The following is a 72,089-nucleotide window of genomic DNA, read 5'->3' as shown; positions in this document are numbered from 1 at the left end:
CTCTCACCTTTAACAAATGTTTTTGAGGACTTTCTGGGTGCCATTTTCAGGGTACTGGAGATGCGGTGGTGAAAAAAACGGATATGGTTTGCCTTCATGGAGTTTACATTCTAGTAAGGGAGAGATTTAATTTAATATGGAAATGGACATTATAATTTCAGAGTAAGAGACTAGAGAGTAAAAGAAGTGAGGTGGGAGATATTTTAGACGGGATGGTCAAGTGATGCTTCTATAAAGAAGTAACATTTGGATAAAAGCTTAAATGATGTGAAGGAGAAGAAAAGAAGCAGCCTGACTATGTTCAGTATCAGGGCTCTGAACTACAAGACATCAGTTCAGCCACACATGTATGCAAACATCACAGCTTTGTGCCTCCACTACTCAACTGTGAAATAGGGACACTTCATAGGTTTGGGGGTGGGTATTAAATCAGTTAATACATTTCACATTTCATGTGCTACACAGCTCCTGGCATATCAAGAGTGTTCAGTAAATGTTAGCTAACGTTATCTCAGAAATATTGATCCAGGCAAGGTAACCACAGATTACATTGGTTAGCAATGATGTTTAGAGAAACATAAGGCAAAGGGGGCCAGGGTAGAAGGAGCAAAGTGAACATAGAGGAAATTGTTAGGAAATAAGGTCTGAAAGGGAGCCGGGGGCAGATCACTTCAATCAGTAAGTCTCAACTCTGGTTATGCATTAGAATTGCCATCTGTTGGAATCAATCAGAGTTTCTGGGGATGAAGTCTCAAGCATTGGATTCTAACTGCAGCTGAATAGGAAAATCACTGATTTGGGCCTTGTATGCTAAAGAAAGGAATTTGAGTTTTATTCTAATAGCAAGACCAAGTCATTGGAAAGTTTGTAGTGTCCTGCCCACCTTCTTGCTCAACCTAATTTCTCCATATCAAATTCTGAACTACCATTCAAGAATGTCACATTCTCTTAGAAGACTCCCATGACAATCCCTTCTTCCCCTGGGCCCTTTAAGATTTTTTCTTTGCTTCTGTATAATGCAGCACTTCACAGATTGTGTTGCATGCATGCCTTTTATCTCCCACCAGAAGATAAATTCCTCAACATTAGGAGCCATGTATCCTCAAACAGTATCTTTTGCTTTAAGATATGACAAGGTATTTTAAAAGAATGAATTCAAGGGCTTTGCTTAGAAACATTTTCTTAGATTAAGAGCTGAAGTTATCCCAAGGCCCCCAAAACTTTAGCAAATCAGACCGCTCAATATGCATCCGAACTTTAGGCACTAAAAAACTAACTGATGTCATCAGGTTCCAGCTATTTGTTGAAATTGGGGCCACATAGAATGCCATGATGCAGTTAGAGATGGAGGACAAAACAGAAATGTGAACTCCAATTTTCAGGCATGTATCATGTTTGAAAATGTGTTATGTTCTAAATGAGATTTCCTCTAGCAAGTTAAATGATGTAACAAATATATAACCAAATGTGGTAGGTTGCATTATGAAACCCCTTCCCCCCCAAAAAAATATGTTCTTAATCTTAATCCCTTCCTGTGAGTGGGAACCCATTGTAAATAGGACCTTTTGAGGATGTTATTTCTAGTTAAGGTGTGGCCAACTGAATCAGGATAGCTCGGATCCTGTTATTGGTGGCTTCATTGGGAAGGCCACAGGGAGAAAACCATAGTGGAGAGAGGAAGCCGGAAGTCAATGGAACTCAGACAAGAAGGGAGAATATGCTGCCGTGGGCATTGTCATGTGACTGAGAAGCCAAGGACCCAAGGATCTCCAGCAGCCGTCCCAGAATGCCGTATTCAGGGAGAAAGCATTGTCTTGCTGAGGCCTCAGTTTTGGACTTCTGCTAGGCTTAAAACCATAGGCAATAAATTCCTGTTATTTAAGCCAACCCATTTGTGATAGCAACTGGTAAACTAAGACACCAGAGTTCTAGGATTTGTATCATCATAATATGCATTGTATACAGTAGTGATGGACTGTGTTTTGGAAGAATTTCAAATGTATCAAGAAAAACCTTGGAGAGAAGAGATCTCTTAATTTACATGGAAAAAAAAATGTTTGCTTTGTAAGTATAAGTGTGCATTCTACTTCATAGATGAGGCTGCACCTAGTTTTATGTGCACAATTTATATCTATTTATCAAAAAAATTCCGATTTTCATGGCTATGATAGGCAATTAGTTTGTCATAGGTTACAAATGGGCAAATATCAAAGGGGAAAGCAGTTATTCTTGGGTTCCAAAAGTGTTTTGCAATATATTAAAGAAGAAAAAAATTAGATTATCTGTCCAACAAGCAGCCTGAGCTCTGTGTGGAAATCAGGCAGTCACTTTACATGGGAATTTACTTTGAACAGCAGGCTACAAACAAAATAATAGTTAAAAATGGCCTTGTGAGTTCGAGACTAGACGAGCTTTTAAATGTCTGGCAAACTCTAGTTCACTTTGTGATATATAGTTCTCCTGGGTACAGACTGTCAGACTGAGTTAGTGTCAATGAAAGAAAATGGGAGATGGACTTTCAGATGTTCTCATTCAGCTACGAAGAAAAATACAGTTCAAAGAGCTTTTACCCATGGAGCTTTTCACATAACCACTCAGTGGTATGGACATATTTCTTGGAAAGGACAGCTCACAGGAATTTTAAGAGAACTTGATTTCTATCATAATTTTTAAAAGTGAATCCAAGCAATTGCTTCTGTCCTTTTACCTCAAAAGAGTAAATAGGAGCTAGAGATAATATAATCAGCCAATTCATATGACCACTTTCCTGGTGGAGTGCATTTCCAATAGATCCTCTTAAGTAGCTTTCACTTAATGAACTCTCTGCGTTAACCACCGCGTACTCTCCATTCCCTCATGGCACGTACTAGCCTAGGATGGCTCTAGCATGCCCACCTCCTGGCCTCCCACTTCCTGCAGACAGGAATAGCACCACAAGTGGCCCTTAGAAGTGATGGCAGTCAAGATAAACCAGGAGGGATCTTCATAAATTTTTTTCCTCTGAACATACAGCAAAACCTTGATTTACTGTGTATGGTGGATTAAATCATGTCCCTCACAAAGACATGTTCAACCGCTGGTCCTGTGGGTATGAGCTCATTTGTGAATAGGATCTTTGAAGTCATTATTTAGATGAGGACAAATTGAACAGGGTGGGACTTAACCCATATGACTGGAATTCTTATAAGCAGAGGAAATTCAGATGCAGTCAGTCATTAGAAACCTGAAGTGGAAACAGAGAAGGTAATAGATATCTCCATGTGATGGGGACAGAGAAAAAACCAACACAAAAATGCTACAGCTTCCAGGAGAAAGCATGGCCTGGCAACCTAAGACACTTTGATTTTGGACTTTTAGCCTCCAAAACCATGAGACAACTAATTCCTGTTGTTTAAAGCCAACCAATTTGTTGTATTTTTCATAGCAGACCTTGCAAACAAGACACCATGGTAAATTGTGAATGTAAAGCTTAGACTGAAAATACTTAAGTTCAATTTTTATATTTATATAAAAATTCTTAAGTTTGATTTTCATACTTATATAAAAAGTATACTTTTATATATTATTCATTTACAACCTTAAGTCACCTTCCATTTGTCAGATTCAGATATTCAGGGGGCATCTGGACATTGGACAGTTTGAGCTACCTCACTTTGGGTGGTATTCTGATCAACAAGTTCATTTAAAAACACCGTCACTTTCCCTGTCTCTCTAACTAAGCCACCTCGGCAGGTGATCTCACTGCCCTCCCCACTACATGGGACCTGACTCCCAGGGGTGTAAATCTCCCTGGCAACGCAGGATATGTCTCCCGGAGATGAATCCGGACCCGGCATTGTGGGATTGAGAATATCTTTTTGACCAAAAGGGAGATGCAAAATGAAACAAAATAAAGTTTCAGTGGCTGAGAGATTTCAAATGGAGTCGAGAGGTCACTCTGGGGCATTCTTATGCACTATATAGATAACCCTTTTTAAGATTTAATGTATTGGAATAGCTAGAAGTAAATACCTGAAACTATCAAATGTCAGCTCAGTAGTCTGGACTCTTGAAGATGATTGTATAACAATGTAGCTTACAGGGGATGACAGTGTGATTGTGAAAACTCTGTGGATCACACTCCCTTTATCCAGTGTATGGATGAACAAGTAGAAAAATGGGGACAAAAACTAAATGAAAAATAGGGTGGGATGGGGGGAAGATTTGAATGTTCTTTTTTTTATTTTTATTTTTTATTCTGATTCTGATTCTTTCTGGTGTAAGGAAAATGTTCAAAAATAGATTGGGGTGATGAATGCACAGCTATAGTATGGTACTATGAACAGTTGATTGTACACCATGGATGATTGCATGGTATGTGAATATATCTCAATAAAACTGGATTAAAAAAAAAAAAAAACACCACCACCTTTTTCTGCAAAGCAGGGTTTGAGCAATTATTGGAATATTTTTGTTGCCTACTGGCTTTTATTAAGTATTTGCTCTTACGCTTTTGCATAATTAAAATGTAAAACACACAAAAAAACTGTTGATGCTTATTATAAGAAGAATAGTCTCAAAACTCACAAAGATAATACAATTAGGTTGGTTCTCTGCCTCAATAAGCCCACTCATCTGTCCTTAACTTGGTCATCTACAAGTTCAATTATGGAAGCAAGGATCAAAATTAAAGACATGTATGGGATGCTGAAAATACTTCTTTAAAGAATATATCTTAAAGCTTCCAGGTAGTATTAGAGATTTTATTTATATTTTTTCTTATTATTGCTTTCAGTGGCAAAAAGTAGAATTAATCAAACCTCTCAATTTATAGTACATTATTAATAAAATTTGTATAGTTCTTTTATTTCTTTCCCCCTCTTCATTCAGAGATATTTTTCTGTGTGTCGATGAGAGCCTAATGTTCAGCCTACTGCTGTGAAACCAGCCTATTTACTGGTTGGAATGAATCCCAGGTTCTGTAAATTGCTACAGATATACAATTGGAAAAAATAAGACCCCAATGGATATAAATTTTATGACAATATATGAAACTACTGTATATCTGCAAGCGTAAAAGGAAATGATCCTGATTTTTTCCAAAGAGGAAGATACTAAAATACAAGATGGCAAAGAGGCATTTGATGCAATTCAGTTCTATTAACTTTAAGTTATAGACCTAAGCCACATATGACTGTAGTAGTAACATTTAATCAAATACTGAGCACAGAGCCAAATAAGAAGTATCCAAATTGGTCAGTATTATTTAAGAAAGCTAAGGGAGCATGAGTATCAGAAAAAAGTCATCCATGTTTTAAGATTTTGGAATGCTTAATATGGGAAAATCTGAATAAAATACTCAGTCAAGACTTGCCTTCAGAATTGTCCTACTAAAAATCCCCAGCATAAAAAACAACAAACAAAAAAGAGCCATCTCTTCTGTCTGACCCTTCATCCTGTCTTCTTCTTCTGCCACCATTCATCCTTCAAATGAGAATTAAAACATGACCTAAGAAATCTGATCCAGAAGCAAAAAAGAAAAAAGGAGAAAGAACGAAAGAAAGAAAGAGAGAAAGAAAGAAAGAAACTAGTCATTCAGAGTGAAAATGTGTCAAAAGAGAAGGTTTGAGTCAAATCCAGATGGCTACGTGCCATGAAATACTAACAGAACTCTTCATCCTCAGCAAAAAGCAAGAGCCGGCAGTGTTCATAATGACGTGTTAACAGCTGTCTGTGAATATCATCTCCATGGCACCAAAGTCACCACCTAAACAAAGGAAATTAGCAATAAAGGCAAGACCACAATTTTCAAATAAGGAATTAGTATTTCAACTGAGAAATAATCACCCTACACAATTGGCAGATCCAGTTAAAGTATACCATAACTGAAGACTGGTTTGCATACTAGATTAGAGATGAAAAAGAAAGCAGATACTAGGAAAATTTCAATATGTTGTATTTAACAGTCCATCTTAGTTGGTAGCAGTGGAGAGAAGTAGTATAACTACTGGCTTTGATATTATATTTACTAAAATTTAATCCCAGATCCATCATTCGTTAGCTATATGTCCCTGGGCAAGATACTTAACTTCTCTCGGCTTCTGTTTCTAAGTCCAAAAATGGAACATTGTATACAACTCATTGTAAGAATTAAATGAGGTAATAGGTATAGACTCCCAGCAAACTACATAGCTCTTAATAAGTACTCAATAAAGGTTGGTTTTCTCTCTGCTTTCCTTACCAAATAGACCCCATTACTTTGATCTGAATTCATAATAGTTCATTCATTGTAAAACCAGTTTATTGAGGCTATAAATGTGAAATGTCTTTACATTTTTCCAATCACTACTTTCAACTATACTCATTTGAATCCTCTCTCACATCCCTGAATGTCATTTGGGTAGATTTCATAACTTTCTGAATATTTTTCCTTTTTATAATTCATCTCAGTCCAAGCTAAAATTCCAGTTTCATATCTAATCCAATGTTTTTACTTCTGCCATCTCGGCCTGTGGCTGTGAAATGATCTAAGGAAAAGGACATGGTCTAGTTTTTCACTACCTCCCCCATACCCTTGTAAACTTCAAGCACTAGATAATTGTGACCAGGGGGGTGGATTAGGGGAAAGAGAAGGCATCTCTTTACTTCACAGGGCACAGTTGCATTCCTCTTGTGGTGGGTTGTTGTTGCGCTGCCGTGGGGCCATCTGTGCCTTCTATGAAGCAGGCATCCAAGTGCTGGCTCTCTCTGGAGCACATGCATGAGTTCTTTGAAAGGCCCTCCATAACTCCCTGAAATGAGAAACTTCAGTCTCTAGTCTTCAGTACCCTCCAACTCTAGCCACTGGAAGTCCACTCCAGCCCCCCTCAACTATGGACCTCTCATGTAGTAGGAATGCTGGAAAGACAGCTGGGCTCACCTCCCTCTATAGTTTTCCAGTCCACCTAGGAGAAACACATTCTTGTCTTACCAAAATGAGGATGCAACCTGTTCTCTGGACTACCTATTCTCTCCTAGATTATTTGTCCCTGCTCAGGAAGGTGTGGGCAGAGAAACAGGGCTGTAATCTAAATTTCATCCAGGCTTCCTTTTTTCCCATTTTTGCAGACAATGCCTCCGTCTTTTGTACCCTTGCCATTAACCCCTCCTGCTGTCAACAAACTTGGGGTTGGGACTGAAGTGCCTCTAGGTTACTTGGCGGTGGAGTGACTCAGTACTCACCACAAACATTATCCTTCCAGAAGACTGATGACTTTTTCCTCCCCTCCTCAGGAATCTCCCTACATAATCCTGTATTGGTAGGGTTTCTGATTTTATTAGGGCTGATTCTGTGGGTATCTGGCCATAATTCTTGGTAGTTCTCCTTAGAATGCAGGATATGTACTTTTGTTAGTTTTCAGCTGTGGGTACAGGCCACCAATTTTAGGTTAGGGGGAAAGTGCTAAATCAACATTCAATTACAATATCATCACAAATATAAAGAATGGTCAAGAAAATTCTGAGAAAAAATACATATTGAATAAATGACAGGGAACAAAAATAATCAGTGTGAACACTGTCAGCTCACTTTTCCCCTGTTGGGTAATCACAAACTATTCTAATAACAATCTCATAAGTGATCTAGTGTTCACAAGATCACCCACACAAAAGCAGGAAAATTAAACATCCAACCTGATATAAATTTCAGGTTTTACACTCTTGAGAAAAAGCTTAGTTTTGAGGATATCATTCAGCCTATTTTATCTGTTCTCCAAAAGTCCTTCATGTTCCTCTCTTAGACAGCGCTTGATGTGTGGTAGCAAGGACACTCTTAGGATTGTGAGAGAGCTTAGAGAACAGATCTTTAAGTCTGTGCAGTGAGCCTAATATCCATGCTTGTGGCCAGCCTGATATGTCTTGGGATACATGTAGACAGCCCCATTTTGGGTTGTTCTGTGCATCTGTGGCTGAATCAGCAATGACTATGGAGCCAGTGGCCTTTTTCTGTGGATTAATCTTTCCCTTGGCCTGTACAGAGCTAGAGACCCCACATCTAACAGGTACCCTGGCCCAGAAAGCCTTTGATGCAGGTCCACCTCATCCCTTCCTTGGTGGGTGCCATGACAGCCCTCTGGCTCTCTACTTAGCACCCATGACACATGGGAACCAAGTAGGGTTGTGAGTGCCAATGATGAGAACCTTTATATCTGACTGTTCAAATCCACTGGCTCCCCTGCCCTCTCTGGAATGAATTTAAAACCACAACATGCTTTCCCTAACAATTTCTTATACATGTAAGTTTTCTTTGGAAGTTTCCAATAACCATTGGGCTAAGAGACTGAACTACCAGACACTTAGTTCATTGAGATTATATCAAGGTGGTCATCACCTCAAATGTAAAATTATTGAAAGAAGTCATCATTGTTTAATTGGTAATTTCTAATAGTCACTTTATTGTGTTATTTGTTGCTTCAATGTAATATAAACAAAAGTCTTACTGTGATATTGGAATTTGATTTCCCGTTAAAGGTATAGAAATGATGAAAATAGTTGGCAATCGTGGCAAAGCTGGCAAATGAGTTACCATTGTCCTAGGGGTACCTCTGATTAGGTACATATTATAGAAGTTTTTTGCACAGAGATTAAAAGCAGCCCTTACAAACCTCCTAAGATAAGAAACCATAGAAAATAAACATTTTTCCATAATTTGCAGAAGATTGTTCCTTTTTTGAATGGATACATTAACATCATTTAGATTTTTCATATGGGCGGTCTGTACTTTGAGAGTTGGGAAATTATATTCAACATCTGGGAAATGATCAACTTGAGCTGAAGTGTTTTTAAGGAATCATATGCTATAAAATTATATATACATTATGTATGTGTGTGTATATTTACATATATACATATATATAAAAGCTAGTTCTTTTATCCTCCCAGCCACTTTAGTTGATACTACAGTGTAAACCCTATAGTTTATAACTTTGATAAACCTCAGAATGAATATTTCAAAGTTACCATCAGTGGAATTAAAAGGTATTTATGTCCCAAACTATCTTTCAAAATATATTTGTGTTGATTTAACTGGTTTGTTTTTAGTATTACTGAAATTTGTCAGGTTTGAGTTAATTTTGTACTTTAAAAAAAAAAAAAAACTTCAGGTTCTGATGTGTGAAAAAATCATAGATGTTAAGCCAATCCAGTAAAAATGTCACACTCTAGATTTTCAGAATTTTCAGCACAATAAAACAATTTGGCCTTTAGTTTGGATCTTATTTGTTTCTTCGTGTCCTAACTAGAAGTTTCTTTCAATGTGTAATGCATATTTAGTGCTTCTTTTAAATAGCAATGTTCTTTTTTTCCAAAAGAATGACTGTTAGCTGGAAACAAAGGTGGGATTCATACAAAGAAAGTGTCTTTGGCCAGTTCTGTAGCAGCAAAGTGAAGTGGAGAACAGAGGTAACTAACTGCATATTCTCTTTTCACAAACCTTTCTACAATACCCTGTGGATAACTATGAAGAAAGCAGCAGTCTCTGCCTTCATGGTGTTTTAATTTAAACGGGAAAATCTGGACAAGCATCTATACACATGAATAAAAATGCTGGTAATTTTAAAACATATATAAATGCAGCAGACATAGGTTTTGTTTGTAGCATATATGTTTTCAGAGATGAAAATATTGCTGCAATTCTTTAGATCGCCTTTTGGAACAGACAGTCTGAGAAGGAATGGTTGGTACAAAATAATGAAGAACCATTCTATTATAATATGGGCTTTCTACACTAGAGGGATCAACTATTTTATACATTATTTTGAACATGGGACACAAGTTTGGTAAAATTGGTGATATGGTGTTTCTCCGAATAAATTACTGGGAAAATCCAATTCTAAGACAACAATATTCAAGAACAAATATCCTGATGTAAACTTACTATTCTCCCCTTCCCTGAAATAGAATCTTGCCCCAGAATTGCCTTCTGGCTTGAAGAGATTCAGACTCAAAGGGCAGAGCTGAGTCTTTCCAACCTGATTCGTTTTTAGACATTGCCATAGGTAAATGGAGTCAGCCTATAGCTCTATCAGGCTATTTAAAATAAATACATAATAATGATATGTATTTTTGTTAATTGTGCTGGATATGATTTTCAATTCCAATAAGTGTTTTACAAACATTTTTAAAAATCTTTTTTTATCTTGTCCTCAACAATTTTACCATGCTTTTAACTATACTTTGTGAGTGAGTTAGTCAGGCTTCTCTTGTAAGCATACTGTGTAACAAACATCTATCAAATGTCCATGGCTTATAAAATCAATATTTCTTTTTTGTATACTCATACTTTGTGTGTGAGCTGTATTTTGGCTGATCTGCAACAGATTTGCATAGGTTTTTCTGATCTAGGTTGGATTACAGGCTTCACATTGCTTTGGAAATTCATTTTAGCATCCAGGCGGAATAAGCAGTAGCTCCTTGAGACATGCTCTTCTCATGGCAAATGCTGGATGTTCCAAGAGCATTGGCTAAATTTTGCCATGCCTCTTAGGCATTGCTTTGAAACTAGCACATGGTTATTCTTGTCCAGATTTCATTGGCCAAACCAGGTTTCACTTGGCCAAGCCCCAAGTCAATGGGGTGAGGAAGTAGACTCCATCACAGGGAAGCTATAGCAAGGTCAGGGAAGTAAGACAACTAATAAAATTTACCCACTAATGTAAATAAAGATGTGGATAAAATATTTGAGGTCAAATAGATAATAAACCCTAGTTTCTGGTGATAACTTGCAAACACTACTCAGATAGTCACAATTGCAAATGAATTCAGGATGTAGCTATTTAAACCTCTTAATGAGAATGACTCCAGATCTTTCCCAGCCCAGGAGCAGCTCCCTACCTGTTCAGGCAATTACATGAATACATTCTGTTCAGTTACACAGCAAGCTCACTTCATCTGCATTTGGTTTTGTGTTTGGGCAATGATTTGTCAAACAGCAGCTTTTTATCTGGGTTCAACCCTGGCTGCTGCCTAGTCACTCTTACTTGATCTTCTGGTTTTACTCACTCAACCTGGGTCAGGTCTCCCAATATTCCAGCTCTCACCTTAAGCGTTGGGTATAAATGGACCTACCAACCATGACTCTTGACTGTGTGTGCTGTAACTTTAAATTATCCACTGTCAAAATGAGAATAGTATTTATTCTCACAACATGAAAAATATGTATCAATAAAAATATTCTATGAATTTGGATTGCTTAATCAATAACATTTAAAGGAAAATACAAATATATTTTATATGTTACATTTTTATTTAAAACAGAGTAAATATAAGACAAAATATAGAAGAATGATACAGTTTATTCTCATATCTTTTCTTCTCATTAAGACTTATAGGTGTCACATGATATGTACTCCTATGTTTGTTCTCTTGGTAACCTCATTCAGATGATGGCAGCATGAGCTTTAAAGGTTTAGTATAATCCTACTTACATGATACTATATATTTGAGACCAAGTCATAAAATAGTCATCATTAATTTGATATAAATATATATATATATATTCAAACTAATCCTATTATCACACATTTACAACATTTCCAATTTGAAAATTTAGAAGTTACATTTGAATTTAACAAACACATTTAAATAATAGCAATTTCTGCTTAAGAAGACACTGAAACATTTAAAGTTTTGCTTTATGGTTTGGTCTTGAACCATATTGTCAAATTACAATTGATATATATCTTATTCTCATGATCTTCCTTCTCATATTTTTTCATTAAATTAAAGTCAGTCATTTTGGAGACCAATTATTGAGTATTTACTATGTATGCCCATTTGAATGTATTATGTCCCCCAAAATGCCATTATCTTTGATGAAATCTTGTGCAGGCAGACCTATTAGTGTTGATTAGATTGTAATTCCTTTATTGAGTGTTTCCATGGAGACATGGCCTACCCAACTGTAGGTGATACCCTGATTAGATAATTTCCATGGAGGCATGACGCCGCCCATTCAGTGAACTTGATTAGTTCACTGGAGCACTATATAAGCTCAGACAGAAGGAGTGAGCTTGAGACAGCCAAGACGGACACTTTGAAGAATGCACAGGTGCTGAGACAGATATTTTGAAGAGGGTACTACAGTCTTGAGAGAGGAACTGCAGTTTACAGAGACATTTTGGAAACAGCCTTTGAAAGCAGACTTTTGCTCCAGAGAAGCTGAGAGAGGACAAGCTCCTCAACAGAAACTGAGAGTGACATTTTGGAGAGAAGCTGCAGCCTGGAGAGGAACGCTCTGGAAGAAAGCCATTTTGAACCCAGAACTCTGGAGCAGTCACCAGCCACGTGCCTTCCCAGCTAACAGAGGTCTTCCGGATGCCATTGGCCATCCTCCAGTGAAGGTACTCAATTGTTGATGACTTACCTTGGACACTTTATGGCCTTAAGACTGTAACTGTGTAACCAAATGAACCCCCTTTTATAAAAGCCAATCCATTTCTGGTGTTTTGCATTCAGCAGCATTAACAAACTAGAACACTATGTTTTGGGCATTCAACAAATTTTATTGGTGAACAGGATAGACAAGTTCCTGTCATCATGGAGATTGTAGTTCCTAGATATTATTTTCTGCCAGGAGTACAGATAAGAAATGGCCAAACAAATTAGAAAGAAAAGACATTTGTGGGTAGTGTAAAGTGCTATGAAGAAAATGAGCATAGAAATGGGATAGAAAATGACTCCCAGTATGTGTGCTATTTGTGTCCGGTAGCTGAAATCAAAAGGAAGTATAAGAAAAGAAGCCAGCAAAGTGAGATCTGGGAAAAGAGACTTCTCTGCTTGGAGGAAAATAAAGGAAAGCCCTTGATATGTGTATGAGCCTGTGGTGTTCCAGAGACAGAGGAAAGAAAAAGTGAGAATGCAGATGTCCAGTGAGCAAGGAAGCCTGTGGAACCTGGTGAGCTCAGCAGGCTAAGTGAGGCTGGGTCACTGAGGAAGGTCTGTTTGTATGTTTGCTTCTTTTAGAATTTAATTTGGCTTTTATTTTATTTTTTAATGCAATTTTATTGAGATCACTTCACACACCAAATAATTCATCCGAAATATACAATCAATGGCTCACAGTATCATCATATAGTTTTGTATTCATCACCACAATTTTAGAACATTTTCATTACTCCAAGAAAAAAATTAAAATAAAAGTATAAAAGAACATCTCAGACACCCCATACCTCTTAGGCCCCCACATTATTTATTTTTTGTCTTATTTTATTCCTCATCTGCTCATACACTGGATAAAGGGTGGGTCAGTCACAAGTTTTCACAATCACACAGTCACACAATAAAAGCTATGTAGTTATACAATCACCACCAAGAATGCAGACTACTGGATTACACTACTAAGGGAGTTTTGACATAGTTGATGGTGGCTTCCAGGGGATGGTGTGCAGGCTAACAAAGAGAAGCAGTTTAGTTTGCCTATGAAGGAACAGCAAAGACTGGGTATTTGGAGACCTGACTTCTAGTAATTGCTCTCGCATTCACCACCTATGCAAACCCAGCCAAATGAATCACTCCTTTGATCTCATTTTTCTTACCTGTTAAATGTGGGAGTCTACACTGTCTAGTTGTCATTATGTACTTTAATAGATTAAATCAAGTAAAAATCTAATGAACTAACATACTGACTGACATCTAACACTGCTATATGAAACCTCTCTATTTTGTATTATTCATACTGTTTTGTCCTTCAGCCTAATATTATATTATGCACAGCTGTGAGGCTGGACAAAGTGGTATCCTAGCAACCAAAAGATAAGCACTTTTCTTTGCACTAAGCCAATAACCTTAATTTGCTCACACACAGATGGAAGGAAAAATGCTGGAGCTCAGATGCAAACAAAAATTCTTTCACAAGATAACTGATAGAATGCATATCCATTCACTCAACTGGCATTTGTTAAATGGCCACTAAACGCCAAACACTGTGAAGCTCAATGAGGATTCAAGGTCAGTGCCCATCACACGATAGGGTTTTAATATTTAGTAGACTATTGAATTGATGAAAAATTCCAATTCATAACTTATTGTACAATTGAGTGCTCAGGTTTCAATTGAAAATATACTGAAGAGAGTCAAAGTGTCCAATTTTTGAGGCTTATGGAGTAATGCAGATGAGAGATGATGGCAGTGGAGAAGGAAAGAACTGCAGATTTAAGAGATACTAGGGAGGAAGAGAGACATAGCAGGAGTGGGATTGTGTAGTAAGCATGCTCTATTTACCTGTAGCATCTGATGCATGTTTTTTTGAGAAGTCTGTAAGGGGGCTATGTATGATGAAGACTATGGGTCAGCGTTTAGAGGCCCACCCCCAGCTATCCCCACTGTGGTGCTGCCTCCTGTGAGTATGTATTTGTTTGCATGTTTCCAGTTGTACATGCATTTCTGTACATGCATTTTTGTGGCCTATATGACTGAACAGGGATTGCTGAGAAAAAGCAGATTTTAAAAACTCTGGGAAATTTTCTAGGGAAAACTGGTGGCATCCTTCCCTTGCTTGCAGCTGCTTCCAGGAGACAGTGCTGCGGTCTGAAGGCAATGCACAAACACGTGATTGTGAGCAAAATATTAATGACAATCTTGAGAAGTCATATGGTTCAGTCTTCTGCCTTCAAGTACACAATTAAGTCTTTCCGGAAATGAGATTCTGTCTTTTATTTTTCTATTTCCCCAGGAAGGATTATTCCTGTTGCTAAATCATTATCAATTTATGCAATTTATGCAATTTACTCCAAAAGGTTGTCACACAAAATGTTAATGCATAATGAAAAGTCCTAAAGTATCTAGTGCTCTGATAATGCAATCATTATTGCTACTATTAATGCTTTAGAACAGTTCTAAATATTGATATTGATATTGATACTGTCCACAAATATTTTGTGACTGAGCCTTACGACTTGGCTTCTTTGGACCTCAATTCTTTCAACTGAAAAATAAAAGGTTGGATAAGGGACCAGTATGGCATCTTCTAGTTTCAATTTTAAATCTATGATTTCTATAGCTTTAATTCTGGCTTTCCCCCCTGCCCCCCCCCCCAGTCTTCCTTAGCCTTAAAAGGTACCATGCTGCCCTCATGTGGTCACACTTAAAATAATACATGAATGATTGCTTAAACCAGTAAATGTATTTTTATGTTTAATAAATGGTAAGCAAAATCCTATACATGAAGTTAAAATTCACAAATAACCAGTAACCAAAACAATCGCCAAGATTTCACCCATGCATAGTGAGGCAAAATTTTCACTTAGGAATATTAACATAAATACCAACTAAAATACTAATTTTAATTTTAGCTAACATTAATAAGCATTTTCTATGTTCTAGGCACTATGAATATTTCATATGTCTCATCTTATTTGATTCTGCAAAGATACTTTCTTTTTTTAATCTCTCATTTTTCGGATGAGGAAATTAAAACACAGTTGAAGAATATGCCCAAGACTACACAATAAATAAATGGTAAGGCCAGTTATCTGACTTCACAGTCCAAACTCTTTCACAACTATGTGTTAACTCTATCATTTTATATTTATGAAAGTTCATGTTCTAATACTCTTTGTGCCTACAAGACATTCATTTAAAAAAAATGGACATCAAATTCTTGAAAATGTGATGAGATAATTTAGGGAAAAACTACATTAACACAGTGCCTGACATAAAAATAGAAGCTCACAATATGTTTGCTCTTCTTGGATTTGAATTATGTATCACAATGCTAGTAGAACAATTCTGCTTCATTTACTAGTTAATACTCACTATTAATCAATGATGGTGTGACTACCAAATCAATAAAAAGCTTAAACATTTTATGACAACCAATGAGAAAATATCTTCTCAGCAGTTCAAACTTTATCACTAATGAGTATGTAAAGATTTCTTAGAAATTTTGTAATTAAGGGGAATTTTTTCAGAAATATAGCTGTCTAGGTTGATTTCATGCCACAGACCAGCAATGGTTGTGTTTGAAGTTGCAAAAAAGAAAACAAAAGAGCCAATTTTAGTGTGAAAAGTTTGAGGGTTGTATCCACCCAAAGATGCATCATAAGATATTGGAAGAAGAACAAAAGACAGAGTCAGCGCAGCCTATTAATCCCTGGCTCTGCAGTGGGAGCTGTTTGAACTTAGACTAGCTACTTAAAACTTCTTCATCTCATTAGGAAATTTCTCATCTGCAAATTAAAGAGAGCAGACTATAGGATTTCCATTTGCTCTTCTAACCCCCACATCCCATTATTCTAATGATTCTAAAATCTCTTGGGTTCAAATCCACCTGCTTTTCTTGTCTCACCTTGTTTAATAATACCACAGTCCACTCCCTGGCTGCCTGAGCTAAGTTTCAAAAAGCCACATGGTAGGAGGATTTGCGTTGTTAGGCTTTATTTAGCTTACCCGTTTTCTAACCACCTCTGTGCAACCTGAGGTTAATGAACTCATCTCTGCCGGTGAAGGCTTAATGCTGAGCACCCGCCATCTGATCTGTCTCTGTTCACTTCCCCCTGCACCACACAGACACAGAGAACCAGAGATTCAACCTCACTTAACATTTTCTCTCCCCAAATTCAGAAATCATGCTTCCCACTCTGTCATTCGTATTACCTCTAACTTTCTATTCCAGACTCTAAGCACTCCATTTCCTTAAATATCTGTAAAAAAAACCCAACATTACATGAAGATTTTCTGAGTTTGCTGGGTCAATCAGAAAATACCTAAGTGAGGTTATGACTAGAGAGCAATTACTATATTTATAAAACCTACACATTAGAATCATTAGAAACTCACTTTATTTCCCTTACCAATACAAAGTTGGCTTTAGGAAAGAAGATCATCAAGAAGCAGAAGAGACAAGGAAGGGTTACTATCTTCAAATATGAACTTATTGTTGCCCAAGCAATTTAATAAGAAGGCAAAGTAAAGTCTACAAATGCTAGTGCTGAATCTTGGCCCATAAGGAAACTATAGAGCCAAAGAATTATAGACATCATAATTAGTCAACTTCTGTAAACTCGGCACTCTTTAACCATTATTTCTTATCTCTAATAACAATAACGGAACTTAAAATGACTATTTCCAAGTTACATATAATGAATTTGAAGCTCAAGGAGGATAAATAAATTTCCTAATGTGACACAGTCAATAAGCAAACAATAATAAGAATCCTTGTTTAGCCAAAGCCAAGGCTGTGTTTTACACACTATATGATATCATGTGCACTTTGGCATTACCCAGCATCTTAGCCCATGGATTACTTTAGAGTCTTTGTGGTACACAAAAATAGATTTAAATGGTAATCTATATAAAAATCATTTAACCACAGTCATCTTCAAAGGAATAAAACAAAATCATTCTTTCTGCAGCTAACTTAACCAGTGGTTTGCCTACACGTGGCTTTCCTTTTCATATGCCGCTGTGCCATTTTCTATAATTATTAAGTGTAAAATGGGATTTATGATCATAATGGGTCACTGTCATTTATACAAATTCCAAATAAACACTTATTTTTTAAATAGGCTTCTTCCCTCTTGGTGAATCTTCCTTTTTCTTACATCTTCTCTTTGGGATAAAGTGATTTTTTCTGGTTCCATCTAACTGAGAGCTATTAGAGCAGAATGTATCATAATGTTAATGACATACTAAGAATAAAATCTAGCAGAATTTCCTTAGGTCATGGAAATGACTAATTTCTGCAATTTAAAATTATTACCTGAGGGAGAAAAGGATTTTATGCTCTGACAAAATATTATTGTCATGTAAAATGCACTGGTTTTACCTTGTGATCTCAGAATTTTCTTAAGTCCTTAAGATTATGCAATAGTCTAAGATAGAGAGGAGACAACTGACACTATTTTGCTGCAAGGAGTAGTTAATAATATTCTAAGATAAACCCATTAGCTGCTTCTCCTTAGTGCAGGTAATGTGGCAGAGCTAAAACGTTCATCTGTTCACATTTACTCAAATGTCACCTGACTAGAAATGGATTGAGGTTTCCATAGAAACCACACGTGGTCTCAGGTGTTTCTCGGGGCCTTTCCTTCCATTAACTGTGTGGAGAAAGAAGGTTCACATTGTGGCTTTTCATGAATTGTATTGTCTTTCCTCGGTAGAAGTTGGTTGGTGGAGTGACCTACTCTTTTTGTTTTACCATAAATTGGCTGCCCCTTGAACACCCTTCCCCTACAGCCAAGAAACTGGAACAAGCCACTTCTAAAGCTGACAAAGCCTGCCCATTAGCAGTGACAGTTTCAGACACCATTTCTTTTCTTTTGGCCTGGAAGGAAATTTCAGAGTCTCTTACCTAGAAGTTTGTGTAACACATTTTCTCACACTTAGGATTTGTATTGTCTCGTAGAATATGATCAGAACAAGAGGTTAGGGACAACTGCAGGGACTGTATGAACACAGTAACAACAACAAAAAACAATAAAAAGGAGAGAACTCCATGGTATTAGTTAAAATTTTCAGCTGCAAAATCCAAGACTAAGGATAATCAAACCCTTCCATCCAGAAACTAGTCAATTAACTGTCTGAGGGAATAAGGTCCCATCCCTAATATAGGGAGAAAAAATTAAAAGGAATAGTAGCCCTTTACCCAAAGGAATACATGCTTTAAGTGTATTACTGAATGCCATGCTTTTCTATAAGTTACAATGCAGAAAACTCATAATGCACAACAAAATTTATATGAATAAAGAAAAGTGTACACAAAATAAAAAGAAGAAAGAATGACAAGATGTGCCTTGGAGTAGTTAAAAGAGCTGGTTGTAGCAGCAAAAGGATGCATGGCCTCTGAATTCTGGCAACCCAATTTACATCTCGCCATGACTACGTACTACTTGGGATCTTGAATAAGTTCCTTAATCACATCCATGTCAGTTTCCTCATGTGTAAAGTAGGGATAATAATGCCTACCATGAAGAATTGTTGTAAGGATTAGAGATAATGGATGATGTTCCTTCTTATCTGTGTGTTAATTATCTGAAACCCTGCAGACACCAGGGAGCATGGGGACACAAATTCCTCATCTCCTGAAAACATACACGGAAGAACTAATCTCTTGTAAAATTACATTTTTCCAAGTTTAATATTAGCATCTTTCTCTGTTTGTGTTTCAAATTATTTGACAATCCTGGCTGATCATTTGAAGTTTACAATAACATACGCAATTATAATGCTCATTGATAACAAAATGATACTGCGTATTTTGAGAAGGTGCAAGATTTTGTGACATATATAAAAATGATGCTAAAGTATTGCAGAGGCAGCCTAGCAGCAGAGACTAATGCCAGACTCCACGGATTCAAACCCTAGATCCACCAGTTACTAAATGGATAATCTGGAGCAAGCAATTTAGCTTTTCTGTGCTTCAGTGTCCCCAGCTATAAACTAGAATTATAATAGCATCTATTTCAAGAATTTGTTATGAGGATTAAATAAAGTTATAATTGCAGTGAGTGTTTATTAAGTAAAAGGGAAAACAAACAAAGTGATTATATAATGAAGCCATTTAAAGATGAAACAGAAAAATTAAAAACTGAAGAAAACCCAGAGAGGATAGATACAACAATAAATAATGATTTTGAATGTCATAAAGACTGAGAGGCAATTGTGAAAATAGATGAACTCTTGGCCACACACACAAAAAAAAGACTGTGTTTTGTATTGGGCCACCAAAGTCAAATATAAGAATGTGGTAGTCAGCCCACAAGATGGCACCCTATAATCCCTACCTCTGATGGTCACACCATCATGTAATCTCCTCCTCCCACATCATACCAGGGTTATAACCGATACCAGAAGTGATGGAATGCCACTTTTGAAACTAGATAATAAAGGGCACTGCTGCTTCTATTTTAGTCATTCCCTTGCTGGCACTCTCTTTTCTCTCTCGAAACACTTGCTCTGGAGGGAGACAGCTGCTATGTCAAAAGTAGCCCTCTGAAGAGGCCCGGGTGCTGAGGAACTGAGGCCCCTGTCAAGAAAACCCAAGAACTGAAAACTTCTGCCAATCGCCACTAGTGAGATTGGAAAAGAATCCTCCAGCCTTGTGAAATCTTCAAGTGACTATAGTCAGATTCATCTGCAAACTCATGAGAGACCTTGAGCTAGACCTACAGAGCTAAGCTGCTCCCAGATTCCCGACCCATAGAAACTGTGTGAGATAATAAATGTTTCTGTATTTTTAAACTGCTAAGTTTGGGGGTTATTTGTTATGCAGCAATAGATGACTAATGGAGGGGTAAAGGAAACCTCATGGGCTATTTTGCAAATTTGATGCAAAAAAATATATCCCTCGTATAGATGCAATTTATAATTGTTCATTCTAAGAATTATGAAATGTTTGTGACCTTCATTTTGCAAGACAAAAGACTTTCAATCACTTTTTGTGTCTTACTACTTACCAGATTCAGTATTTTGATCTCCTTTTCAACTGACCTGTACAATCTGTGTACTTATCTCATCTTCAACTCTACCCTTTGCTCTTTCCACTTTATCCATACTAACTTCTTGACATTTTAAACTATGCAGGCATACTTCCTCCTCAGGGCCTTTGCATTGCCTATTCCTTCTTAGGTGCTTTTCCCAGATATCTGAAAAGTCACATAACTCACTCCCTGGCCTCCTTCAAGTCTTTGCTCAATGCTTCCTTCTCAGTGAGGCCTATCTCAAATGCCCTACCTAAAATTGCAACCCCACCCTCTCACACTCCTGATTGTTGTTATCTGGTTTTATTTTCCCCATAAGACTTATCACCTTACACCATACTGTGTGTATATGTGTGTGTGTATTTTTTAATTAGAGAAGTTATGGATTTACAGAAAAAACAAACATCAAATACAAGGTATTTGTACCTATTTGTACCAGGTATTTGTACCAGGTATTTGTACCTATTTGTACAAATAGGTACAAGTAGGTACAAATACCTTGTATTTGTACCACCCTATTACTAATACCTTGCATTGGTGTGGTATATTTGTTATAATCAATGAATGTAATGGATGGTGGTGATGGTAGCACAACATTGTGAACATAATTAGCAGCACTGAATTATATATTTGAGTTTGATTAAAAGGGGAAATTTTAGGTTATTATATACTTATAATTTTATTGATTTTATTGACTATCTTTCTTCACTGGAATGCAAGCTCCATTAAGGCAGGGATTTCTGTCTCTTTAGTCACTAATATGCTGATGTATCCCCATTACCTAGGACTATGCCTGGCACTTAGCAGGCACTCAATAAACATTTGTTGATCTGTGCAAATGAAGAAATTTAGTCCAAATGGCTTTTTTACAGTGTGCCGGTTTGAAACTGTTACAGACCCCAGAAGAGCCATGATCTTTCATCCAGTCATACAAAGGAAAGTAGCATGATACATTGTACAACTTGGATGAATCTGAAATATTATGCTAAATGAAAGAAGCCAGACACAGAAAGGTCACATACTGTATGAAATACCCAGAGTAGACAAGTCCAAGGAAACAGAAAGTAGATTAGACGTTACTTGGGATTGGGGATAGATGGAGTAATTACTTAATGGGTATGGGGTGTTCTTATGAGGTGATCAAAAGTTTTGAAATTAGAGCAGACTTACGGTTGCACAACATTGTGAATGCACTAAATACCAACAAATTGTGTGTTTTGAAATGGTTAATTGTATATTATATAAATTTCACCTCAATTTTAAAAATGGGAAAAAAAAGTTAAAAATTAAATAGCTAACACTTACTGAACACTTATAATGTGCCATGCATCTTAGTGTTTTACATGGGCTACTTTATTTAAACTTCACCACCACCTTAAGAAGTAGGTGCTATCTCTTTCTTTACAAAGGGAGAAAGAAGCTTAGAGAGGTTTTGAATCAGGCATAATATGATAAATCAATAAACTGTGCATTAATTTCACAGCTGTAAATTAGCGTAATATTTATAAACATCTGCTGAATGAATGTGTAAATTCGCATTGATTCAGGTCCGAATGTGTCAGACCATAGCAGCAAGAACAGGATTAAAGTCAAGTTAAATTCAACTATTGTCTGAATCTTTCCTTTTGAGATAAAATAAAGAAAAGTAAAGGACTTAACCCGGAAGCGCAGGCCCAAAGAAATAGTCAAATACCCTGACATTTTCTTCATTATATAATAGCTAGATGGCAGAAATCAAACTTTTCACACAATAATTTGCATTTGCGCTACTGTATAAAAAATGACTTTCAGACTTTTCTTTAATGAATGGGAGACTGAACCCGAGAGCATATGGTCACGTGTCTGATACTTGAAGAAAAGCAGCGAGAACCCAAGTTTCCTGTGCAACGGGGATTTTAACTAAAATCAGTCTCCAGGACCCTGCACCCCCAACTCCACTCCTCCCGCCCTCCAAGCCCCGGTAAGGGGAGGAGCCGAAAACTGGAAAGAGAAAACGGTCCCCGGCTGTCGACTGAGGGTCTCCGCGCAGGGATGGAGCTGAGAGCGCTGCAGTGGCTCTGGCTGCTCTGCGGCGGCTGTTGCTGCTTCGGCCGCGGCGCAGGCCCCGGCTCCACGTTTCCCCGGACCCGGCCTCGGAGCCGCGAGCGAGAGGCAGCCGCCTTCCGGGTACAGAGCGCGCGCCTCCTTCTTTCTCTTTCCTTCTCTCCTCTTCCTGTCCCGCTTCGGGGCTGGGGAAGAGAGGCCACTGGGAGCTGACACTCCTGGCGGTCACCTGGTCCGCAGCTCTGTGATGCATCTGCGGCTTCCGAGCTGGGTTTACGCAAGCGATCTTCTCTCTCTCTGTTCCCTCTGTGCCAGTGCGTCACCCTCTGCCATGGCTTTCGCGACGAGTAGATTTGATTTTACTGGAATGGTTTGTCGCTGTGGATTTATACGATGTGTCCAAAGTGATTTTTAAAAAATGATTCCAAAGTATACATGTCTGGAATTAGCACACCCCATTTAGCAGTCTATTTGACTATTCTCAACCCTTTCCAAAAGCTGTTGTATTTCACATTTACAAGAACCAGAAATACGGTGCTGCCTGTTGGAGGAAGAAATTTGTCATTTCTCTTCCGGAAGGCGGCGCTGTTAACCTCATTCTGTGATCAGAGGTTTATAAACAAAGAGCTTGCATTTAGCCATCTCTGAGAATCTGTGCTGGACTGGGGCTCTTTGAACCAATGCACCACCTTAAAAATTCTTCCTGATTTGATGGCGATTGATTTAAGGAAAAGGGAAGCATCTAATTTTCTCTTAAGATTATTTGGAAAAGAATCCATAATAATACTTACATTTTGCCCTAGTAAACCAGCAATAAACCCTGAAAGCACCAGATAATAGAGTGTGTGTAAGTAAAGTTTTTCCTGAGACCGAGGATAGAGATACAGAATTTGCCTCACTGTGTTCAATACATTTGATCCTATTTAACAATTTTTTTAAAAAATATATCATGAAAGACATTATCATGACTTAATTTAATATAAAGGAAAACTCATTCTTTATGAAAAACAAATATGAAGTTAGTAATATTGCTGATTAGAATTGTGTTTATTATTTTTCTGATATTTTCTTGGGATTTCTCATGAGCTTCTATGGCTGTGCTCTTCTCTCCTCCTCTCTGCCCTGAAAGGCTCCAAATGTTTGGAAGATCCCAGCCTTGGCTGATTCTCTCCACTATTATTTTTTGCTCCCACCAAGATGTGTACATTTATCTCCCATTTATTGCTCTTGGAGCTCAGTTCTGGTTTTCAAAACCAGAAGCACTCTTCCATCACTTGAAACAAAGCTTCTGTCAGGTTTTCTAACCCTGTCCTAACCTTGGTTGTATATCCTGAACTAAAACGCTTGAGGAGAAAATGGTCAGTCTCATCTTTATTAATAAATTTAGTCCTTGGCTAAATAGCCAAATAAATAAATGTACTGCCATGCTCCTCAAAAATATCATATCTAAGGATTGGAGGCTCAGGGAGGCTGAGTAAAATATATACAGTATTTATATCTATATCTATATAAATGTATATAATTTATAAATAATATATTATTTACTATATACACATATTATTTGTACATTTACTCGTATTGGTCCAGTGAAAAGCCCATACCCGGGAGATGAATGTGTGTAAAATACAGCTCTTCTCAGGAGAAATACAAAGATCTAGCCTGGGAGATGAAAAGTTGTGATTTGAGGAGAGCAGGGTTAGAAAGAATCTTAGAACATCTTAAAAACCTTGGATTGAGAAAGAATGAAAATATTTTCAAAGCAATTGCTGCTGGGAAGAATTTACTACACGAGGTGGATTTAGGCTGCAAAACACAGTTGTTGGCAACTGTGAGCACTTTAGGGTTTGAATCTGGATTGCAGTTTGGACCTGGGTCAGAGAGCTGGACATGGGAAATGGCAGAAAGGGCCTGGCTTAAGAAAAATACTTGTGGCAATTAAAATTATGTGATGAATTAAAATATGTGGCAACCAAAAATCAGTATAATTCTAGAAAACTTAATCTGTTTAAAATTATGTCAAACTAAAAGAACTGATTTGAGACTCCCCACTGTATCTGTTTATCAGATTGATTACATACAGAATCCAGAAAATTATCTCATTCCATAAATGAAGGTAAAGATAAAATAAAAATAAAATAAAGTTTAAAAAATTAAAATATTGTCATAAAGCACACTGTGCTGTGCTAGAGAGAACCTGTAGACTATAGCCTGAAAAGGAGGCAAATATTGATGTCACCCCAAGATTTCAGGCTACCACCAGGGCAGAAGGCCTTCCATGTGAAGAACAGCAAAAATATACTAGTCACCTAGAGTACAAATCCAGATACTTTGGCCTGGGGTATCCTGGTTGCCAAGGAAGACAACACACACAAGCACTGGTTGGAACAACGCTTTACTCAGAGAAGAGCGCATTTAGAGGGGCTGTACAAAAAAATGGTCTTTACAAAATGCATTTTGCTTTCTCTAATAATTTCAATAAAAAATTTATCCTTCTCCCATCAGTGCATGGGATTCATCACAGGGAATTTATAGACCATTGCAGATCTTTGTAAGTGCAAACTAAAACAGCACTAATAAAAAAAAAGCCTAGATGCCAGTGGGAAAAATATATCAAAGTTTCACTGCCTCCTCAGTTAATAAAATAGACATGAGGTCCCCGGAAGTTTATATTCCTTCTACAGATTTCCTTTGGGCTGAATAGCCAGACCCTTCCACCAAATAAGTACTAGTTCTGTGACCTTAGGCAAAACTTATCTGTGCTTCTGTTTATTTATTCATGTGTGAAATGGGAGTAATTTTAGCACTTCCCTCACACAAGGCTAAGTTAATTAATATAAAGCTCTTAGAATAAATATTCACTTTCAATTCAACAGTCTGTTCAATCTTATGTATTCTGTGTACCCAAAGGGTGAGATTTTTATTTTTAGAGACTTGAAAGCACAGTTTTATTTGAAAGGATTTGCTTCCTCCTTTAGAAAAAAATTGATTAGATTCTAGAAGACAATTTAATCTCATTTAGTGGCAGCATATGAGAAAATTTTCACTTATTTTTCTCCACCAAGGATTAATAGCAAATAGCTCCCATTGTTCTACTCTTAAATCTTGTTGAAAATGACCATTTCCCTCCCAACATCCTGTAAGTTGAGTACTTCTGAGACTGTTGTTACCTATAAGTGGAAAGTTAAGGAGTGAAGGTTAATATGCTTGAAATGGAAGGAGGAACTCTCTGGTCCTAAAGGAAGAATGTTCATTTCTGAAGAACTTGAGAATTCCAGTCTAATCTCCCCATGACACTGGCTCTGGTCTCTTATCAATAGGGTTCTCTTTTATTAATAAATTAAAACATTCCTTTCTGTTCTTGTTTTGAGTGAACATTGTCCTACTTTCCCATTATGGGTTGGTGAGAACTGCAGAGTGTTAATGAAATATCCTGGTCGTGTTGAAATATGTTATTGCCACAAACACACACACACACACACACACACACACACACACACACACAACAAACCAAAAAATCTTTGTTGAAGTGCTTCCAGCTATTAGAAGGTTGGCTGCTAGACTTCATAATAAAGGTCACTTTAGAGTCAGGGTCCTAAGGAATAATGTTGATAAGAAAGATTTAGGACACATGCTATCTGTTAATGTCCCAGAACTCTATTTCCTCTAGTTTTATAATTATAGGATAATTGCTCAAATTCCTATGGCCCTGGGTCCTTCTGGCCAGGAATCTGGTATCTCCTACCATAAATCATTCAGTGAAACACATTGAATTAAAAACAAGCAACACAAAAAAAAATGTGAAGATTATTTATCACATCTGTTCAAAGCCTGTTCTAAATTATCAATTCTAAACATCCCATGTATAATCCACTGGATTTTCAAACTTCTGTACCTTTCAAAACTCCTAATGATGAGTTTCCTGTATGTTCCTCAATACTTGTATCTTTTGCCTCATAAATGAAATTAAGGTTCAGCTTTTTCACTTTAATATTTTATATGGCTTTAGGAACAGTTACTTTGCAGTTGATCACCATTATATCTTCAGTTGCCCTATATTAAGAACATATTTTAAGTGATCCTTTGAGGAGCAGCAGGAGCTAAACATAGATTTGTAGTTTGTGATGCTTCTGTGAAATCTGCTCTAAAAAAGAATCAAGGTAGATGAGAAAAGTTTCTTAAAAGAACAGATAGTTAACATGAAATATAATACCGGACTTTTTAAAATTTCAATGAGGTGAAACCACTGTTAGATGCACTGGATGTGTTTCTTTTTGATATAGCATAGTAGAATAAACATTCTTAGATATGATAATAATATTACTTTACAATGAAAGCAGTAAATTGTTTTCAATAGACAAATGGTTCCTATTTCTAATTCTATCAAAAAGATTTCCTACACATTAACCTAATTGAACCTGAAAGCATGGCTTTCAAATGACATTTTCTCTTCTCCAAAGGATATATGTTTGTTTGAAAGGGAGGATAAAGTAAGAAACAGAGTATATTAATTTAGCATTTATTCTTCCTGACACTCTATTATGTGTTTTTCAAACATTGTCTTATCTAATCCTTGTATTCTGCCAGGTTGGCATTACCCCAGTGAAGAAAAATAAAGCTCATAGAGGTTGAACTTATAGCCAAAGATCACACAGTGACGGTGTGTCAGTTTATGTGGTCAGTATGCTGCCAAGATGAGAAGACACTAGGGAAGTTCATTCCTAAGTGTCGTGCACGGGTGTGTGATGTGTAAAAAGAAGTGTAGATATGTAAGAAGATGTCATGTAACAAGATGTGCATGTAAGAAGATGTCATGTAACAAGATGTGCGTGTTCAGAAGCCTCCAAGGAGGTACCCAAACCAAGTAACTGTTATTGAAATCATCATTGAATATTAGGGTCATGAATATTTAAATAAATCAATATTATATTAATTTCTTTCAATATTAAGTTGTTGTTGTTGTTATGCCTACTTTGAAACCAAAATGACTAAAATTCAGATGATGAAGTGAAATTTTTAAGGCTGTGGAAAATTAAGAGAAGTACTTTGGAACTTATGAAGCACAAGATGATGTATAGATTTGTTTATGCCTAGGCATTTTGGCTTTAATCTGACATTTACCAAGTTAAAAAGGCAATTTTTTCCTCATAGACCACAGCAATGATCTAACAAGATATACTTACATTCTCTAGCCAACTGTGAGGAAAGAGTGTGGCTAAACTACTGCCTCCTCTCCCAGCCACATATATGCCTGCACCCACACACACGTATCCACCGAATGCTTGTCGTCAGATCATTGCCCACACTAATGCTTCTACCATAAATTCCTAGAATTTAGAATTTATGGGTTAAAGACCTAGTGTAATTTTATGACTCTCAAAAAGATACCGGTTTACACCACATACAAGCATAGGCATACCTTGGAGATAGTCCGGGTTCGGTACCAGACTGTGCAATAAAGCAAATACTGCGATCAAGTGAGCCAAACGAAGTTTTCTGTTTCCCAGTGCATATAAAAATTACGTTTACACTATACAGTACTCTATTAAGTGTCCAATAGCATTATGTCTAAAGAAAACAATGTACATACTTTAATTTAAAATACCTTACTGGTAAAAAAGCTAACCATCATCTGAGACTTCAGTGAGTTGTAATCTTTTGATGGTAGAAGGACTTGCCTGGATGTTGATGGCTGCAGACTAGTCAGGGTGGTGGTTGCCAAAGGTTGGTGTGGCTGTGGCCATTTCTTAAAATAAGACAATGATGTTTGCTGCATCGATTGACTTTTCCTTTCACAAAAGATTTCTCTATAGCATGCGATGCCGTTTGACAACATTTTACTCAGAGTAAAACTTCTTTCATGATTGGAGTCAATCCTTTCAAATCCTGTCACTGCTTTATTAGCTAAGTTTATGTAATATTCTAAATTCTTTGTTGTCATTTCAACAATGTTCACAACATCTGCACCAGGAGTAGATTCCATCTCAAGGAAACCACTTTGCTCTTCCCTAAGAAGCAACTCCTCATTCCTTCAAGTTTTATCATGAAATTGTACCAATTTAGTCACATTTTCAGATTCCACTTCTAATTCTAGTTTTCTTGCTATTTCCACCACACCTACAGGTACTTCCTCCTCTGAAGTCTTGAGCCCCTCAAAGTCATCCATGAGGATGGGAATCAACATCTTCCAAACTCCTGTTAATGTTGTTATTTTGACTTCTTCCCTTAGGCCGTGAATGTTCTTAATAACATCTAGAATGGTGAATCCTTTCCGGAAGGTTTTCAATAAACTTTCCCCAGATCCACTAGAGGAAGCACAACGTATGGAAGCTATAGCCTTATGAAGACTCTTCCTTTCCCTTGAACACGTAGAGGTCATTGTAGGGTTGATAATTGGCCTAATTCCTATGCTGTGTCTCAGAGAATATGGAAGCCTGAGGAGAGGAAGAGAGAGGAGGAATGGCCAATTGGTGGAGCAGTCAGAACACACACATTTATTGATTAAGTTTGCTGTCTCATATGGGTGCAGTTCACGGTGCCCCAAAACAATTAAAATAATATCAAATATCGCTATTCACAGATCACCATAACAGATACAATAATAATGAAAAAGCTTGAAATATTGTGAGAATTACTAAACTGTGACACAGTGACACGAAGTGAGCATATGCTGTTGGAAAAATGGCACTGATAGACCTGCTCAAGGCCGAGTTGTCACAAACCTTCAATTTGTAAAAACACAGTTATCTGTGAAGTGCAAGAAAGCAAAACACAGTAAAACAAAGTCTGTCTATGTGTGTGTGTGTGAGTGGTGTGTGTGTGTGATGTGTATGTTCCTACTTTCCACTGTGCTCTTAAAGAATGAGAAATAATGTACACATTCCTTAGGCATAAATTAGATGTCATTGTTATTTCACTTATCATCACTTTAATACTGAAGTTGAAGATACTTTAAGTGTTTATCAGTCATTTGTTTTTTTACTCTTGAGAACATACTAATTACTTTTGATGATTTCTAATGAGATTTCATTTTTTTTCTCATTAATTTGGAGGAGTCCTTGAATAATAACTTTATTAACCAAGTAGTTTTTCTGGATTTTGTTTGTCTTTCAATTTTATGGGTTTTTTTTTTGTGATATACTGAAGGTTGTTTTTTTTTTTTCACAGATTTGATAGATTTGTTTTTACTTACTTTGGTATCAAACTTTAATGGTCCTTGCCTGATAAAAGATTTGTAAATGTTCATCTGCAGTCTATTTTAGTGATTTTATGGTTTCATACTTATAATGTTGCAGTAAAGAATCAAATACTAAATAGAGTGCATTAGGAAATAACCAATAAGTACTTGATAAGTGTTTATTGCTTGATAGTTTTATAATGCAATAGAGGATCCATGTCACACATAATATATGTAGTCATTGAATTGCATTTTCACTATGGAATTTCATTATATTAAAAGATAGTTTAAAATATAGAATCTGGATTTAAAATATTAAAATTCAAAAGCAGAAAAGAAAAAAAGTTACTGCATCTAGGACTTAAAAATGCATACATTAAAATATTATTCCTTTTGCCTAACTGGAAAACTTGTTTTCCTTTTTTGTTTATTGTGATAGTATTTACATGTAGTAAAATTTATTAATTTTAAGTGTACATTTGGATACATTTTCTTCTATCATGTAGTCACATCTATAATTGAGATATAGTACATTCCCTCATCCTAAAAAGTTTCTTATAATATTTTACTATTTACATTTCTTACAACATTTAACCTTCCCCTGACTGACTTCAGACAACCACCTATCTCCTATCACTGTAATTTTGCTTTCTCTAGAATTTCATGTAAATGGAATCAGAGTATACAGTTATTTGTATTTGACTTTCTTCATATAACATAATATTTTTTAGATTCATTCATGTTTTTAGGTTTATTAATATTTTGCTCCTTTTTATTGCTGTGCATTATTACACAGCATTAATGGTATGGATATACCATAACTTATTTATAAACCAGTTGATTGACTAGCTTCCAGTTTTTGGCTTTTGTGAAAAATGCAGTTAAGAATATTCATTTGCATGTTTTTGTTTGAACTTATGTTTTCATTTCTCTTGGACAAATACCTACAAATAAAATTGCTTCTTCGTATGGTAAATGTATGTTTAGCTATATAAAGAATTATCATACTGTTTTCCAAAATGGCTGTACCATTTTGTTTGTATTCCTAGCAGCAATGTATGAGATTTCCAATTTTTCTATATATTTACCAACATTTAGTATTTTCAGTCTCTTTGACTTTATATATTCTAGTGTGTATCAAGTGGTTTCTCATTGTTATTTTAATTTTCATTTTTTGTATGACTACTTGTGTCAAGTGTGTATATATATGTACTCATTAGACATACATATATTTTCTTTTTAATGTTCAAAGTTTTTGCCTGCTTTATTATGGATTAGTTTTCTTCTTATGAATCAGTTGTAAGAGTTCTTGTGGGCTTGAATTTTTTTTCTCCCAGTTTGTGGCTTGCTTTTTGTTTTCTTAACAAGATCTTTCAATGAGGAAAAGTTTTTAAAGTTGATGAAAGGCAGTTTATTTATTTTTTTTAGATTGTGCTTTTTGTGTACAGTTTAAAAAATCTTTGTCTGACCCAGTGTCACAAAAATTTTATCCTGTTTTTTTTTTCCCACAAGTTTGATAGTTTTATATTTTAAATTTAGGTCAGTGATTCAATTTGAGTTAATTTTTGCTTATAATGGGAGGTGTGGTCGAGTTTCATTTTTTATCCATATGGATATCTAGTCAATCCACCATCATTTCTTACACTTTCTCTATTTAGTTGCCTTTGCATTTTTATCAGAAATCATTAGCCATTTATAGCTTTCGTAGTAAGTCTTGAAATCAGATGATATAAGTCCTCCAACTCCAACTTTATCCTTTTCCATCTCAGCTCTTTTAGGTACTTTGCCTTTCAATATCAAATTTTGAAATGAACTTGTCAGTTTCTTCAAAAATATTTATTAGGGTTTTGATTGGAATTGCATTGAATCTGTAGATCAACTGGTGAAGATTGCCATCATAACAATATTATGTCTTCCAAACCATTAGCATGGTATATCTCACCATCAATTTAGATAGCCCTTAATTTTCCTTCATAATATTGTATAGATTTCAATGTATAGGTCCTGCACATCTTATGTTAAATTTATTCCCAAGTATTTTTCATGTTTTAGGGGAATATTTTTAATTTAGTTTTCTAATTTTGTTGCTAATGAAAACATACAATCAGTTGTTTATATTGATCTTGTAGATTCCTGGCTGTCATTGGAGTCTCATGTCTCCCCAGACTTAGTGCTCATTCATTGGCTAAGGGCAGCCTTTGAGGACCAAGGCTTTGGTGTAATGTAATCACAGCAATTCAGCACGCAGCAATTAAGCTACCTGTAGCTGAAGGTCTGTAAGGTGCATTTTCGTGTTAGCCACATACTCTCTGGTATATTCTTAAAGCTCCACATTCTCAGTGCCTTCCCTGATTACTGCAGCTCACAAAGATGATCAGTCAGTATTTACTGAATGAGTTAATCCTCTGAATTTCTCAGCAGTTAACTGTCTCTGGCTTATATTTGTTACCTATTTCAGTTCCCTATATTTATGCATCTTCTCTCCAGATTACTTTGAAATCCCTGTATATTAGGTTTCTCCAGAGAGGTAAGCCAGCAGAGTATGTGTGTGTATGTGTGTATGTAAAGAGATTTATTTTAAGAAATTGGTTTCTGTAATTATGTGGATGGGGGACTAGCAAACAAATTCTGTAGGGCAGGCAGAATTTTGTTGGGCAGGAAAATTCTGTTAAGAGTGATGTTGAAGTCTTGAGTCTGAATTCCTTAGGGAAAGCTGCCAGGATGGAAATTACAGTGAGAACTGATGTTGAAGTCTTAGGTCCAAAACCAATGGGGGAGGCCTGCAGAATTTCTTCTTTCCTCTGGAATTCTCAGTTCTTTGCTTTTAAAATCCCCAACTTTTAAGATCTTTTTAAGATTAGGTAAGGCCCACCCATATTATGCAGTGTAATCTCTTTTACTTAAAGTCAACTTATTTTATAATGCTAATCCTAGCTACAAAATATCTCTACAGCAACAACTAGGCCATTGTTTGGCCAAACAACTGGATGCCATAACCTAGCCAAGTTGACACATGAAATTAACCATCACACCCTGCTTCAGCAAAATTATCTTTTAAATGCTTAGAAGCCAATAACTGTTTACCAATACACTGATTAGTAATCCTTCCCGGCGTATTTAATAAGGAATAAATAAGATTGTGATCATTCCCAGCAATAATTTGCTTAAAAATAAACACTGTAGAACTCTTTAGAGCATGAAATATGTAAAATATCATTTTTTAATCAACAAAAATATTTCTTGAGCATCTATTATGTCCCAGTCATGGGCTCAGTATGGGAAACACAGTGATGAAAAAGACAGACCTTAGGCTTTGCTCCCATCTTGCTTACAGGTTTGTGAAGCAGACGCAAAATAAACATGTAATTACACCAACAAATACACAAGAGCTAGAGTTGGAAAATTATTAAATGAGAGTCCCCTGAAATTTTATTTATCCTACACAATTGGTTAGTATTAGGAAATTGAAGTAAGTAAGCCTGAGATTAATGATCTCAAAATCCAAAACTGAGGGATTTTTAAGTAATGGCCATATTTTCCCTTCATGTATGAAAATCAGTGTATCTTCCTGGACTGTTTGCAGGATTGCGTCTCTTTCACAAAGCCATTTTACTCTGAATGAGACGAAGAAGCCTGTACAACTCAAACAGAATCAGATTCATTTATTCATCTATTTATTCATACCATCTTTTCATTCCTTGTTACTTCGTGCTGAGAAATACGAAGATGAAAAGGATGCAATTTTTATGTTCATAATTGTTTCACAAAATGAATGCCTATAGGTGATAATTTGCCACTAGTATTGAGCATTTCTTTTGCAATTTATTTTATTTTTTCCACTAGATCAACATTTCAACATATATTTAGTGGTGCCAATATGCTTGTTAAAGAGGTTTGGGGAATGAATAAGAAATACTTTTCCCAGCCTCAAAAAAAAAAAAAAAAGTGAGATCAGAGAGTAGTTCTAATACAAAAGGTTTATAAATCTGATATGAATCTATTATAAAAACTCATTGTGATTTGCAGGAAATAAATCTTACACCTGAAAAATAATTTCCAAGTTAATTATATGCAAATCACCTTGGAAAGTTAGCATGTTCCATATAAATTACCGTTTTTTTTTTCTTTCAGGAAAGCCTTAAACGACATCAACACTTGAATTCTTTATTTCCATATGAAAACTCCACTGCCTTCTATGGAATAAATCAGTTTTCTTACTTGTTTCCTGAAGAGTTTAAAGGTATGGTCTGATTATGCTATTAGTTGATTATTTCCTTTTAACTTGTTATTTCCTATTTAACTTGTTTGCCTACTTTTTGAGGAATTGCTTAATTTTAAATCCTAGTAACTTGAGTAACAGTTAACATTTATTAAGTATTTACCAACTAAGTGTCAATGATGTATCATATGCTAAGAGTCAGAGAAATAAATTCATGGCCACTCCCTCCTAATTATTGTTTAAAAGCTAAAAATTTTAAGTGTACATATTTCCATGGGGCTATAAGGAAGGCTCTCTCATCTCACTTCTGCAGTTTTCTGATGTTATTTCTACTCAAAACAGCCATGATTCCGTGGGCTTATGATAAGTAAATTAAAGTCAATTATACTTATTTTTTTTTATTCACCTGGTTCTACCAAACTAGCCATTTTATGTCAGCTCTGGTCTTGTTTTAGGAATTCTTATTATTCGTGTATTTGAGCTAAATGCATTTTATGATATGGAAAAGCACAAAAGAACCTAAAATAGCAGACTCCACTAGAAAGCTAATGTTTTTGTTGGAAAAGTTCCTGGAAAAAGAATCCTAAGGTGCCCTCCCTATAATATTGCTTGTCTTTTCATTTCATATCTCTACTTAGCTATCTATTTAAGAAGCAGTTCTTTCAGATTTCCCAGATACACAGCAGAAGTACAAATTCCAATACCCAACATATCGTTGCCATTAAGATTTGACTGGAGAGACAAACATGTTGTAACTCAAGTGAGAAACCAGCAGATGGTAAGTTTCAGGTTTTTTGTTTGTTTGTTTTTAAATGTCTTAGCTTTGGAAGTCATCTTTATGGTCAAGTTCAATCAAAATTGTAATTGGACCCATCATTTCTCTAGATAACATCAACCCTCAACCATCCAAAAATGAAAATGAAAGGAAAATGTTGGAATGAGAAGCAGATATCGAAGCCCTGACTTTTATTCCTAAAGATAAACCTTCCTTAGGGTGTTCTCTCACTAATTGCCATTGCCACTAGCACACTAATTTAGGGATACTTCCCAGTAACCAAATCACAGACAACAAGCCTTCTGAGGAATAGCAGGTGGAAGGCTGGAAAAGGTCAACAGGAGTACTCAATGCCTAAATGCTTCGTAAGAGAAACACTGTTGAAAAAGCAACATAAAACTGGATACATTTGCCAATAGTATGGCCTGGGATCTCTTGAGTTCTCAGGCCTCATGCCATGAGCTCCAACAGAAAACCCTACGCCCACCCCGAACCCACACAGGACCATATACCTCATCTCTGATCCTTAAAAGCTCTGCTATAACATGACATATGTGTCCCTAAAAATCATCATCCATGAAAAACTGCACAATTGAAAAAAAAAAAAAAAACAGAGATTATGGAAACAATGAGGTTAGGGCACAACACTCAAAATTTAGTGACACATTAAAAAAACAGGAAACTAATAAAAAGGGTAACAGTTTTATGTGTGTTGAATGATTAAGAAAAACATAAATACTGCAATAAATATGACACTTTACTTTGAAAATGAGCTGAAGTGTGCTTGTGGAAGTGGGTTTAGAAGGGTCCCAGCTTGTGAATTATTGTGAAGTGGTGGAAGGAGGGTTATCTGAAATCAGACGGAAAGTTATAGCACCAAATGTGAATGGGTGTGGTTCATATCACATACAGTGAACCAAAGTAGATTGTTAGATGTTCGAGGTGTGTTCATATGTACATTTTGCTGACATTTCCCTACGCCTCTCCACCCCCACTGTTGGCAAGGGAATATTAGGTGCCTGGTAGAAACCAGTACCCTAAACACAGGGGATAGTCTGAACTTGTCTGCCATGAAAACCTCAAGAGTTCAGCCTTCTCTTGTATGATGTGTCTTGGAGCCAGAAATTTCTCACTATTTAGTTGGGATAATCCTATTTTTTTCCATGCATTTATTGCATGAAATCTGTGCATGAATTTTTTATTCAATTTTATTGAGATATATTCACATACCATACAGTCATCCAAAGTGTACAATCAATTGTTCACAGTACCATCATATAGTTCTGCATTCATCACCCTAATCTATTTTTTTAACATTTTCCTTATACCAGAAAAAGTGAAAGTAAGAATAAAAAGTAAAAAAGAAAACCCAAATCATCTCCCCACACACATCCTATTTTTCATTTAGTTTTTTGTCCCTATTTTTCTACTCATCTGTCCATACACTGGATAAAGGGAGTGTGATCCGCAAGGCTTTCACAATCACACTGTCATCCCTTGTAAGCTACATTTTTATTCAGTTGTCTTCAAGAGTCAAGGCTACTGGGTTGCAGTTTGATAGTTTCAGGTATTTACTTCTAGCTATTCCAACACATTAAAACTTAAAAAGGGTTATCTATATAGTGCATAATAATGCCCACCAGAGTGACCTCTCGGCTCACTTGGAATCTCTCAGCCACTGAAACTTTATTTTGTTTCATTTCATATCCCCCTTTTGGTCAAGAAGATGTTCTCAATCCCATGATGTTGGGTCCAGATTCATCCCTGGGAGTCATATCCTGTGTTCTGTGCATGAATTTTTACTACTAATTCGTTGGCTCTATTATCAAACTTATAATGAAGTGTTTTCTCAGCATCTAGCCTAAAATATCTCACTCCCTGCTCCTAGCAATATATACCTTCATAGATTTTTACTCAATAGACAAATACCTGTGGTCTAACATTACTACTTAACATTTGTGTATTCTTTCCCATATAAGGTTTATAGTTATACCTAGTATTCATCTATTGTTCCACTTTAATTTTGTATTTATTGATACTGATCTCAATCTGCAAGTTTTTTCAGGGAGCTGTTATGTATTTAAACTTATAATAGCCCCCTGTTGTTTCAACCAGGCATCCATTCATCCTTGCAACAAACCTTAATTTTCACTTGCTCCCACTCTCTGCTTTGACATTTGTGTGGTGTACAATCCCAGATCTGGGGATGCACTTAGACTCAAGCCAATCAATTTGTTAAGTTCACCTAGCAGTAGTTAGTTCAGAGGTGGGCTTACAGTCAGGTGGATCATAGGACTTTTGTAAAATGGGGCTTGCCCTTTTCTACTATAAAGTGAAGACTTTTCACCTGGAAGGAGATACCCTGCCATCTGGTGGCAGCTAACTCATTGACTCGAAGGAGAAAAAAAAGGAGAAAGAAACCAAGAAATGCAGAAGAGAAAAGCCAGCTAGGTGACAGGGAAGAATCTGCTCTGATGATGTGTGAATCTCTCTATTCAGCCATACTGGGAGCCAAAGTCACCCCAGAGTCACCTCAAGTAACCCTTTGCTTATGCCAGCCTGGGTCAGGATTTAATTGCCAGTCACACGTGGACAATTAAAAGACTCCTGACTGATATAACCCGTAAAACTGGTGTCTGGGTATGTGTGGGTGTTTGTTTGCATTTTTCTGTTTCGCAAATATCATAGAATTTGTTGTCTTTCTGAGGCTGCATGTTCTACTCTTTCCAGTTTGAACAGGAAATGGAAGCATAATTTAAGTCGAAAAATTCTGTTCCCTGTTAACAAACAGTATTAAGCCTATTTCTTGCTGGTTTTTCTAACTCTGACCATGGCAGATAATGCTCCTTGTATTGCTGCTTATGATTTGCCTCCTACCTAATAACCATGCTTCATCACTGTATTTAGAAAAATCCTTGATTTCAGGTAACTGTGCAAAATGTTATTTGTGCACTAAAAATTCGCATGCCCCACAGCCTGCATATTTTCACTGGAATGTTTAATAGGCATTTCAAGCTTAATGTGTCCAAAACATAACTCTTAACAATCCTTAATACATTCCTCATTTGGTCTTCACCATCTCAGCTAATGGTACCACCTCAACACAAGACAGAAACAAAACAAACAAAAACTTTCGGGTGTGATTCCTCCGTGTTCTCCCACTGCTTACCCCACAGTGCACATCTAACACATTGGCAAGTCCTGTCAAACATCTGATATGTCTCCACCATAAATCTCAAAACAGTCCAAACCACCATGGTCTGAGCCCCGACCACCGGATGGAGATCTACTGATTTTATAAAGCCAGGTTTATTAAACTTGCTGAGCAGGAGGGAATATCCCATTGAGAGCCTCTCAGTGGCATCACACAGGGGTGGAGCGTTTAGCAAGGGTGACTGTAGGGTATGGTGGAAGAGGTTAACGATACAGTGGCTGTAGAGCAGAGTAAGCAAGCGTGGTCCAATGGAGATTGATCAGAATTTGTAAAGGAGCGTCACTGGAGCAGTCAGCTGTCTTACTTTTGGAACACATGAGTCTCAGCAGTTGCAGTGAAAAGGAGTTTGTCTTTGATCTTGGAACATGTTGATCTAATTGATCTTTGAGTTTAGATAATGTGTCTAGCATGTCATGGTTTGGTGTCCTCCTTCTGTTTTGAGAGTCATGATAGAGTCCATTGCACAAATTGTGGTTTCTGTTTAATCTCCCACACAAACACATCTAGATTTCACTTGTATCCTTCCCTACATGAGCGTTAAGAGAGTGATCTTTGAAAAATTATAGATAAAATCATGTCTTTCTTCTTTATAAAACCCTATGATGATTTCCCATTCCCATTGATTTTTCGCCCCGTTGATTTTTTAAAATAATCCAAACTCTTCACCCTGATCAATAAGATCTTGCATCATCTGGCCTTAGCCCCTCACATCCTCATCTCATCCTGGGCTCTCCCCTGCTTAGTTCATCCTCCTGGACATTCTTTTTATTCCTCATTTCCCTCCTCAGGGACTTGACATTTGCTCTTTCTTTTTCCTGGAATAATTATTCAGATTTATTAAAGGGGTATTTTTAATTAGGAATCTTAAGTAACAGCATATACTGGAAAGATACTTTTAAGCAAGAACTGCCCTCCTGGTTTGATTAAAACTGGCAATAGATATGGTTGTCCGCAGCCATTTTCACATTTCTCCAGGGTTGGGGACCCTGTCATAGATTCATTTAGTGAACATTTCACTGAGGATATAAACAAAAATCTGTCCTGTCTCACTTTACAATAGTTAATATCTTTCGTTAATAGATTTTGATGCTTAAAAGAGATTTTTAGTATTCTTTTTTTAATTGGAAAATGTAGAAGATTGACCTATATATTTTGTAGGCTTCCCGATACTGCTAACTTTACTTGTTTTGATATATGTTACATTTAGAGATGTTGGTAATCTTGATTTATACAGTATTTGATGATAATGAGTACTACTCCTTCCACCCTTTTGAATTTCTAAATAGTGTGGAGGATGCTGGGCCTTCAGTGTAGTAGGGGCAGTGGAATCTGCATGTGCAATAAAAGGGGAAGCTTTGGAAGATCTAAGTGTACAGCAGGTCATCGACTGTTCATACAATAATTACGGCTGCAATGGAGGCTCTACTGTCAATGCTTTGAACTGGTTAACTAAGGTGAGTAGTTTCTCAACCTTTTAAACTCTTCATTTCCTCTTTAATTTAATATGTGTTCAGAAATACAAAAATTTACCCTTATGCTAGCTAATCTTTTCAGGTTCTGAAATTTAGATAATGAAAGCTTGAATTAATTTATCACAAGATTTAAAAATAAGTTGCTTCTAGAAAAATCAGAGATAGAGAAATCAAAGATTGAAAAATCTCTGAAATTTATTTTCAGAAAATACCCTTGTTTCTTAATATTTCTTAATAAGAGAATGTTTATTTGCAGAAAAGTGCACATAATGGCCCAGAAAGAAGAGAGTATGGTTATTATTCATTTCTATAGAATTTCTGAATGTTAAGGTTAAAAGGGACATTAGAGTCAGCTAATTCAGTAACTCTTTTTATAGATGAAGAAATAAGACCTGAGAAGTGAAACCAGTGTGCCATGTCAGAAACTAAGCCAGAACTACACTTGAAGTTTCCAGCTTCCCAGTATATGGTTTGCCCAGTGTACTACCATGTCTCACAGATTTCTTAGGACACTCTCTGACACTTTCCCAGATCCATTGGCTTATATGAAATAAGCCAATAAGGACACAATTATGTTATTTTTTTTTTAACATCATCAAGGCAGTCTTCCCAAATCCGGAATGTCTTTCCATTGTTCATTCTCTGTATTTTAAGTCACTATATGCCAGAAACTCTGTAAACATCATGGGAGCCATTGAATTGTGTGCCCCCTTCCTTCCAGAAACCCAGAATTCAAAAAGGGAGGATTCTCTCAGGCAATTATAAAATCTGTGATCCATGCCAGATAAATGATGCAGAGAAAAGTAGACAGAAAGACTGCTAGACCTGACCATTGTGTTGTGGGTAAACCATTGTACCAAGTGAGTTTCAAATACTTGCTATCATGGAAACAGAAGAGCTGGATGGAAAGAATTGCCCTATTGTGTCCTCAGGAGGAAGATGATTCTTGACTTTCTTAGATAGCTGGAGCTTCTAGGGAAGGAAGGTATAGGAAAAGGAGGAGTAAAAGAGAAAGGAGGATACTGACTGTGATTACCTAGAATATCTATAACAAGTACCTGAAGACTGAATTAAGACCTTAAGAATGCAAAGAATACCTGCATGGTAAAGGTATGGCCAAGGTGCATCTTATTTTGACACGTTGACATAAATTCTGTTTGACTTTTAAAACAACTGAATGAAAGTGAACACTTTGGGTGGTTATTTTCTTTTTAGATGCAAGTAAAACTGGTGAGAGATTCAGAATACCCATTTAAAGCACAAAATGGCTTGTGCCATTATTTTTCTGGTTCACATTCTGGATTTTCAATCAAAGGTTATTCTGCATATGACTTCAGGTAAATGTCTTATTCTACTGGGTGTTTCCCTGTGTTCTTTAATTTATGATATATTGACTATTCAGAGTTACTAACTTGATTGAAGACATCACTGCTTTACCTTAATTGTTTTAAAACCTGCAGTTTACTAGATAGACTAACTGGCATTCACAATGGAGCATTATTTGATGTTGTTTCTTAATATGATCTACACACATTTCTATATGCAGTTACAATAGAAATAACACATTTAAATTAGCAAATGTAAATACAGTTTAAGGTATAAATTGTATGTACTGCCTTCCTCTGATCAAGTTTAACTGTTATAAAAACAACTAGCATTGAAGAAGGGACACTTCCCAAATATGTGTTCCTGACTGGGCGTGGCTAATAGAAGTCACACCGAACCCGGATGAAAAGGAAAAGATGGTTTATTTTTATCTGGGCCTTACCCAAATCTTCCTTCCCGAAGTGTTTCTTCAATTCGGTTTTATACCCAGGTTCAGAGACAAAGAGAGATAATCATTCAATTAACGTGCAACAAGAGTGATGGACAAAAGGCCCATCTATCCGGGAGGTTTGGGGCAATATCCCAGTAATTCTTCAATTGGCTGAACTCATTAGAGACAAAGGGAGTCAGTTATCTTAGTTAACATGTAACAGGTTTGGAGAACTTCAGTAATTTGTTATCTCCTGTTTTCCTGTTTTCTTTAGGAGTTTGGTGACACCTGTGAAAGGTGCAAACGTTACTTTTACATATGTGTGCAGACCTTACATTTACGAATTGCTCCTTTGTGAGAATAAGAACTACCTTATAGCCTGTTTTCAGTTTTAAAGGTTACATTTTAAGGTTACTTTACAATTTCCTGCTTGTTTACAGTTTTTTGAGATTATATTTTAATTGTCACTGTTACATCAAGTCTCTGTCTTACTGTTAATCAATCCAGATGCTTTGTATAGTCTCTTCAGCTAGTATCAAGCTGTCTGTTTACCAAGAAACCTGTTTTGAACACCCTGGCATTTTTCAAAGTATAGGTTATAGAAAAGCCTGAACTAAAACTTTCAGTTTAGAAACAAGTGGGGAAGAATATATTGCTGAAAATAAACTATGTAGCAAACACTAAATCATGATAGGACAAAGATAGGAGAGAAAGAGGGCTTGTATTGGAGCTTGAAGGACAGGATGACTTTGGAAAGTTTCAGGAGAAAACAATCATTAAAAAAATACTTTCAAAGTACATGAAAAACAAAAAGTAGGCTAGAGAAATCATTGTGACCGCTTGATAGAGGGCAAAATAGGCATTCAGGGCTGATAAGAACAAAGGAAATCTCAGCTAACTCATGGCTTCAATATCTTTTTAAGAAATGTGAAAAGGAACCTCACACTATCTTTTGAAATAGAACAGAGGCATTAAATTGAATTCGGGTAAGGTGACAGAATGCTGTATAACTTACTAATACTGAATACACAAAATCTCTTGACCCAGATGGTGTCTGCCCTTGGGATTTCAAGGAAATCAAGGGTGAAATTGGATCTCTGCACAGAATGCAAACCCTCTAAATAATCCTAACTGTGCCAGAGTACCGGCAAATTGTCAACACATTCTCTTCCATAACAAGGGCTCTTGGGGCGACCCTGGGTGTTGCCAGTGAGCTGCAATTCCACACCCAGCAGCTGCATGGGATCAATAGTAAAATCTGCAGATCCACTGAGGACATTGGCCAGCCCTTCCTTTGGGGATGATAGCAATATGCATTCTGCAATGAGAAAGTGTGCTCTATTGACCATCAGTTACTTGAGAGTACAAGGAAAGGGCATGGACAAGAAGAAACTAGATTTTCAGAATGTCATTAAAAGGTATTCAGAGAATCCCTTGTATGGATAGCAAATTGAAAAAATTGGGAAGAAAAATAGGCATTAGTCTATATGGGAGAAAGAGAGAATACAAGCGGGATTGGTATTGGACCTGAAACAGGATTTAATCAACCATTTGATTAAGAAGGAAGAAATCCCGATTAAAAAAGTTCCATGTTTACAGTAAACACGTAAGCCTTTCTTCCTAGTACGGTTAGAATGCTAAGCTTTTCCAGCTCGGCTGATAGTGCTAGACTCCTCAGGAAGACCTTTCATTCATTTATTCACCCATTCAAACATTTATTGAACACTGTTTTAGGTTCCGGGGATTTAGCGGTGAACAAAACAAACACCTGTCCTCATGGTCTACATTTTAGTGGGAGAAACAGGTGATAATCAAAACTAGCAAAAATATGTATTGTATGTTAGAAGTAATAATTTCTAGAGAGAATAAAATAAAACCGGGTGGGTGGAATAGGAACTATCTGATGTATGGAATTTAGAAAGCATTTTAGAAAGGGATGTGGATCACTGAGAAAGTGAAATTTGAGTGAAGACCTAATAAAGTGAGGGAACTTAGCGAAGCGAATATCTAAAGAAGTACGGTTCTAAACAGAGGGAACTGTGAGGCAGAAACATGCTGGCATGTTTGTGAACCAATGAAGAAGTCAGAGTGAGAGGGGAAAGATGCGATCATAGAGCTTACCTCTTAGTAAAGGGAAGTCAGTTCATGTCAGGTCCCAAAGGATATAGGAATATCTCTAGCTGTCATCCTAAGTAACTGTAAAATCATTAGGGTTTTGAGCATAAGAATGCCCTGGTCTGACTTACATTTTAACATGATCACTCTGGCTTCTACAAAGAGAACAGATTGAGTAGGGCAAGGACGGGAGCAGAATGACCAGTGTTGCTAGCTTTAGCAAATAAATACAAGGCACCCAGTTAAATACAGATTTCAGATAAGCAACAAATCTTTTTTTATATAAGTATTCCCAAATATTTGTTTATCTCAAATATTGTATGCAATTTACTTATATTTATGAAAGCGTGGTAATCGTAAAGGGAAAACGGAAGCAGCTTTACAATTTCAAACAGCAGGTATTCAATATGGGGGATTAGATGTCCAGGAATTAGAGGGCTGAAAGTCTACATAAGGGATGCTGAAATAATTCAGAAACATGTAATTGTGGAAAGCAGCTGCCACTCCTAGAGCTGGGCGAGCCAAAGGGACCAGCTGACGTTATGGAAGCCTAGGTGTTCCGAGGCCTGGTGCTGTGGGCCTGGTGCTTGGACCCATGCAGCTGGTGCTGAGACCTGTGGGGAAGGCGCCTCTGCAGCTCGTGCTTGGACCTCCCCGGAGGGCTGCTAGCCACTGCTCCTGCAAGTGTCCGGAGAAGCGGGGGCTGGAACCTACTGGGTGAAAACTGGAAAACAGGAAGTGCCTTCTCTCCCAGTCCTCTGATATCCGCCTTGTACCTCTGATTGCCATCACATAATCAGAAGTCATATGTCAGGAGATCGCACAATTTAGGAGAATTCTTTAGCAAATAAGGAATTGAAGAAGGAAATAAATTTATTTAGCAAATAAAAAACCATGAAGCCTGTAGCTTTTGTATATTTCTGCTCTTTAAAATGAATAGTAAGCTCATAGAACCAAGATTTGATGATATGACTGCTATCAACAATGTACATTTTGATACTCATTCTGCCTTGGGCTAATAATGGAAATATAGATACCGTTTGGAGTATTTTTACACTGAACATTAAAATTTGTAAGTAGTGGCTTAATCAGCTACTATTAAGAGGGATGAAGGCTGAATATTATAAAATGTTTATTATATTTACATTATCAACAGATGTCCATGTATGAAAATCATAACTGTGTCTTTTGCAGTCTTCAAAAAAGACCAATGTCTTTATGAAAGGCAACTGGTAATTATGCCCCTCACTTCTGGGACTGAACAGAACATTTGTTTGGCTGGTCCTTTCTATGGCATGTCCTCATATTTATTATTTTCCAGTATCTTTGCTATGTTCTCTTCATCCCTGCCTCCAAGCAGGGATTTTTATTACATTGCTTCTTTGATCGCACAGTATTAATAACCCTTTATTTTCTAAAATTATTTTTCTCTTCCTTCCCTCAGGCTGTCTTCCATAACTGAATCTTTGATATGAGGAATTTATAGTTTATCTTTTGTTACCATAAGTAACTGGAGAGACCTGTGTCCTGTTAATACAGAGATGATCGTATATTTCATAGCTGTATTACAGAATACGCAAAGAATTTAAATACAGTAACATTTCATACACTAAAACATGCTGAGCAAACATAGTTTATTAGATAACTGAGAGATGAGAGAAGGAAATAATATTTATTGTAAATGTAAAGTTTAAGTCATGTGCTGGGTACCTTTAATTTTATCCCTATGTTGATTCTGCAAGGTAGGTGGAATGACTTCGGTGTACAGATGGAATTTGAACCTAGATATGCAGAACATACCCCACCATGTTGCCTTTTAAGAATTTTGCCTTGTCTCAGGAAATCTAATGAATTCCAGTTATAATGATAGTAGCAAAACAGAAATGGCTACTAATAAATTTCCAAAAAAAAAAAAAAATTAACAGGTGATATACATAAATATTTAAAATGAATACATAGTTACTATTTCAATAATTTCACTGCTATTCATGCAGTTTTTTCCTGATCTGTGGACAGAGTATCTCCTTGGTAGAAACTGGTCTCCAGCTGGGTATGAGGGATTATTTACTCTTTCAAACCATTAATCCACTCATGATTTGCTGCAGCATTAAGCTACCAAACAATGTCTTAATGACCTGAAATATCAGTATCTTGTTTTCGGTATCCTTTACCCATAAGGCTGACCTTTAAAAAATGTAAATAGTGGTTTAATCATGTACTATTAAGGTGGATGAAGGCTGAAATTATGTAAGATTTTATTGATAGATGGTCATGTATGAAAGCAATAGCTATGTCTTTTACAATCTTCACAATCTAGCACCTAGTTCTGCTTGCATCTTAACGTTTCTTCTATCATAATATATAATATTATATTAACCACTTTGGAGTAAGCCTTCTGTATAATCTCTATATTTGATTTTCACTGACGTTCACTGAGATTCACTCATGTTGGAAGTATATCATTTGGTCTCCTGATTCTCATATGGTATGGTAGAGGTAGCAAAGTACCTCCAAATATCAAGCCTTCCTTCTCCCTATTGAAAAAAGTCTCTGTATTTTATCTGGCTAATTTGCTGACCACTACAAAACTCCATTTCCTATCTTGCTTGAAGCTAGGTCTAGCCATATGACTGAATTCTGACCAGTGCAGGAGTGTTGTGTTTTGCTTCTGGGGGATTTTTTCAACAGGCCTATAGCACTTCTCCATTCCCACTTTCTGCTGTAAGAAATATACACTAAATGGCTGGAGCTCCAGCAGCCATCTCGGACCATGAATTGTACTTGAGGATGGAAACCTCACATAGCAGAACAATAATAGGGAAAGAGCCTGGGTTACTGTCGTCAATACCATCCTAGACTGTCAGTCTTTCAGGCTTTTTAAGCTTCCATTGTTTAGGACTTTTGTAATTGCAGCCAAACCTACCCCTAACTAGATACAGATTAAATAACTCCTTTTAATATAATTGTGTTTTATCTTAAAAAATAAACTCATTAACCAAATATTTCCTCTTTTGTTAGTGACCAAGAAGACGAAATGGCAAAAGCACTTCTTATGTTTGGCCCTTTGGTGGTTATAGTAGATGCAGTGAGCTGGCAAGATTATCTGGGAGGAATAATACAGCATCACTGCTCTAGTGGAGAAGCAAATCATGCAGTTATCATAACCGGGTTTGATAAAACAGGTATGTGCTGGTAAGATGCAGCTGAGTTGCTTTCTACCTTGAACTCTTATTGTCAAATGATCACCATCTTCTTAGGATGTTGAAATTTAGCCTTGCTATATCTAAAATTTCATGCCATCTCTTAACTTCTCAGTACATTTGTAGGTGTAAATCCTTTTCAGTTTCCTCCTATAAAATTTGTTGGATACCTGCTTAAGATAATGATAATTCATTGTTGGGTAAAGATAAATGCTTATTATTTTTATCATACACATCTAGCAATTATATTTTTCTTTTCCTAATTCCCTAGAAATATATGTTTGCTGTCTCTTTTTGCAGTCCCCGTGTTAAGTGAAATGCATCCAGACATGTTTTTCTCCAAGTAGAGTGTTACATGAAGGACAGCTAGATTTCCTTAACTAATTTGAGTTAACAGCATTACATTTTTAAGCTTTCTCTCAGAGCCACTTTATTTATCAAGAACCCAGTTTTAAATAAAGGCACTTATGCATTTGCAACAAGTATGAGTTTTTCAGCATTTGTAACCATTTTATGTTTTGTAGGAAGTATTCCATATTGGATAGTGCGGAACTCCTGGGGGAGTTCATGGGGAGTAGATGGCTATGCCCATGTTAAAATGGGAGCTAATATTTGTGGTAAGTCACAAATCTATGTTTAACGCTCCAGGCTGAAGATTTTTTGAAAGTATTGAAACTATAAATGTGCCTAGTTTATAGTATACTTCTTACATACTCAAATCTGTTTTGCAGTAATAATTTGCATCTTTTAACCAATTGAGAAAAAATAAAATAGTCTTAAAAAAAGAGACTATTGGATGTATTCAGGTTTTAAAAAGGAAACATATATATTCAGGAGGCCCTTTGTAAAAACAAACAAAATATGATGAGTGAAACATTATAAGATAATGCAATAATTTACAAAAATGGACTACTTCAGAAACTAGATGACACATAACTTCTCCAGAAATGTCTCTGAGTCCCAACACTGGCTTCCAGCTATTAAGGGTGATTTAGAGTCCTTTCCCCTCTCCACCTGCTTTCATAATTTGAGTCTCCAAGGGCCCTCTCGGTTGGCAATTATACAGGAATCCAAATCCATCTTGAAAGTGAATATTTCCTTCAAGTAAACTACCTGATAGTGGTCACATTATCCCTATGAACAATGGTATAGGCAGATGGCTTTCAATGGCCACAAGAGGTTTCAAAGACTTTGCTAACTGCAACAAATCAAGTCTTCAAATTGGCTATTCATTACTTTCACTGCCATGATGTGGAGTTCTACCTTTTTGTGTGGTATCAAACCATAGCACACTTGTAATTTATTGAAATTTTGCTAATTAAAGTCCAAATATTAGAGTTTGGATTTTAAAATTGTATTTTAAAAAGTCCTAGAAAGTATTATATTGCCTGGAAGCAAAATATCAGTGAAACACAGATTTCAGATGCATTTATTTCTTTGATTAACATCTAGGGTGTTTTTTGTATTCTCTTGAAACAAAAATATCAAGCATTTCTTCTAACATCTGTTTGCATCAATGGGTTGCTAATGCCATTAAATTATTTTCCTAGTAGGTATTTATTCTTTTTGACCCCAAATGAAAAGCTGTGTTTTAATTTGTGCTTTAAACAGCATCTTAATAGCAAATAGAATTGTACTATTTTTTTTTTCCTTAGGTATTGCAGATACTGTTTCTGCTGTATTTGTGTGATATGTAGGTTGGATCAAGAAACAGCTACAAAAATGAAGCTTTTCATAATGATATGGAATATATGCATTATTCATCTTTAGGCTTCAGCAACCACCCACAGAAGATTCTAGAACCTAGTAGTTGGGATAGGAGACTGGGAAAACTGAGCAGAGTACTTTAAATACTTAGCTGTGTAGTGTTCCCTCTTATAGAGAGTCGGACACCCAAAGTCAGTTGGAGGAACATCGGCACTGTTTCCTGGGGGGGGGGGGATCTGTGAAACATCTTACGTTCTTCCAACTTGAAAAGTCTATTATTTGTTCTTGTTTATTTGTTTGTTGTTTTCATTTATTTTTAATGAGATGCTTCTGGTAGGATCAAAGAAGCAATAAGAATTTCTTTTCCTTCTTGGCATTGTAATCTCCAGCATCAGTTTACTTCTGTATTCAGGAAGAGGCAACTCGGAGTTTTGTGTGCCTGTCACAATTATATTAGCAGTTCTCAGAGATGGAGTATCTTAAGGAGTTTGAAATACCACTTGCTTTACCTCAAATAAATGTTGCTAACCTCTTGAAGTATAGAGAGATTATGTGGAAAGAAATATAAAGGCAAAATGAATTCTTTAGAGAAACAAATTGATTGAAATTAAGTTACCACTATGGGGACTATATAATGAGAAACTTTACTGCACTACCTGAAAAACAACAAACAACATTGTGTGGAAATTTCCACTAATGATAGCGTAATCATAGATTTAATTTCTCACTTGATTCTCCCTCTTTTGGGGAATAATAATATGTGTTCCCACTGTTCCTTCTCTTTCTCTTTACTGCATAATCTCTAAATTTTCCTAGCAGTTTGGTTTTTATGGTTGAAGAATTAAATCTCCTTGCTTACTTTCCGTTTCAATTTTCTAACCGTTTATTTGGCCCCCTTTTCCTACAAGCCTCTTATCAACACCAGGATCTCACCTTTCTCTTCCTCTCATCAGTCTTAGAGTCCACTCCTTTCAAAATCCAATCTCTTAACCTCAGTTAACATGTGAAACCTGAAGTTCTGCTCAGTTTTCCCAGTCTCCCATCCCAACTGCTTCTTTGTACAGCCTCTGTCTTCCACCTGGCTCCTGGTTCTTAATGCCTGTGTTCTCTCTTGCCTCATTAATTGCATAAGTGATTTCCAGCTTCTATGCCATGATCACTGTTCTTGTACAAGTCTGATTAATATATATTCTCAGCAGTGAAAAACAGTCTTGTGTACATAGAAGAGTCACTGCCCTGCTTATGCCCTGGCCCCAGGAAGCAAGCCACTACACATGTGACAGTAAGACCTCGAAGAAAAACAGCTGATCCTTGATTTAAATAGAAGTGTGACCAGATTGAATGAGTCCATATAAATAAACCAAATAGAATACTACGTATGAAATAGTTCTTCTCTAAAATTCATGGTTGTGTTTTAATGTAGAGGACCTTAACAAAAATGAAAGCTTAAACGGAGCAACAAGTACTGAAAAATTTTGAGGACATCGTATTTTTCCTCTCACATTTGGCCTTTCCTTATCTGTCTCTTTATTAGAACAAAAACAAAACAAAACAGAACAAAAAAACACAAAAACAAGTGTTTATTTTTCTTACACCAACCAGAAGCAATCTCAGAAGAATGTGTTCAGATTTCAGATGTTCTGGGACGATAAATGTTAACATTTTAAATAATACATATTTTAGTTTTTCAAGCATGCTGGAAAGGAACTATGTCCTGTTGTTCTGGTTCGTGATGGATACATGTGAATGCTACTCTTGAGTTTTTGTGTCAGTTGCTAACTTTCTCTGTGATACAAATGCTTTTGTAAATACTCTATCAAATGCTAAAGGATTTTTAAATTTCAAAATGAGAAATACCTCTCAGATGTTCTGTTTTTTACTGAAATTTATAATAAAACAACCTATACTTATCCTTGAGTGAAGAAGAAACTGTCCATAATTATATAGCTTTAATTTTATCAACCCTATGTTAATGTGCTTTACATTCACATAGAGTTTTCTCAGCTCCAAATCCAGACATCCCATTTTCGGTTTTGTCCATAACACATTAACCTCAGTGTTTCCCAAATGCCACACATCACCCTGCCCCTCAACTGCCATATAAGCTCCTGCACCTTCTAGAATCTCTATGTAGGTTAACAGCATTAATATTATGTAATTTTCAATCAGTAAAATAGTAAGAAATCCTAGATACTTAATCAGGTCAACTATACCTTGATAGCCTATCACCTTCTCTCCCAACCTCTCTCCAATTCTGCTCCCTTCCAAGGTGCACGGTCTTTCTTTTCTCCACTTTTCAGTAGTCTACTCACTAAACTCATGTCCTCTAACTTAGGGGTTCTCAAAGCTTAGTCCTCAGACCAGTAGTATCAGCTTCAACTGGGACTTGTTAGAAATGCAAAATGTCATGCCTGGCCCCAGGTCTACTGAATTAGAAGCTCTGTGTTTATGAGCCCTCCTGGTGATTCTGATGGATACCCTTCCAATCTATCTACCACATTTCCACTGGATTTACATTTCTAAAATACAACATTATCACATTACTTCCTTGTTATAAACCATTCAGGTGCTCCCAGTTGCCTATGAGATAATATGCAATTTCCTTAAATGAAGCATTCATGAAGAAGCTCCTCTCTACCTGGCCAGTTGCTCTACCTGTGCTGCACTCATAACAAACAAATGAAGTTTGCACAGTAAGACTTAGAGGAAAGCAGAGCTGTACATAATAATTAGATTTCTCATAAAAATCATCAACATGCTCCTGAATGTTGTTTCCCAAGCATCCCAAAGTGAATACTAAATTCCTAAATATTACAGTGATTTTGTGAACCATTTAAAAATTGTAATTTAAAGTGGATCATCAGCCCTAGATAAGTGTGAATAGGGGCAAGGGTAGGAACTGGTATATAAATTGCTTTGACAGTATATTAAAAATCACTGGTATATCCTTTGAAAATACTGTTGCAGCTATACAAGCTTAGTCATACATAGGCATATAGTAATAGCTAAATCAAATCATGCAGAATGATAATCCTTGATGAAGTAACATTCATTTGATGATTGCAAGGCATTTTGGTGATAAGACATCTATTAACATATTTCTTCATATGTCGTGAGAAAAACCAAAGGATTTTGAGGCAAGTATTATTATCCCCATTATAGAGATAGAAAAGGGGCTTAAATGGGGAAAATTGTAGTAAATTGTTAATAAATAGCAGAATGAGTATGCACCCAAGCTTGCTTATTTCAAAGTCAGTGCCTTTAGCCACTGTGCTATTTGCCTTTGTATATTTTTACCTTAACCACTATCAGGTATTATGTATGCACACATGTGCACACACAAAACACATACAATTGATGTAGGAAAAAGCAATTATATATAATTTAGAGACAAGACAATGTGATCAACTCGACAATGGGGAAAAACTTGTCATTGAAAGACCAAAAACTAGTTCAATACCGTCAAGAACTTGCTGCTTGCTATAATCACTCAAGGCCAAGGTTGATATGTATGTTAGTATTCCTTTGATATTATATACTCTCTCCCATAATAGTAGCTTAAGTATTGTCAATATCATAGCACAGCTAGACATAGAAAAATGAAACTAATTTCCAGTGTAAACTGTCAGTTCATTAGAAATGAACTGGATCATTGTTTGGTCTGTCTACCTCTCTGTTCTTCTGGAAAGAGTATTATTCCTTTGAGGGAACTGCTACTTGCCTCAATCCCACTATGCATTGGAGGGTTGCAAGGCATTTGGTTGCAGGGCATCTATCAACATAGTTCTTCATACTTTATTAGAAAAAGCAAAGGATTATGAGGAAAGTATTATTATCCTCATTGTATAATAGGAAACTGGGGCTTAAATGGGATAAGGTGTTTGTACCATAATAGATGATTAGTAAAGGACAAGCCAGAGTTTAAACCCAATCTTGCTAAATCCACCTCCCAGGACACGGACATTGGAGCTGGGCAGAAAGCCCTTTAGCCCTTCTGTGAGTCCAAAGATTCTGGAAATGCAACCCAGCCTGTTTGGAGTTGGGTACGACAGTTAACAATGAAGCCAACACCCACGGAGAAGAAATGTGAGACACACAGGCTTCTCAAAGTGTTCCAAGAACATTAAAATTCCAGGAACTGGACCCAGCCTCTGGCCTCACAGCTCCCAAGACTCTTCTCTTCTAAGGCTCCTTGGACAATTCTCTTTCAATTCTGTGAACTGCTGAGGTAACCATCTAATAAATCCCCTCTAGGCAAACTTCAGATAGATTTCTGCCATTGGTTATCAAGAGCCCTAACAAATAAAAGCAATACTTGAAAGGCAATGCATGCTAAAAAGATTAATTTTTATTACTTTTCTTGATTGAATAGAAGCTTTTGAACAGAATGACATTTTATAGTATAAAGTATTTGAAATAGCTGACATTTACAAGCTTATAGAATCTGAAACAATAAGATAGTTACATTAAGTGGTTACATTACGATAAGCATTAGGGGAAATTGAATAATTAATAGGAAAACAACATGTACAATGTTACAGTTCAACTGAACTATTTCTGATTTTACTGCTTAATCTTATAACAAATGACGTAAAAACATCACTTCCAGGACAGAATCAAAGCACAACAATACTTAACTATGTATATACATATATATATTAAGACTGTGTATTCATGAAAATCATAGAAAAGATATACACTGAGAAATCAATGATATTCATAGATTTTGCAGGTGATTTTAATCTGATTCATCACTGCTGAAGTAAGAGCTGTCACAGTATTCAGCCGTGTAAAGGAATTTATGAATGACTGGGTTCATCTTCGGTATCCAGTGTCGTGGAACCAGATACGTTGAAAGATTAAATAAATCTACAAATACCTTGTACCTGTCACTGGAAAAACACATATATGCAGACCTTTTAGATACATTAACATGAAATATTTGAAAACTTATATCCAAAAAGTTTCATTTCTTAGATTATATTTTGCTATAAATAATAAATACTTAATAGTATAGTAAGTATTATATATTACATAGTAACTATTACGTAATATTAGTATCTAGATTGCCTCATTCTTACTACATCGCCAAAGCCTATGTGCATAAAGCAGTAATGTATGTTTGACTTGTCCTAGTTTGCTAATGCTGCAGAATGCAAAACACCAAAGATGGATAGGCTTTTATAAAACGGGGGTTTATTTCACTACACAATTACAGTCTTAAGGCCACAAAGCGTCCAAGGTAACACCTCAGCAATCGGGTACCCTCACCGGAGGATGGCCAGTGGCCTCCGGAAAACCTCTGTTAGTTAGGAAGGCAGCTGGCATCTGCTCCAAAGCTCCGGCCTCAAAACAGCTTTCTCCCAGGACGTTCCTCTCTAGCAAGCTTGCTCCTCTTCAAAACATCACTCCCAGCTGCACTCTCTTTCCTCTTTGAGTCAGCTCATATATATAGCTCCACCGATCAAGGCCTACCCCGAATGGGTGGGGCCACGCCTCCATGGGAACATCTCATCAAAATTATCACCGACAGCTGGGTGGGGCACACTCCAAGCAAATCCAACCAGCACCCAAGGGTCTGCCCCACACAAGACCACAAAGATAATGGCATTTGGGGGACACAATACATTCAAACCGGCACAGACTGATCCACACCAGGCTTGTCTAACAATCCAGAGTCTTATTGTCATGCTGCCTTCATAAAGATACGGGTGTGTTCTCCTTTCCAACTTTTAAAGAATGGCATGCCAAATAATAAATTTAAAGCACACAGAGTTCTTAGTTATTCATTGGGTATGTTTCCCAACTGCAAAATAGCTGACAAGTAACTGCCATGATTGAATTAATAAATTGAAATGGCACTTTAGATTTATAATTTATACAAAAATGGTTTTAACTTTAAAAATTGCTTTTGTGTTTGGTATTCAACAATTGGAACAGTGTTGCAGTATTATAGTGAAAGAACGTTTGCCTTTGAAGTCAGATAAACCTGGGTTCAAATCCTGATTCTGTCACATAAACCTGTGTCACCTGGAACAAATCATTTAAGCCCTCAGTGCTCAGTTTCTAAGTCTGTAAAATAAAAATGATACTCTTTCTTCTGGACCTCAGTGAAGATTAAATGAGGTAACTACACACTGCAAATGCTCAGTCTGTGCTAATTATTCCCACCACCACTCTGTCATGTGTATTCATTTTGTACAGACAATCACTACTTATTTCATTCTTACAGAGTTTTGCCCAGGGACAGTGAAAATACATAAAAAGGTGGAAATTAAAACCAACAAATTTTATAACTCAGTCAATCTGATGACAAAAGTAAGGATGAAAACAATTTGCTGTAGGGAATTTGGAGATATGTAAATATCTAATTTATTTAGCTGATTCTCCTAACGGGTCATGTAAGATTGTCCAATATGTCTAGATGCATATTTGTTTCTATATATCTATCTATCTATCTGACATTTATCTATCATGTTGTGAATATTTGAAAAGTAATGAATAAAAATGACCTAGAAAATTCTTTAGCATGTTTTAAGTGCTTAATAATGTTGACCTTTTCCTTCTACAAATTATGGAAAAGGTATTCTTTGAAGTAGACAGAAGTAGATTTTATAATGTACAATAAGCATATCAGGAAACAAGAAACTACTTTTTGGCTGTGTCATTCATCTGGCCAAGGCAACATCAGTGGAATTAATAATGACAGTTTTTAATCTAATCAAATTATTAAGCCAGAATGACTTGAACACATTTCTGCCTGGATGTAAAAAAGGTTAACTCCTTCATTCCTCACAGGTCACTCAGCTATTGGAACCATATCCCTTTCATCACAGGATCAAATTGTTGAGCCTTGATAATTAATGATTTTATACAATGACCCCCAAAGATTCCAATTAGAATAGTTTACTCTAATGTTATAAGCAGTTTAAACAGGAGCAAATATAAATGACCTTTCTTAAATAATGCCTGTATATACAGAGAAATGAGGAATTTCTGACTTCTACAAAGATCAGGAGGTGGATTTCCCCCTTCTTACCTCATGGTGGAGCGCAGGTACTGATAGCCTGAGGACCCCCCAGTGCCAGCTTTGCTGCCCAGCATTCTGTGCACCATGCACACGTGGTTATCTAGCAAAACACACAAATGCACTCCAAGAATATTTTTCTGCCATTGGTTCCACAATGCTCTAAAAACAGAATCTGGTAATGATTATCACTCCAGAGCAAAGGCTGACACCTTATCAGGTAGCCATATGGGAGGTTCACTTGTGAGGGCCAGCGAGACCCTTAGGTTGCCTAGCACCCCACTTGGTCTAGACTACACGCACTTGACTCCATCGCATCACATTCAGCCTGTGAGCACAATAGGGAAGAGCAGAGCCACATCATAACTTTCCTGAGCACTGGACAGATTTGCCTTCATGGGCCCTCTCCTCCATAAAAAAAAAAAAAAAATCTACTAAAACTGTATTTTACAACTGCATTGGCATAAAGATGCATATTTTAATATCATAAACATTTTATTTGACCTTAAAGTTTTTATTTTTCTTTCTGGCTTTAACATAATTTCATGGAATCCCCAAAAGTACTGGGGCCCTAGGCACTCTGCCCTCTGTGCCTGCTGGATAAACTGGCCCTGGGAGAGAGTAGTTGCCAGGTTGATTTTAAAAAGCAACTCAAATACACACACAAAGGAGGAAGGAAGGGAGAGGGAGGGGTCAGACAGAAGAAAAAGGGGAGAAAAGGGATAGGATTTGGAGGTGGGGTGGGGGGCAGAACTCACATCTCCATTTGGTCATGAGTGTGTCTATGTCCATAAGAGAAGTCAGCAACTGAAAAGGGACCTGGAATCTAGGCTCTTCCCTAAAGGGGAAAAAAATAAGAAATCTATTTAAGTGAGTCCAGTGCATTAGAGCATGAATTTTAGTCAGTTGGTCCTGGAAGCAAATGTCAACTGTGCTGCTTAGGAGTTGTACAGTTTTGGATTACTCTCTAGGTTTCAGTTTCATTTCAAAAACGGGGATAATAGTACTCAGTTTGCAGCACATGTGTGAAGAATCTAGGATATTCCATGTAATATACATGAACTAACCAGACAGAATTGTGCTAAACAAAGATTCTCACTAAAAGGCAGCCATATACACATCTCAGAAGTTTTCCCAGCTATTTATCACTAATCAACACATTTCTTCTACTCAAATAAATTAAAACACAAAAGCAATATTTATTTCTTCTAAATATTTGTTTTAATTTTTCATACCTCACTTAAATTTTCTCAGTACATTTTCTATTTGGTTTATAAAATCTTGCATGGCATACATTAGGAAGAGTTTAGGAAAAAAAGACTCAACAGATTGTGTTTATGTTTCCATTCTGAAGAAACAGACTTGAGAGGATTAAAATTAAATAGATAGAAGGAATTAAGAATTATGCAGAAAGCATAGGCATTTGAAGCCTTTTTGCTAGTGTGTTAGCCATTGCTGTGTGACATTTAATCCATAAAATACGGCCTAGAAATTTCATACACACATGGAATAAATGGGCATTTGAGGGACACCTAAAATACTTTAGACAACAGGCAATTTTACTTGAAATTGCCGAATATACAGAACAAATGTTTATAAGGTGATTTCACTATCTAGTCTTTTTATTTAATAATCAAGAAAAATGCTACGAGATTGTTCAATGACAATACATTGCATGACTGAGGTAGTTAAATAAATACTTAATGTTGCATAATATTTTGTAGAATTAAATAAAAATGGACATGTCGATAATTTGTGTATGTTTGTGTTTTTTACCATTAAAGGGTAAAAAAAATCCACTTCTAGTTATTGTTTAAGTTTTCCTCCAAACTAAATGAATGGACTATATAAATTCTGGGTGCCAGTTCATAAGCATTACACTTTGTGTATTACCTATATTACACCTCAATTTAATATCCACATCCTTTCTTCTGCTTTGTTTTTACCTGTAAAAATATATCATCAATGCCCCCTGAAGTCCTCTGTAAGACAGTCGTCCTTCACCTGCAAAATCCGTAATGAGTTTTTAGTTGAGTAAGTAATTTAGAGAGTCATATTAATTTTGATCTCATTACCACAAATAATTAAATGCTTTATATTTATTTTAGAAATGAATATAAATTGTATTTTAAAATTTTTATCCCTTAACTTACATTTTGAATCTATTATTTGAAATATTATTTTAATACTGGATTTACAAAGTAAACTAAATACAAAAAACCACACACATACATATACATATACCCACATACACACCTTAAATTCTTAAAACCCTTTAAAAGTCATGTTATGAAGATCTGGTATAGAAAGTACCCAGTTTCCAAAATAAATCTTAGGTATGATTTATTCACTTTTCAAAAAATTAGATAAGATGCATTTCAAGTTTCGTTTGAAAAGCAGCATTTTGTAATTCACTTAGAGTTAGTTTATTTGGTTTCACAGTGCATAACTATTATATAAAATCTCATATGTGTATACTTAGGAATGGTTTTACACCTACCAGTAGGAAAACAAGATTTTGATATCCCGTAATAAGTTCAATTTTCATTCTGTTTTCCTCAAGTAAGGTCTGATCAGCTTATAAAATTATATTTTGAGCTCATACTCATAAATTCTAGGGAAAGGAAACTCAGAATAAAGTACTTACCTTTACTAAGTAGATGTTCATGACGTTTCTCATCAAACAAGGACAGTAACACCTCCTTCTGTTTTTGAAATTCAGCCATTAGTTCCTCTTTTTCCTCTGACTCTTCCTTAGCCTTTGGGGAAAAAATGCTGCATTAATATTCCCAAGAGAAAGAACAGATTCTTATCTTAGAGAACTTTGCCTATGAGAAATGGATTCCCCAGTTACAGAAAGAGTGTACTCGGAACACTTACCATACATTCTAATATTATGAATTAGAAATTAGTTCTTATGAGAAGGGGTCTTTCATACATCTACTGGTTCTATCCTTTTTATTTAACTTGAAATGATTACTTGAGCTCAAATATTCCCTTTTAAAATATCATGAGAGATGGACTTAGATGGACAAAATTGGAGGTAACTACAAGTAGTCAATAATGATCAAATTTTAAGTTGAAATTATTTAATAAAGGAGTCAAAGTAATTCCACTTAAGAAAAGTTAAGAATTCCTGGTCAGAAGAAATATTAACCATATTAAAATTCTGTATTCAGTATTACATTGTGTGAAAACAATTTCTTAGACAATTTCACCCTTATTTTTGTACATTTTATATATCTATTGATTTATCGAAGGAAATCCCTGTTTTTCTGCCTGCAATGAATACTCCATTATAACTCAATTAATTGACCTCAAGCAAATGAATAAATCCAATTTTTATTTCATCAGAATGACCATACTCTGTGGTAGGAACCTGTATGCGTATTCTTGCCAATTAATTATTCATTTGCTCAATTGAGACTGAATAGAACACCTATTCTGTGCCATCTATCATGCTAGGTGGTAGAGATACAATTCTGAGCAAAAACTGAGTCTCGTGTGGTGGTTTATAATCTAGTGGCAATAAGACATTGAACAGATAATCATCCAAGCATTAAACTGCAGCCATGGAAAGTGCTAAGTTGGAGCAGTATGTGTCATAATAATGTACAGTAGTAAGGAGATCAGGAACAACCTTCCTGAAAAAGTGTTGAGCCAAGACCTGAAGGACGAGAAGGAGCTACTAGGAAAGAATGCTCCAAGCCCATAGAAAAACAGGTAAAAAGACTCTGTGGTGAGAGGGAATATGGTGAATTCAAAGAATTAAATACAGTTTAATAAAAAAGCTGTGGTTGTAGTTTGGTTGGATCACATGAAATCATGAAAGGCCTTGTAAGGCCATGTTAAGGATTTTTATCTTTATCCTAAAAATAATGGGGAGACATCAAAGGGTTAAAAACGAAAGGGAGATGTGATCAAATTTGCTTTTTGAAATGATTTCTCCTGCTGCTGCATAGAGAATATATTGAAACAGTCATATTGCAAAGGCAGGTAGAACAGTGGAGAGGCTATCACTTTAGTTCAGGTGAAAAACAATGACAGTTTGGACTTGAGTGGCAGTGGTAGATTAAAGAAAGATATTTCAGAGTTACTTAGAAGGTAAAATTGGTAGGATTGGTTGATATGAATAAGTGATTCAGGAGGAGGATCACTCATGGGCATCTTCTTAGCAAACTATTTGGTTTACAGAAGACAAACTTCTTCCACTTGAGGAAGACCAAGTTACATAAGTATATAGAGAGGGAAATTTCCTAAGTTTGGTTTTGTCAGTGTGTTTTAAGAGAACCAGGTGGAAATACGAAGTAGTTTGTAAAATGTACAATCTGAAATGTAAGGTTAAGACAAACCTTTGAGAATTATTGGTGTATTGTGGCAGTGGGTATAAATTAGATCACCTAGTGAAAAGAGTAGAGAAAATAGAAAAGACCTAAGCCAATGCATTGAGAAACGATAGTTTATAGGCTGAGAGAGACGTATGAGCATGCAAAGGAGACAGAACAATAAGGGCCAGAGAATTAGATGGAAACAAATAGTGTTGTATCACCAAATCCAAGAGAGAAGAACTTTCAAGAAAGAGTAGGTAGTCATTAGCATTGAATGCTGCTGAGAGGTCAAGTAAAATGAAGATCTAAAAAAATGACCACTGACTTTATGTACATGGAGATCATGGGGTAATACTGGGACTAGAAATCAGATTGGAATGGACAGAGGATTAGATGGAAGATGAAGAAAGAATTACGCTAACTACTGTTCTAAAATGCTTTAGAAGTGCTATTCTAGTATAATGCTAATAATTCTGTGGTAGATAATCTTATTTTCCACTTTACTGATGATGAAAGTGATGCAAAGAGAGGTTCAGTAACATGCTCAATGTCACACAATTGCTAAGAAGTGGAAGTGCAATTTGAACCCATGCAGTGTGACTTTAGACAGAATTACAAGATAGAGAATATAAACAACTCTTTTCAAAAATTTAGGAATGAAGAGAGGGTGAGATAAAGGCCTATCATCTGAAGGAAAAGAGAAACAACAATAATTTTAAATAGGAGAAACTTGACGTTATCTGAGAGCCAGTAGGAAGGATTCTGTGTGAAGGAAAAATAATATGGTTAAATATATTTTTGGTAATGTGTCGTTTATGTGTCTGATTTTTCCTACAATTGGTCATAATAAAGAACTTTCAATAGAAAGGAAAAAGGTGTTGATGAATCTCAGCTGTGTGTCACAGACAGGACCTTGCCTACGGTGAATTCCTTAATTTAGTATAATTTCCTTTGCACATAAATAAAATTAAATCAATCATGCAATACCTTTCAAGCTAATATAGTTGTGTATGAAAAGGATATAAGGAAAATGAAAGATTAAGAAATAAGAGTAGAATGATTAAAATGAAATTCCCAATACTTCTTCTGTGGTACACTCACATTTATTCATGGCATCACAAATACCTGAATCCTTATGAATTCCTCTTCCAGGCCTTTTACAATATTTTTTTCAAACTTTCCCCAAAAGTTAAATCCATGTGCCTCTAAACCTGGTGTTCTTTCCAGCCATGCCTTAAGAAAATAATATTTTTATGTGACTACCTGGTAAGATTTTAAATGTATAGAATACATTATGACAAACATTTATGAAATTGAAAAAGGAAATCTTCATGGTTTTGAGAAGTATATGTCATATGCATTTTAATAGAAAATATTTGTCCTTTTCTCACAATTTATTTATTTATGAAATAGCAATCAACTACACTTCATCTTCTTAATCTTTGAGACAATCATCAATAATAAAGTTCATTCTTTATTTCTTAAGAAATACATGAGTACAGAAATCCCAAATTTGTTCTATAAACCTATGAGCATATGTGAACATTGTTTTAATAAGGTCTTCTGGTACTCAAAATACTTTGTGGCTTAAGAGATAAAAGAAAATGCTATGTGTAAGATATAATCTCTTCTAAATGCAGGGACTTTGTATACTTAGCAACTTTGAAATCAACTAACCACACAATTATTTTAAGATCCCACAAGACTTTTTAACATAGATATAAAACTCCATCTATGCATGTTTGTAGGTTCTCATTTAACCTCATTTTAGTTTCTAAATTAGCTTTGTGAGTCTTTCTCTCTCTCTCTTTATAAGCCTTTAGATATGACATGAATTACGAAACATCTGCCTGTATACACATTTATAATACCCAGAGGATTGAACACAGTGTAATTCACCAGAAGAGAAGTTTAATTTGTACAACAAAACCCTTTTGTGAAGGAAATCAAGAAGGAAATACAATCCTTATTTATTAATATACATTGAAGAAACAAATGAATAATTCTTCAAAACTCTTAAGAGACACAAGGAATCGCATCAGGAAGGAAAAAAAAATGTGAGGATATACTCAGTAATTTGGTTTGATTGAGAAAAAAAAATACCAAACAGGTAGAAATGATCAATTTGGAACATTTTACAGAAATACAAGTTTTCGAGGAATTAACCATATTCAGCTTAAAACAAAGTAATAAGGAAGTTTAAAAAGATTGTTTTAACACAATGAGGATGTTATTAAATTATTTAAAAATTCTATAGACATTTCTGAAGTTCTTTTTTAAAAAGGCCCTTAATATCATTAAGATATAAAATATTTTAATAAATTTACAAATTTAAGTATTTAAAAAATTACTGTTCTTATTTGCAACACGTGACCCAATTTTGATATGAATGTTTAAATTCATATCTACAGAAGCTAAATTAATAAGATACATTGAGTTAGTAGTCATTAGAGGATTTGGGCATACCTCCACTAGTTGTAGAAGTGATTTTTCTTGCTCAGACTTAAGTAGCAGTTCATTATCTTCTCCTTTGAAGTTGTCACGATAATGTCTTCTGTTGTAAGGGACTCTCAAATTCTGAAGCACACCTATCTTGTTTTCTAATAGACGGAACTGCAAACTCTGGAAGCCTGATGCTGGAGATAAGTACTCTCTTCGAGAATAAATGGGAGAAGGAAAGAAGAGAAAGGAAGAGAAAGTTGACATTGTAAATTACTGTAACGATTTCTTTTACTGTGAGAAGTTGTTAATTTTGCTTTACTGAATATCACCAAGAATAGTAGACACACAACTGCCTAGGGTTTGACCTATGATTTGGACCTTAGTAAAGCAAGGAAAAAGAACTACCTAAATATCATTGATACTTTATCATCAATTTAAACTTGGAAAGCTTATATAGTTTGTGAAATATAATATGTGTGTTATGTACACTACATTTATTCCCAAGATAAGGAGAGGTGGATAAACTGGGCAATTTTCTTTTTATTCCTCATTGCTAAAATATTTTTATAAATACTATTCAATCCCACCCAAAAATTACATTCTTGAACATTATCATTAATCTAAATACCCTGTAGTATTTTGAATACCAATGAGATAATACAAGTAAAATATGTGGGATATAACCCAACACATAGTAGGCACTCAAAAATGTTAATATTCCCATTCCCCACAACCACCCAAACTTTTACATCCTTGTAAATCTCCATCAAATTTGTGCTAAGATTTTTTTAAACCCACTCAAAGGAATTCTACCACTTTTCCATTGATCTTCAAACATGTTGGGGATACGACACCAATGTGTTTATATCATATAATGCACCTTTTATAAAGTTTATGTCGTATAATGCACTTATTGTAAAGTTTCTTAAAAATGTTTCTTCACAAATTTTAGTAAAAGAGTTTTCTTTTCTAAGAATAAGAATATATATATGTATGCCAATGAACATTATGTCATTACTCATTTAGTTCCATTCAGCTTTGGTGTCCTTGAAATTCAGATCTAGACTTTATGGTTCACTCCATAAATTATACTGACACCTTTGACTGACATGCTTCTTTTGATATTGCTCCTGTTTCCTTTGTATTTTTAATTTAAATTTTTAAAATTTAATTACTAGCTATATTAGTCATTTCAGCCATTTTGCCAAACTGTCTAAAATCTTTTCTTTGGAAAAAAACAGAGCATATGATGAATTGAAAGAAATTGATCACACCATGCTTGTATATAAAAATGAATGGTGCAATGTTCTTACTAACTTCTTAAAGAGTTTGCAGTTAAAGATCCCCAAATGCTTATAGTGTCCAAGTATCATTAGTAGAAATTTCTCATGTCACACTGCACACATGTTCTTCTTCTTCCTCACCAGAATGAAAAGTTGAATCCCATTTCCTTTAGAAAAGAAAGAAAAGCCACAGATGCATACCTGAAGTCATTGAAGTCCAAGGCCGTCATTGTTTCCAGAATGGAAAACTGCTGCACTAGTAATTTAAGAATCACTGACACCCGGTGCATCCGAGTAACAACCTTAAGCATATTCCTTTCATCCCTGACCTGATGGTTAAGAAATAATACTCTGAGTAATCAATCCTGATTTCTAGATGCAAAGTAAACTGTAAATAGCAAAACATTCCTATTAATTTTATCTCTATTTTAAAGTGGCACATTGGATCTAAAATTCGCTAAAATCATAGCAACTTTGAACTGTGTGCAAGGGATGTCTGCACAAACAGAATCATTCTTTAAAAATAGTAAATTACATGGAAGCAAGTTAGAAGAAGATTTTGGAACACAACTCCCACTCATTTCAAAGCTCATTTCTCTCTTAGTTTTGCTTCAAAGAATAAGGGTCAAGGTAATGTGGAACTTCTGGGTGAGGAGTAAGCAACATCTGGATAAATGTGTCTTCAGTTGAGGGACAAAATTGCCATTAACATAAATGGGAATTGTAATCACAGACACGAGAAGAACATTGTCCGTGCCTGTATGTTCCCTTTTTCCAAACCCTCTTATGGCTCACTCCATAAATTATACTGACACCTTTGACTGACATGCTTCTTTTGATATTACTCCTGTTTCCTTTGTAACAGGGAAAGGGTGTGAGAGGAGGCGGAGAGTGCAGTTGGAACTTCTCCAGTTGCCTGAAGCTCTTCTCTGCTTTCCTCCCTCTCGGTCTAACAGGTCCTTTTCTTCCCTTTTCTCCTCCTTGTCTTATTCCTCTCTTTCGTCATCCTTCTTCTCCTTCTCCACCACTTCCTTCTCTTTTTTCATTTTCTTTATTATTGGTCCTATCTTCTTATAGCTGAGACTCAAACTAGTATCCACTAGAAATACAATTCTGGTACCTGTTGTCCTTCTGGTAGCTGGCAATCATTGCTTAAAAAATATTTTTCAGAGAAAAGAAAATTTGATTTCTAAACAAGGGGCTTGAAGAGGAAATTTGAAAGAAAGCTGAAATAAATGTGTTGGTCCAGGATAGAAATGACAGTGGGGAAATGTGACAAAGGGCTTTGAGAACTCAGATGGTCTTTTTATTATTAAGTAATAATCCCACCATTTGATGTTAAATTTCTGAATTTTTCTCTTTGCTAAATATTTTCTATATTCTTCAAAAAATGTATGTAACCAATACCGTGGCATGATAACTTACATGGCCATTCTGAAAGATCTCTCGAACAGAATCTAATTCCCAGAGGATTTGCTTAAACCAGAGTTCATAAGCTGTAATTAAAAAAAAAAAATAATCAGCAGTGGGAAAATTTAGAGACCTTTTGACAAAAATTATATGACAGACACAGCACACTGAAAAAGCAAAGAAAATGAATCTTTAAAATCAATAAGGGCTAATATAGACCTATTTTTATGTCAGAAAGAAATATTTGAAATGGTTATAATACGTTCCTTTTATTGAATGCATTTATAAGCCAGGCACATAATCTATATGCTTTGTGTTCATTATTACTATATTTATTCCTCTCAACACACTTATCATTAAGGTCTTTTGAGGATAAAACATATAGCCCAATTCTAACTTCTCATATGGAAGCTGGAGATACACAGAGAAGCAAAAATGATACTCAATTTCATCTATAAACTGAAAAATTAATATTCCCCAATCTAAGTGAAAGACTGTAGGGATTTAAGATTTTGAAAATTTAAAGCCAACTTATTTAAAATGCAGTGTTTTGCTTTGCTTATTTGTGAAACACCTAGCAACTTATGGGCTCAGAACAAATGGGAAAATGGCCAGTTGTTTGTGATAAAATAATGGTGGTAAATTCGACTAATTCTCAAGGGCAGATTTTTCTATTTATTGCAATTGTTCTAGCATTATCTAGTACACCTACTTTCATAATATCCATTTGAGTCTAAAACTATTTGTGGAAGGATTTAGGCCTGGTCTTTCTTTCTGAATTTGTTTTTCCCCTTCACTAGAGGCCATCTAAACAATAAAACTGATATTGAAGAAAAGTGATATAGCACATCATATTGATAGAAGTGTGGCTGGAATTAATCCACCTGAAGTTATTAACAACTTCATCCGTGGTGAAAAACTTAATTTTCTTGAACTGCAGTTGACTCATTTGTAAAACAGTCAAACAATTACCCACCTACAAGTAGAAGCCTATGGTACAAAGTCTGAAGATTTGTAATACTGTGATATAGGTAAGCAGACATTTTGACACTTGTGTGTTACTAGATCATTCATGAGGCATAAAATGGTTCTCTCCATAAGCTTGTCCTCCCTATAAGATTGCAGTTCTCTACAAATTAAGGACTTGGTCATATTCATCTAGCTCTCCTCAGTACCTAAGGAAGTGATTGGCATAAATAAACACATGGTGATTATTTCATGATTAACTGAATTAAACATCCAGCGTAGTTATTAGATGGACATAGAAAGTAAATGATCTCAGAGCTTTCTAGTGAATCCCATTTGAAACTATCATATAGGTAAAAGCTGTGTTTCTGTACTAATTACAGGAATCCCATTAAAACATTAAATTATGTGTAAGGAGACTTTGTGGTGAGCTAATTTTCATATTTGGACAAGGAGCAAATCAAACATCTGTTGATCAGCTTTTGTAACCTATTTTTTCTGGTTTAACTTTGTGTGGCTAGTTCCATGAGACCCTGCTTACATTTTGTAACTGAAGGATGGTAGGAAATTCTCCCTATCAAAAAATGACAGCTACTATTTGTCATGTGCTTATTATATGCCATGCCTTGGACTTCATCCCTTAAAGTACATTATCTCATTTAATATTCACAAGAACTCTACAAGGTGGAAGATACAATAATTATCTCCATTTTACAGATGGGAAAACAGAAGTTCTGAGATTTAAGCACTTGTCCAAGTTTATACAGTTCATTATGGTAGAAATGGGATTCCACCACAATTCTGTAATTCCAAATATGAGCTACTCCACTATGATTCCTCTCCTATTGATTTAGGCTTGGTATAAGCCAGCCATGGAAATACGAACATAAAAGCCGAAGTACTTGTTTTCTGTTTTTATTTACTTAACTCAAAGGAGTTTATAATTTCTGTCAGTCAGTGAGGCAAGCAGACAATTGATGTAATGAAGCAAAGAATTGTTGAGCAAGGGAACAAGTGTAGGCACTGATCAGCATGAATCCTTGGACCCTGTTCAACCAGAGGACAGTATAATGTCACTGACAACCTTGGAGTAAATACTCTGAGTATTTCGTATCTCTTTAAGTTACATGCATGTTCATATTCATGAGGTTTTGAACATAATTTCAAAGACTTCAAGGAACCTCCTAAACTCCTAAAGCTCAGTCATGGACTCACAGGTTAAAAATCACTGCCCGAAGATTAGAAGGCTGGAGAAAATCAACACACATTGTACACAACATTTATATTCTTGTCTTGTAGGATTATGTAAATCCACAAGAAATTTGAATGCTTTGGTTTCTGGAAAATAGTTTTTTAAAGTTCCAAGATGAGGAATAGTAGTATCTTAGCTTGCAATTTCTTTGTGAAATTTCTGGAAATGAAAATTTCCTTTGGAGTTAAGGACAAAGGTAAAGTCTCACTTAAACCAATTAGTGGTGAAATAGCAAAAATGAAGACCTTTCTACATCCCAGAAGGAAGTCCTATGAGAAATTATCTGGCAGCAAAATATTCTCAAGCATTCAAACAAAGGTGGATTTCTTGATCTTTTACCATCTAATAGTAAAAAGAATTGTAGTTGTCCTCATTGATGGGAAATGTCCATGGAATAGTTTTTCTCTTACCTCTTATGTAACTTACTTTGATGAGTTATGATAAAAAGATGTTCATCATGGATTTTATTTCCTTTTATTTCACTTTGAAGTTCTTGTGCATTCAAAACTTTTTCCAACTTTAAAAGAAAAATAGAAAGGCTGATTTTGAAATTGCAGAACTTGGTTTTTGTCAACTTTAAAAATAAGTAGAGCACAATATTCAAAAAATGCCTCCCAAATGCACAACTTCTTGGGAACCAGCCTATTCAAAAAAACACTATGATAGAGTCTGGTCATAAACAGTGAGTTGAATTTATGATTTTTATTCCTCTTGTAAAAATCCTGTCTGGCAGAAATCTGGCACAACAAATGCTATTACACTAATCAGGAAGTAATGTCCCTCCTATCTTACGAAATGAGTATGGTAAAATCTTGTAACATGCTTAGCTGACTGTGCATCTGTCATTCTTTTATTCTCCTAAAGAGCCTATGCTGTAAAGGACTTAGCATGCTTCCTCAGTTCTTCCTTGGAAACCCATCCATGGAACAATCGAGGGCTCTAATCATTTCACTCCTTAAAGGAAATAGAAGGCAAGCTGAAACTTAGCCCAGAATAATTTCCAAATATCTCATTTGTTAATGTGCTTATTTTACTAACTGATGATTTCAAGAAGACTTTTAGGGTATCCTCAAATTTAAAAGAGATTTTTAAAAGAGAACTTTATTCTGGATGCATTTGTAATTATCTAGTCTGGAATTTATTGAACAAGTCTTATTTATACAAGTTGTATAATGCCTGTCCATTAACTACACATGATCGCATCATGTATAATCTTCTACTGAGACCCTGTATTTCCTGCGCTTACTGCACCTCTTCTGGAAAGGTGAATTTTCATGTGTCTTCTGAATTGGTCTAACAAAGGTTGAAGAAACAATTTTTACGAAGAGGGATATCGTTACATCTAGATGCACCTAGAAACCTATTTGGTGACTGAGAATGTAAATCTTAAAAAAGTAACATGTAAATGGCACTTAACAGATTTTCATGCTATACAATGAAAGCTAAACCTTGAGCCCTGCTACTTACATGCAGGTAGTTCCCATAGATAAGTCCTCCTTTGCTGGCTCTATTCACACCAGTTTGTGATTTGTCTTCTTCGCTGCCTTCTACAGATGGTTTTTTAAAAGAATACCTGCAGGTTCAATAAGGGAGAAGAAAAGAAATAGAATTTGAGAAAACACAGTTAATTAATAAAATGATGATCAAAGTTCTTATTGTTCATTTTTTTCAGAGTAGATTATTAAACAAGCAAATAAAGTCAGCAGCTGTCAATGTCTTTCCAATTCAGAAATTAAATACATGGCCCTTCTAAGAGCATAGTCACACATAGAAGAAAGATAAATACTCACCCGATGTTTCCTAAAAATGGGCACCCACTCATGGTAAGGACTCCGGCTGGTTTGAGAGTTTGAGAAGCACGAAGCACAGTAGGTTTGTCTCCTAATGGGTGCTCTAACTAACCTTCCAGGTCTTTACAGCGACCTTTTGTCTCCTGCTCACTCTGCACCAGCCAATCACCTCTCTTTGTGTACTCCTTTCAATTGGTAAAGAAGCTGGACTCCTGCCAACTTGAGAGTAGATTTCTATTACTGACCGTGTTTGCAACAAGAGTAAGGATATTCTGCCAAACTGAATCATTTGACTAGCCAAGATCTGTTACATCCAAAGTAGCAAACATTAAATAAATCAATAGTGGGCAAGTTAAAAAAAAATTAACTATTAAAGTGCACTTGTAAAACCCAAACATTTGTTCTTTCATATTTGGATATTGTTGTAACTCTTTAACAAAAAAAAAAAAAAAAAAGAAATTGAGTATCTCTGGGGAGGGAAATTCATTGTCTAACATAGACAAAATCCCCACTTTCATCTGGCCAGCAGAGTTCTTCTCACTTAAATATTTTCTAATCATTATCAGGACTTAAGCTCCCAACACTTTCTATGAGAATTGAAATGGATACTATTAGTTTACTGTTGTTCTCCAGCAGCATACCAAGTTCAGGGCAATGGGCACCATCCACGCTGGGGTTCATTGCCCGTGGAGACTTTCAAAACAGTAATAACCATGGAGCCACAGTTCTAAATAATGTAATGGTAAAATATTCTTCCAAAAATAATAACTCATTTCTTGCTCTTAAATTCTGAATGATTGCTTTGAGGACTATGGAGCCAAGTAGAAGACACCACCCTGTCCCTGGCACACCACTAAAGCTGCTAAGACAAACTTTCCCATGATTGCCCTCCCTAGAATGGTGTTTTGTTTTGTTTTGTTTGTGTGTGTGTAATTTACTAAACTAATCAAGGGTCAGAAACCTCATCTCAAGTCTTGGCTCTGTCACTGATTAGCTGTGTGATATGGGGAGATGGATTTAACCTCTGTCCAGATCAGCTTCCTTATCAAAAGAAATAAAGGTGCTTAAAATCTAATTTTGAAGATCCCAATCCACCCTAAAATCCTGATTTTATTACTCGATAATAAATAATAGCACATTTAATGCAAAGTTTTACAGAGGTATATATAATATGAAAATGCTATGGTGTAAGAGAACTGGGAAATCATAGAAACTGCTTCCTAAATTGCTCATATTTTCTTTGTTTTTATAGGTGACCCTTGTAATTGCTGACACACAGGATAGTGGGCTTTTGCAGAGAAGAGATGGGATCCCTGTTCTGGCTACTCATACTGAACGTTTGGGAGCAGAGAATGTTTAACATCTTTCTGTTCCTGGTTGTTCTACTGGATAAATGGTGGTAAAGAATGTAGCTGAATAATATATTCTACTTTCCTTAAGCCTTTTGAACTGAGAAGTGTCCATCATTTACTTGTCAGCATACTAGTAAGATTAATATGAAAAAAACCTTTTTCCTTTAAATCAGAAAAAAATTGCCATCTTAGGAAAAAAATAAATTTTTGTTAATGGCATTCCTCTTGGATCTTATGAGTACTGTCAATTCAGTGATTTGCTTTAGTGATGCAGAAATTGATCATTCAAAATATTTGAATTTGGTGAATCAGAACAAATGTAAACTTATCTGATAACAGCTTGCTGCCTTCATACAGTACAGTAGCTACAGTGACAATTCCTCAAACACATACATTCTTGTCAACTTTTTAAATAGAAAACATTTTTCAAATATATGACCGGTTATATTATGATCATCATCTTGCCATTATTTGGAAGTCCAGTGTTTATCTTGCATTGTTTTTTCTTCATGATCAGATTTAAAACTTCTATGACAAGTAGTATTTACTACTCTCAATATAATTAATATACTGGATATTTACACAGACCTTCTGGAAATAGGCTTTAACTCAAGGACTCAAATCTAATGGTAGGTCAAGCATTAAGGCAGGTCAAAAGAAAAGAACATATGGGTAGATGCAAAGGTTTGTGGTACTCTTCTGAACCCATTACAGCTTTATTCGGACATAACTATGTGTTTGTAAGAAGTAGAGAAGGAATATGCTAGAGACAAGACTGGTTGATAAGCATACTGAGAAGATTCAAATCATAGCCAATTCTGGGTATAGAAGAGAACTTAACAACCATTTGCTGTAAAAGCAATGAAAATCTGTGAGACAAAAAATATTAGCATCAAAACCCATGTCTCTAGCTCTTTTCTTGTGATTTCTAACATTAGACTATAGATAATAAGTGGCCTATGAGAGTGTAGTAAAAGAATTAGCAGGAACTGCTGTTGGGCTAAATTTAGTGAATGAAGTATTTACCAAAATTATTCCTTCAACCATCTGTTATGGAATGAGACATATTTTTTTCCTCTAACATAACCCTCACAGTTTTCAACCCCCACCTTTTATTCACATTTTCTTACTAAACAATGAAGGAGTGTGGCAGACAGAAACACTGAATGGACAGGGGAGTTCTCATGGATAAATGTCCCAGCATTCTATTTTTTCAGGTGGATAATTCTGGAAAGCACTCTGCAACCTTCCCCTAGAGGATAACTTAGAGGAATCCTCAGTTACTCACAACATTGACTTCAATAATGTATCCTTATTTTGGCTTTTCTTTCTTCCCTTCCCTCTCTCACTTTCCCTCGGTACTTTCCTACTCCTTCCTGGAAACATCTCCCAACTAAATCTCCCCCACCCCACCCCCCACTCCAGTCCTTGTCTCAGGTTCTGCTTTGGAGGAAGCCAAATTAATATGTACTTCTATTATTCATCATGTGGTCTAATATACTTTGGATGTGAGTGATTATTTTTCCAAAATATTTTTCCTTTTAAGCAAAGAAGGTTCTGTTACAACAGCCGTTCAATAAATTTTAGTTAATATAGCGAATTACCATTTGTTGTATGATGTCGCTTCTTATTGTTGCTGTTTTGTGGTTATTACTGACACTTTAATTCCCATAGATGGAGTCCAAAGAGAACTAAAAGCCATAGGCTAGAATTTAAACTTAGTCACACAAGTAGGAGGTTTTCAAAATCTTGTTTATAAACCTAGGGAAAAGCCAAGAACAAGTGACATTTGTGACAGTGATTTCAAATGAGAAGTGGTTAAAATTTGTCTTTATATAGTGTGAATTGATGCAATCTCACATGTACATATTTTTTAAAGTACTAAGAAGCACATTTAATCATTTACATAAAATCCATAAAATGATGAAAAATGTTAGGTACTGTAGCTATAATATAATACAATACAATATAATATACAATACAATACAATATGATTTAATATAGTGATATGATAGGATAGGATATATGATATGATATATGTTATGATATGATATAGTTTGTGTCATATGAAATGGATGCTTTTTTAGGTCAAAATTATTGAGTATTGGCAATTTCATATGGTTCATGCTATT

The 72,089-nt window shown here is 35.9% G+C and overlaps 2 protein-coding genes across 6 annotated transcripts; one reads left to right on the top strand and one right to left on the bottom strand.

Annotated features, from left to right (window-relative positions):
* Positions 1-22,311: 22,311 nt before the first annotated feature.
* Positions 22,312-71,523, top strand: CTSO (cathepsin O). Of its 5 annotated transcripts, none has more exons than XM_037830884.1 (8): positions 22,312-22,598; positions 33,781-33,889; positions 34,507-34,646; positions 39,144-39,311; positions 40,545-40,666; positions 46,219-46,382; positions 46,925-47,017; positions 52,061-53,354. In XM_037830884.1, exons 1-8 carry the CDS (start codon positions 22,464-22,466, stop codon positions 52,105-52,107), a joined length of 978 nt encoding a protein of 325 aa, XP_037686812.1. In that variant the 5' UTR covers positions 22,312-22,463; the 3' UTR covers positions 52,108-53,354. The 5 variants fall into 5 exon arrangements, with proteins under 5 accessions (XP_037686812.1, XP_037686813.1, XP_037686817.1 ...); XM_037830885.1 differs by lacking the exon at positions 52,061-53,354 and adding an exon at positions 48,056-50,024; XM_037830889.1 differs by lacking the exons at positions 46,925-47,017; positions 52,061-53,354 and adding an exon at positions 69,858-71,523.
* TDO2 (tryptophan 2,3-dioxygenase) lies at positions 52,460-68,703 on the bottom strand. The gene is made up of 12 exons (XM_037830883.1): positions 68,606-68,703; positions 68,283-68,388; positions 67,242-67,332; positions 64,613-64,683; positions 63,389-63,516; positions 61,929-62,115; positions 60,588-60,695; positions 57,782-57,893; positions 57,081-57,138; positions 55,893-55,972; positions 55,147-55,237; positions 52,460-52,999 (listed from the first exon to the last, which is right to left on the bottom strand). Exons 1-12 carry the CDS (start codon positions 68,635-68,637, stop codon positions 52,846-52,848), a joined length of 1,218 nt encoding a protein of 405 aa, XP_037686811.1. The 5' UTR covers positions 68,638-68,703; the 3' UTR covers positions 52,460-52,845.
* Positions 71,524-72,089: the final 566 nt, after the last annotated feature.

Source organism: Choloepus didactylus, chromosome 3, assembly GCF_015220235.1.
Source record: "Choloepus didactylus isolate mChoDid1 chromosome 3, mChoDid1.pri, whole genome shotgun sequence".
Lineage (NCBI taxonomy): Eukaryota > Metazoa > Chordata > Mammalia > Pilosa > Megalonychidae > Choloepus > Choloepus didactylus.
The sequence above is the reverse complement of the archived record's forward strand: the minus strand, read 5'-3'. Positions and strand labels throughout refer to the sequence as shown.

What these genes read in the sequence shown, in the direction of transcription:
- CTSO (XM_037830884.1), top strand. Translation starts at nt 22,464, where the DNA reads ATGGAGCTGAGAGCGCTGCAGTGGCTCTGGCTGCTCTGCGGCGGCTGT. An exon ending in AACCGGGTTTGATAAAACAG is followed by an intron (nt 46,383 to 46,924) that starts GTATGTGCTGGT and finishes TATGTTTTGTAG; the next exon opens with GAAGTATTCCATATTGGATA. An exon ending in AATGGGAGCTAATATTTGTG is followed by an intron (nt 47,018 to 52,060) that starts GTAAGTCACAAA and finishes TCCACCTCCCAG; the next exon opens with GACACGGACATTGGAGCTGG.
- TDO2 (XM_037830883.1), bottom strand. Translation starts at nt 68,637, where the DNA reads ATGAGTGGGTGCCCATTTTTAGGAAACATCGG. An exon ending in TTGGACTTCAATGACTTCAG is followed by an intron (nt 62,116 to 63,388) that starts GTATGCATCTGT and finishes TTATTCTCGAAG; the next exon opens with AGAGTACTTATCTCCAGCAT. An exon ending in ACTCATGACCAAATGGAGAT is followed by an intron (nt 55,238 to 55,892) that starts GTGAGTTCTGCC and finishes GTGTTTTGCTAG; the next exon opens with ATAACCACGTGTGCATGGTG.